This window comes from Triturus cristatus, chromosome 6 (genome assembly GCF_964204655.1).
Source record: "Triturus cristatus chromosome 6, aTriCri1.1, whole genome shotgun sequence".
NCBI lineage: Eukaryota > Metazoa > Chordata > Amphibia > Caudata > Salamandridae > Triturus > Triturus cristatus.
Genome location: NC_140589.1, coordinates 102,984,269 through 103,056,357, shown reverse-complemented (window position 1 = coordinate 103,056,357; position 72,089 = coordinate 102,984,269). Strand labels below are relative to the sequence as shown.

The 72,089-nt window shown below is 47.5% G+C and overlaps 1 protein-coding gene across 1 annotated transcript; it reads right to left on the bottom strand.

The window, feature by feature from the left end:
• Positions 1-16,707: 16,707 nt before the first annotated feature.
• Positions 16,708-70,913, bottom strand: MRPL14 (mitochondrial ribosomal protein L14). The gene is made up of 3 exons (XM_085610289.1): positions 70,778-70,913; positions 21,747-21,825; positions 16,708-17,216 (listed from the first exon to the last, which is right to left on the bottom strand). The coding sequence occupies exons 2-3, from the start codon at positions 21,821-21,823 to the stop codon at positions 16,850-16,852; spliced, it is 444 nt and encodes a 147-aa protein (XP_085466415.1). The 5' UTR covers positions 21,824-21,825; positions 70,778-70,913; the 3' UTR covers positions 16,708-16,849.
• Between the last annotated feature and the right edge of the window lie 1,176 nt (positions 70,914-72,089).

Here is a 72,089-nt window from a genome sequence, read left to right as displayed (position 1 = left end):
GTCTGCGACTTACGGAAGATTGGGAGCTCGATTTCCAGGAGGATTGGGATCTTCGTAGGGAGAGGAAGACGCCGAGAACTATTCAGCGGATTGTGTGGTTGCCTCATACAGGAACTTCAACGTGGGACGCTGACGTATGCGTCGCCACGTTTTTCAGGACCCAAGGATTACCGGGGGGGTGCCGTGAGAGGCCGGAGTGAAGCAGAGGACTTCGTGACTGGTTCCGAGAGAACTCACCAAGGCATCCGATCCGAGGAGAGAGATAGTTCGGCAGGCCGTGAGTAAGAGCGTGCGCTCAAAGGCTTGCAAGACTTTGTTGTGATTTCACGTTAGGGCAGCGCTCAGGAAGAGCGTGGTGCTTCATTTGGATTTAGGAGACATTTGGTTGCCAGCGCTCTCGTCGTACTCAGGGGAAAGAGCGTGGGGCTTCATTTGGAGTTACGAGACATTTGGTTGCCAGCGCTCTCGTTATACTCAGGGGAAAGAGCGTTGTGCTTTGTCTAGATTTACAAGACATTGGGTTACCAGCGCTCGTTGTACTCAGAGGGAGGTGGAGTTCACTTCAACAGCGCTCAGTGATATATTTTGCAAGGAAGGGGCAAGGTGAACCGGGGGAGTGTTAGCTCATGTTGTGCTTAAAGCTGATGGTGCAGCGGTAGGCCTGAATGGACACACGTAGTGAGACCTAAATGAGAGTAGATTGTTTTACTACCTCTTGTCATTCCAGATATACCTGTCCCTGCTTACCCTTCCCTGTCCTTAGTCCCTCGCCTGATTACTCTGGTACTCTGTGTTTCTATACCCAGAGCCGGGGGCATCGGGAGGTGGACCCATTGTGCTTCGCTCAAATCTACAGGAACGACGGCGGACGTGACAGAATTACGCGCCCACTAAATATTCCCTGGGGATTCGAGTGACACACAAAAATGGCCTCATTAGACGAGGTGTTGCGGGCTCTCCTGGTGGTGCAACAGGAATTGGAGGCCTCAAGGGCAGAAACAGCCGCCCTGAAAGATAGGTTTGATCGACAGGGTAGGAATCCGTTTGACGCCACCTTATCTTCGTCACCCATACAGGTGAATGTGTCTCCACCCATTCCCCTGGCTAGCCCGGAGAGATTCTCAGGGGATCCTCTAAAGATTCAAACCTTTTTGACGCAAATTGCCTTGCACTTTTCATGTAAACCCGCTTCCTTTCCGTCCAACCATTCACGAGTGGCTTTTGCAATTTCGTATATGACGGGGGACGCTGCCAATTGGGCGGTGCCCTTGGTCAAATACGACGATCCCCTACTTTCAGATTTGAACGCCTTTCGTACAGAGTTCGAGAGAGTGTTCGATAGAAGGGCTACCACCTTCTCGGCAGATAGAGAATTATTGAAGCTTCGACAGGGGAAGCAGGACCTAGTGACGTATCTGACCCAATTTAATCGGCTCGTTGCGGAAACCGCCTGGCCAGAGGAAAAAAGAATGTCCCTTTATTACCAGGGTTTAAGCGATGACATGAAGGACGTGCTGGCCCAAATTGGCCCACAGCCCACCACCTACACGGATCTAATGAACCTCACATTAAGGCTAGATCATAGATTAGCGGAACGCAAGGGAGAAAGGGTGTATTCTCCTGTCGAGAAAACGGAGAGAGAATCCCGACGGGTCGGGGCCTCTTCGGACGGCCCGGCCGAACCCATGGATGTGGGTGCAATCCTAGCCCCGTTATCTAGGGCCGAAAGGGAAAGCCGTAGGATAGCAGGCTTATGCATGTACTGCGGAAAAAAGGGGCACTACGTTAGGGAGTGTCCCGTAAAGCCAAAAAAGAGTGGGTATGCCGGAATGAAGAAGGTGGCGGTAGCCGCGTTACAGGAGTCTCCCCCAGAGGCTCCGACCAGAGGAGAGGGAAGCCAGAGGCCCGCCGATCATACGTTACAGCTGCCATCTTTGGCGATTATAGATTCAATAGCTTCGGAATCCCACGTTGTGATTAATATGCTCTTAAGGGTGGGTTCCTCGGAACACATGGTCAGAGTGATGATTGATTCCGGAGCCACCGGGAATTTCGTGGATAGTGGGTTAGTGCGGATGCTGGGGTTAAGGCGCTGCCCGAGACAGAGTCCGGAAAAGGTATGGGCAGTAGATGGGAAGCCTCTTAAATCAGGACCCATCACTGAAGTCACGGAATCTTTGACCCTAACGAAAACAGGGTGTCTTTGGGATCATGTGGAGGAAGTTGCATTCAACATCATAGAGGCTCCTCAGTATGAGGTAATACTGGGAATGCCTTGGTTAACCACACATAATCCCACGATAGACTGGAAGAGTAAAACAGTGGAATTCGAAACCACCTTCTGTAAAGAGGAGTGCGCGAATGCTCACCGAGCCCACCTTTTAGCGCTTTCCCAGGGGTATCATGTTCTCACTGCAGCCGAGAAAGAAACGGTCCTCCCAGCAGCGTATGAAGAGTATAGGGACGTGTTTAGCGAGAGCGAGGCGGAAGTCCTACCACCCCATCGCGTGTATGACTGCCAAATAGACTTGATCCCAGGGGCACAGATGCCGGCTTGTCGAGTGTATGCACTCTCGGATCTGGAGACAGAACATCTGCGACACTATTTGGAGCACTATGTGGACATAGGGTTCATCAGGCCTTCTCGTTCTCCTGCCGCTTCGCCCCTGTTCTTTATCAAGAAAGCTAATGGCGATTTGAGGACATGCATCGATTATCGCGTTCTGAATAAAAACACAGTGCGGAACAGGTACCCTCTTCCACTCATCCCGGTCTTGCTGGACCAGGTGAAGGAGGCAGCCATCTACACCAGACTAGATTTGAGGGGGGCCTATCACCTGGTTCGGATAAGAGAGGGAGATGAGTGGAAGACGGCGTTCAAAACGCGATATGGTCTTTTTGAGTATAGGGTAATGCCGTTTGGGCTGTGTAACGCCCCGGCAGCGTTCCAATACTTCCTAGATGACGTGCTCAAGGAGTATATCGATAAAACAGCGGTGGTATACATAGATGATATACTAATTTATTCCACGAACCCTAGCGCACACCACACACATGTGGCACAAATCCTGCAGAAATTGAGAGAGAACAAATTGTTTTGTAAGTTGAGCAAGTGCGAGTTTGATGTAGAGAGGGTGGAATTCCTGGGGGTGGTACTGAGTCCAGCAGGGTTGAGCATGGCGGAGAGGAAAGTGACAGCCGTACAGGAGTGGCCAATCCCAAAGACAGTGAGAGACGTTCAGTGTTTTTTGGGTTTCTCAAATTATTACCGGAGATTCATTTCTCACTTCTCGCAGTTGGTCTCTCCTCTCACTCGGTTGCTGAGAAAAGGACACCCTTTTTCTTGGACTCCAGAAGCGATGCAGGCCTTCAACAAGTTAAAACAGGCGTTCACTACAGCCCCGATCTTGCAACAGCCACGCTCCGAAGCGCCTTTCATAGTGGAAGCCGATGCTTCCGACATAGCAGTAGGGGCGGTACTCTCACAGCGAGAGGCGCACTCAGGACAACTGCATCACATAGCCTTTCTCTCTAGGAAACTAACACCCGCGGAGGCAAACTACACCATCGCGGAGAAAGAGTTGCTCGCCGTCCGAAAGGCATTTCAGGAATGGAGGCATTACCTGTGGGGAGCCAAACATCCGGTAACTGTGTATACGGACCACCGGAATCTGCAATTCCTGAAGACTGCCAGACACCTTACGCAAAGACAGATGCGCTGGATGCTGTTTTTTGCAGGATACGACTTCGTCATTACCTTTCGACCAGGGTCAGAAAACAAGAAAGCTGATTCGCTATCTCGACAAGGCGGAGAACGCCTGTCTCCCAGGGAAGTCCCCGAGGCAATCATATCCCCGGCCAAAGTGATATGTGTTATCAGAACGGATACGTATTTGCAGGCAGTCCGGACACATTACACCATAGAGCAGTGGCTTCAATGGGAAGAACAGGGGGTAGATCGGCGGATTGAGGGAGGTTTGCCGTTTTTCCGCAACCGTTTGTTTGTGCCGTCAGGAGCGCTACAGCGGCAAGCCTTCAGGTGGTGTCATGAGTCTCTGATGGTAGGTCATCCAGGGTGCGCCAAAACTCTTCAGCTTCTGCAACGACACTTCTGGTGGGACCACATGAAGGAGGATGTCAGAAGATGGATACAACAGTGCGACGTGTGCGCCCGTGCCAAGGGAGACCGCTCGAAAACGAAGGGCAAGTTGGTACCGCTACCTACTCCCGCTGGGCCCTGGCAACACATCAGCGTAGACTTCGTGGTGGGTCTGCCGATGGACCAAGGATACAACACGATCATGGTCGTGGTGGACAGTCTCACGAAGATGGGCCATTTTATACCATGCAAGAATCTTCCCTCAGCCAGCCAGACCGCCCAGCTATTGTTATCTCACGTGGTACGACTGCATGGCTTTCCGAGAGTGATCGTGTCGGACAGAGGCCCGCAGTTTATTGCTCGGTTCTGGAAATCCTGGCGTTCGGCTCTGCAAGTGGAGGTCCACCAGTTTCCACCCTCAGACGGATGGGCAGACGGAGCGTCTTAATCAAACACTAAAGACGTATCTACGCTGTTACTCCAAGGAAGCAAGCGCCTCGTGGGTGTCGCTGCTTTCGTTGGCGGAGATCTCCTACAACAATGCGTGGCATTGTTCCATCAAAGAGGCGCCCTTTAGGGCTAACTACGGCTATCATGCCAAGGTTCTTCCATTGTCCTTCTCGGCGGAGGTCCAGAATCAGCCGGCATTGGCAGCCCAGTTGCAGGTACTGGGGAGATTACATAAACGCCTACGGACGAATTTGGAGCATGCAAAAACCGTATACAAATCCTGGGCAGACCGCCACCGGCAGGACGGTCCTTCCTACCAACCGGGCGATCGTGTATGGTTGTCTACGAGGTATCTCCGTTTCAAGTTACGCAGTGTTTTCCATCCTCGATTCATTGGTCCATACCTCGTGGTTCGCCGAGTGGGCGCGGTGGCGTATAGATTGGCGTTACCCGCCTCGTTACGTATCCATCCGGTGTTCCATTGCAGTCTGTTGAAACCGGCAGCCGGGGCTCGGAGGATGGCGGCTCCGCCGATATTCCGCGACAGCCAACTGGAATACGAGGTGGGGAAAGTATTGGATTCCCGGTTTCAGAGGGGGAGACTGTGGTACCTGCTGGCCTGGAAGGGCTATTCGGCCGAGGAGGATTCCTGGGTGCCTGCCTCGGACGTCCACGCACCGGAGGCGGTGCGTTCCTTTCACGTCCGCTTCCCGGCCAAGCCTGGTCCTAGGAGGCGCTCGGACGGGGGGCATACTGTCAGGCGCTGATCAAGAGCGCCTACCGAATGTACAGCCGGTTGAGGACTACGACACCCAGAATCCTCGGCTGTACGGAGGAGGGGCCAAACACCGAGTAAATACGCGGCTCGAGAGCCAATCGAGGCGCGTAATACTGGAGAGTGATTCAAGCTGGTGCCGACGCCCAGCGCAAAGCACGGAAGACGCGTGCACTAGCGTCTGCGACTTACGGAAGATTGGGAGCTCGATTTCCAGGAGGATTGGGATCTTCGTAGGGAGAGGAAGACGCCGAGAACTATTCAGCGGATTGTGTGGTTCCCTCATACAGGAACTTCAACGTGGGACGCTGACGTAAGCGTCGCCACGTTTTTCAGGACCCAAGGATTACCGGGGGGTGCCGTGAGAGGCCGGAGTGAAGCAGAGGACTTCGTGACTGGTTCCGAGAGAACTCACCAAGGCATCCGATCCGAGGAGAGAGATAGTTCGGCAGGCCGTGAGTAAGAGCGTGCGCTCAAAGGCTTGCAAGACTTTGTTGTGATTTCACGTTAGGGCAGCGCTCAGGAAGAGCGTGGTGCTTCATTTGGATTTACGAGACATTTGGTTGCCAGCGCTCTCGTCGTACTCAGGGGAAAGAGCGTGGGGCTTCATTTGGAGTTACGAGACATTTGGTTGCCAGCGCTCTCGTTATACTCAGGGGAAAGAGCGTTGTGCTTTGTCTAGATTTACAAGACATTGGGTTACCAGCGCTCGTTGTACTCAGAGGGAGGTGGAGTTCACTTCAACAGCGCTCAGTGATATAATTTGCAAGGAAGGGGCAAGGTGAACCGGGGGAGTGTTAGCTCATGTTGTGCTTAAAGCTGATGGTGCAGCGGTATGCCTGAATGGACACACGTAGTGAGACCTAAATGAGAGTAGATTGTTTTACTACCTCTTGTCATTCCAGATATACCTGTCCCTGCTTACCCTTCCCTGTCCTTAGTCCCTCGCCTGATTACTCTGGTACTCTGTGTTTCTATAACCAGAGCCGGGGGCATCGGGAGGTGGACCCATTGTGCTTCGCTCGAATCTACAGGAACAACGGCGGACGTGACAAGTACGAGTGTGAGTGTGAGAGGGAAAGCGTGTGTCCTGCAACTGAGATTCATGAGAGGGTCGTGAGTGTTGTGTTCTGGGTTGTCTACTCACTTGCTCCTCTGTGAGTGAGTAGGAGAGCAAGTGAGACACTATAGCTAGTCTGTCCCGGGCTCATGGGTACTCGCGTGGTAGGATGGCTCAGTCCCTGCCTACTAAGGTTCTATGATCCCAAGCATAGTTCTGTGACTCTGCAGAATCCCTGCTACAAAGCCACACCGCTGACTGGTAACAGGCTGGGACACCACTGCAAGGTCACGCAGCTAAAAAGGGCTTTAGGAAGAAGGTCTGTGGAAGGAAGCAGGAGAAGAAAAAAACTTGACGGTCAGGTTATGGTTCTGGAACAACACACAAGCAGCAGGGGCATCCAGCCCACTCTAGCATACTCAGCTGATAGCCATCCTAGGTGCCGGAACATGTTCTGGTATTGCTTCAGGACAAAGAGGCACTACTTCTCACTGGGAGGAGCACGGAAAATAGTATGCAAATTGATGTGCTGTGACTGCCTACATCCTGCATGGTGGTAGCTTGTTATGTGCGTGAGAATGCACTTCAGTGCCCCACATAGGGTTAGTACGAGCAATCCAAAAGAAAAATCCTACAATACAATGTGCCTGGCATACCCGTCCGTGAATAGGCGTACCTTTAGAGAATCAGTTATTCGACACTTCAGAAAATGCAGAACTGTTATAACCTGACCAATGATACCCATCCCACGGCTGAATTCACAGAGAAACAGCAACTCTGGGAAAGTAGATTACTACACCAAGGGGCTACTTCACATTTCAAATAACTCAAACAACATGGTTACTTACCAGCAGGAGTAGTTTTGCAGCCTGAATAGTTTTCTGGATTCACATGCTGAGCATTTATTCCGCCATTGAGTGGTTTGTTTGTCTTTTGGCTCGCTTTCTTTTTTTGTGTGTGTGTGGACGTTGTCGACTACCATTTGGTGGTAAATCTAGCTCTTGTGTGACGTCAGACAGAGCCCCAGAAGTTCCTGTGTGTTGCTGTCATCTTCAGATTCTTTTTTCTCTCTCCTTTTCTCTTTTGTTTTTGCATATGCTGTTCCACAAACTTCCTCTTATCCTGAATTCCTATTCTCCTCGCCCGTTATATTTTCCCCCCACCCCGTTTGCGGGAAGAAGGCAAACCAGAAAATTCTTCAGGCTGCATAACTACACGTAATGGTAAGTAACCATTTTGTTTTGCAGCACAGATCCTTTTCTGGATTCATATGCAGTGCATCTTATTACGTAGCAGTGTTTGATTCTCTGTAAAGGATAGGTTGAAATGTGGGTGAATTGGCAAACGGGTGCCCTAGTATTTTTTGTCCCACCTGTGCTTTGATCTAATGGATGACAACACAGTAATGTTTCGAAAAGGTGTGTGGAGATACAAAGTTATCGGTCAATCAGGATTTATAAAGTGCTGCTAATCACTCAATAGGGTATCCAGGCACTTGCAGGTCCCGGAAGGCTCATTAGAACAGACAGGTTTAGAGGGCCCTCCTGAATTCTGGAAGTGAGATGATGGTCATGCTGCGATGTAGGAGAAGGTGTGTCCTCCACTTCTGCTTTGGTAGATGCAGGGAGTGTGGGTAAAAGACAGGGAGGCGGAATGTAGTCTTCTCAACGGTCCGTGGAAGTTCAGGCAGTGGTTAATGTAGGTGGGTCCTTGGTTATATAGATCCTTCTGTGTGTAGGTAGGCAGCTTGAATTGGCATCTCTTCTGTACGGGGAGCCAATGGAGTTTCCTGCAGTGATGTGGGTTCGTTGGGGAGAAGTAGAGGATGAGTCTGGCTGAGGGGTTCTGTATGGTTTAAAGTCTCTGTAGGAGGCATGCAGCAATTCCTACGTAGAGAGCGTTGCTGTAGTCCAGTCGGCTGTAGAGGAGGGCCTGTGTCATGGTGAATCTTGTGTGCAGGGTTAGCCACTTGAACAGCTTACGTAGCATGCGTAGAGTGCGGAAGCAGGAGGGAAATAGCGTCAATCTGTGATTTCATGGGGAGCTTGTAGTCAATGATGATTCCAAGGTTTATGGCCTGGTCGGCAGGAGGGGACGCGGGTCTTAGATCGGATGGCCACCAGTAGTCGTTCTATGGGTTGCTCATGTTACAGAAGATCAGTACTTCCACTTTGTCTTTGTTCAGCTTCAGGAAGTTCTTCATCCAGTCGGCGATGCTGGTCATGCATCTGTGGATGTTGGTCCTGGTAAGGGTATGGTCATTGGTGAGTGAGAGGATGAGTTGAGCGTCCTCAGTGTAGGATATTATGTCGAGACCGTAAGATCTGAGGATGTTGGGCAGTGGGTCATATATTCATAAAAGAGTGGAGCTGAGGGATGAGCTTTGGGGGACACCGCAGGTGAATATATCAGTCATGCAGATGTTGACAAGTGGTATGTTTGCTAGGAACACTAGGGTCGTGCCCTTTTTCCTTTTCGAGTGTCCCCTGGGGTGTGTGGGTAAGGTCTTCACCGGCTTTGGGTAGCATATTCTGATTTTTCAAGCAATCGTTGCTTTGGTTACCGGTGTACCAATGCCTGCCTGGCAAAGAAGACGAAGAGTTGGTTCCCCTTCCGGATTGCTTTGGTCTCCTGTAGGTAGTACATGAGTGCTCTTCGCATGTCAAAGGTATGAAGTGCCCTCTCTGCTTAAGTCTTAAGGTCCAGAAAGAAGGCCGGTAGTTGGATGCTTTGGTTGACATGGAAAGGCGATACCACCTTTGGTAGAACTGTGGGTTCGTTCTCAGGACAACCTTGTCCTTGTGGATTTGAAGGTATAGTTGTAGGATGTCAGTGCTTGCAGTTTGCTGACCCTGTGGAGTGATGTGATGGCTATTAGGAATGCGGTCTTTAGGATTAAAAACTTCAATTCAGACTTCTGCATTGGTTCAAATGGTTCTGTCATTTGTGTGAGTACTGTATTCAGGTTCCATATTGGCGCTGTTCTTGGTGGGGCCACTCTTTGATCCTTCCAGGAATCTTTTCATTACTGGTAGTGTGAAGAGACTGATCCCAGTTGTTCCTCTGGTAGAAGCGACTATGGTGGCAAAGTGGACCTTTAGTGATGCGCAAGTCAAGCCGCAATCTAGTAGATGGGTAAGATAGGCTAGCCCTGGCCTATCCTCTGTCCTGGTCCCTAGTCATTCTTGGTCTCTACACCAGTGGATGTATCTGGTCCACTTGGCCGTTTACACTTTCTGGTGCTCAGTTTCCTTGCCTCCTTCAGGATTTCCATTGTCCTGGAGGGCAGCTGAAGGTGCTCAAACTCTAGATATTCAGGAGCCACGCTGCTAGGTTGAGTGTGTCTGGCTCTGGGTGGTTAACAGGTCCTGAGTTGCCTTGATTGGTAGGATTTGTCCTTTGGAAATCTCCAGTAGATCCGAATACCATGTCTGTCTAGCCCATTGTGTCCGAATTAGTATGAGTGACGTTCCTGTCTGGCCTCGTCAAGCACTCTTGCGATCAGGGGAATCGATGGAAAGGCACAGGCAAATTTCCTTGACCAGTCTATCGACAGGGCATTCTCCTCGGACTAGCAGTGTCGAAACCTGGATGTGAAGTTTCTCCCCATTTAACGTTTTCTAGGGTTGCGAACATGTCTATCCTTGGTGTTCCAAACTGTTTGAACACTGTCCAGTACTTCCTGCTTGATCTCCCATTCATGGGAGGTTTTCTCTTGCCTGCTCAGTCTATCTGCTTTTGTAGTCTGCTTTCACGGAAGGTGTATTGTTACCAGGGTCATGTTCCGTTGGATTGCCCACTTCCATATATCCTGCTTTAGTTTTGATAGTGGGAATGACTATGTTCCCCCTGCTTATTTAACATAGCTGTTGTGTTGTCGATATGTTTAAGCACTGTCCATCCCTTCAAATGCCCTCTTCTTATCAAGGTAGAACATAACCGCTGTGTTGTCCATCTGTATAAGCATTGTCCGCCCCTTCACATGAGCTTGAAAGGCTTTCAGTGCTAGAAAGACTGTCTTTAGTACCAGATAGTTTATGTATTTCATGGCTTCCATAGCGCTCCAAAGATATCGGATCTTCAGATTCCCCATGTGTGCTTCCGAGGCCTTGTGGGATACATTTGTTATGGTCACCGAGGGAGGTGGTAGCTTTAAAGGTGGCCCTACACTCACGTTCGCCAGGTTCCACCACTCTATCTTCTTCTGAATCCTTGCTGTGACAACCACTAGATTCGCCCAGCTCCCCATGGTTTGGGACCATCCATTGCAGATCCATTACGGTATAGGTCGCATATGAAGCCTTGTGTGTGGTATGAGGGGAATGCATGAAGCCATCATGCCCATTAGCTTCCGAACAGTCCTCACTGTCACAGACTGTCCCTTCTGGTAGAGGAGAGTTTGCTTCACTATTGCCGACGCTCTCTTGGGGACTTGGTGTGCTTGCGCTGTCCTTGAGTCCAATGTTGCCCCGAGGGCCCTTCACCAGGAATGATGATGACTTTTTGTGGTTTATGGTAAAAACCGAGATTTTGAAGCATGCGGAGGACTGTATGTCCCTGTGGCATTTTTGTTTCAAGTTTGCCTTTACCAAATGGTCATCCAGGTATGGGTAGACGTGTATACAGTCTTCTCAGGTGTGCTGCTAGGCATTTTGTGAACACTCTTGGTGTGTATTTGTATCCTGAAGGGTAGCACTCTGAACTGGTAGTGTACGCCTTCACGAGGAGTCAGATGTATTTCTTGTGCCTCTGGTTCATTGGTATGTGAAAATAGGCATTTCTTAGGTCTAGCGTGGCCATATAGTCTCGCTTTCCTAGGATCACCTCTTGTATCGTCATCTTGAAACATTTCATTCGTATGAACTAGTTTAGGTCCAGAGGTCTAGGACTGGTCTCAGTGTTAAGTATTGTTTTGGTACTAAGAAGTATATGGAGCAAATTCCACCATCCGATTCCCACTGAGGGACTTTCTCTATGGACCACTTTGGATGAGTTCTTTGACCTCTTCTCGCAACTGTGTGAGTTCTTGTCTTTTGGGGAGACATGAGGCCGTGGTTTGATAAGTTCTATGCAGTAGCTGCGTCTTATAATATTTAAGATCCATTCATCTGAGGTGATGATCTCTATTCTTGGAGGAATCCTCTGCTTTTTCCCCCAATGGTGTTATGTTGCAGGGTTGTTGGTTGAGTCACTTGTTTGTTCCTCCCCTCGCAGGTTGCCCTCTGCCTCTGGGCATTTCATGAAAGGGCTGCCTCGCTGGGTGTTGCCACTGCTGCTGAGCAGGTTGTTGTGTGACCTGTTGGTTAAAGCCCCGCTGCTGGTGTTGTTGCTGGGTTGGGAAGAAACCCGCTCTTTCTGCAGATCTTCTGCTGGAGACACCTCTACTCCAGAAGGACCCTATGAATTGTAAGGCCACCATAGCCTAAGCGGTTTTGTTGTCCTTCTTGATTTGTTGGAGTGCTTTGTCAACGGCAGTTCCGACAAGAGCATCCCTTGTAAACGGCATGTTTATGACAGAAGCCTGTACCTCGGATTTGAAACCAGAGATCCAGAGCCATGAATGCCTCCTCAGTGTTGTGCCCGTGCACATCTGTCTGCTGGTGGAGTCCACCGTGTCCAGCGCAGATTTGAGTCAGGGATGTTTTTGACCTTCTTGATGACTGCTTTTGCTCTCTTTTGGAACTCCTTTGGGAGGTGTTGGTTGCATCGGTTCTTCCATTTCCTCCCATTGCTGGTGGCCATATCTGTTGAGGAGAGTGTTGGTTTCCATTGCATTGCCACCTCCCTTTCCAGCTTCTTACCTACCGGGTCCATCCTCTCGTTTCCCTTCTCGGGAGGTGGTCTAGTGGATGTGCGGGTGATGTTCCTTTTTCTGGCTGCGGCCACTATGGTAAAGTCTGCTGGTATGTTCCCCCAGAAGTATTGGGGGTCTTCAAGGAACGTTAATATTGTTTACCCTGCTCAAGGAGTAATCGTCCCAGCTGTGGCAAGTTCCTAGAAGATTTCCTTACCCTGGTCTATAATTCTGGGGAGCATAGGTATAGGTTCGCCTTCTGAAATGCAATCAGGGTTTCGAGGAGGAAGCATGATTCCGCCCTCTCTTCCTCTAGCTGGACCCCATATGCCTGCCACCCCTTTGTTTAGTCCATTATACATGGACAGGTTATTTGGGGGTGCACGCTTCGAGGGGTAGCTGTTGACTCCTTCCTCTGGGTATTTGGCCTCAAGATCCTGCCACTCTTCGTCAAACCGGCCTCGTTTCTCGATAGTGCTCGACTCTTTCCTCATAATAGAAGAGGTACAGCTCTTCCTCGTGTGGTTCCGGTATCTCGATGTCCAGCAAGTCTTCTCCCAGGTCCCTCAGCACGGATACGAAAGGCCTTGACGGAGTCATCAAATCCTTCTTCTGCTACAGGAGTGCTGCAATTTCAGGATCGAGTCAGCATGTTTTCTTTTCGACCTAGAGCGAGCGTTTGCCATCCGTTTTCGCGGAGGGCTTCCCCTTCGAGACGCTTTGCCTCCTTGGCCTTTTCCTTCTTCACCTCCTTTGCACCAGCCAACGTTGAGGTCTGTCCTGAAGGCCTGCCCCATCGTTGTCCTTTGGTCAGGATCTGTAGTTTGCGACGACCCTTAGTCATCAAATGTTTCTATGTCGATGCCGAGGTGGCCTTTGCGGTGTACTTTACCTTCCTCTTTTCGGTTTCCCTCGCCGCTTTCCTTATGGCTTATGCTCTTTCGAGGTTGACAACGCTCCCTTCAGCGTCCAGCTCTCCTCCCTGTGCCGGCTCGGCTTCTTCATTTTCTTCACCATCACTGGAGAGAGTCGGGTCCTTTAGGGATTCTTGTGGTTTCTGGGTGACAGCCATGGTGTGATATGAGAGTTGCTGCTTCAGTCTGGCCGAGAGAATTTTTGGTAGGAATCCAGAGCAGGCCTCATAGTCTTCGGTGCTGTGATCCGTTGGGAGGTACAGGTTACAGACCTCCTGTGGATCCCTCTGCTCAAACTTGTGGTGGCAGTATGGGGAGAATTTAAAGGGGGTGTTCTCCGGATTCCTTATCTGTCCCTCTCATCTGCATTCTCCAGTCATGTGTCCTCCAGCAATGGGGTTCTTCTCACCTCACCGAGGGGAGCTCTTGTTGCGTGCTTCAATGTTCCTCATGGCCTTCGGTTATTTTATGTGCATTTCGGTGACAAAACACGATTTCAGACAAACCACTAGATGGTTGAACAGATGTGCATCATGTGAATCTAGTAAAGGATTCATGCAGCAAAAACATAATTTGAACACTAGTACACAACTTCTCGCAATACAACTTTACATTGCAGGAAATCAGCTTAATACCTTCGCTAGCTGTCGAGAACAAATCAATATTCTTCAAGCAACAAATCAGAATAGTTTATTGGCAAAGGTTTTTAGGACAGCATTTGCTTGCCTTGTTCTAAGTATATTTCTTCTCAACTGCATCTTATTCTCCATTGGTTCATAAAAGGTAGAGTGGCTTCAAAGTTACCAACTAACCAGTAACCATTGCAGTGAATAGCAGGGCTCTCTCTTATGGATCACTTCCACCTAATGGGACCAAAACAGCAGCCTTAGATTCCAAAACTCTTGTAGCGTGCAACACTCAAAGAACACACATATGGTTCTCCTTATGCTTCTAGTTAATGACATCGCAGAGCACACTAATGACATCGCAGAGCACACATCTGAAAACTCCACCAAGATGATTTCACAAGATCTTCGCCACTTGTCTTTTGGAGCTAGAAACTCACAGAGCTGGAGTATTCTTAATAACACCAAAGATTGGAAGTAGAAAGCTCTCTGACAGGAGATATAGGTTAATGACTATTGCAGCTAGAGGCAATTAATTTCAAGGCAATGAATTATTGCCATTTCTAATGCAATGTGCAAGTCTGGATACAAACATACTGAACGCTTTCACTCATTTAACCCACTTTAGGGTTTACCAGCACCTGTCCATATCAATGCAAAGCAAATTTACTCTTGAAAAAGCGAGATAAACATACAGTTTGATTCAAAATGTTGGACTTGTTAAAGCCCGGGCTAAAAGAGCTCTTCTCTGTTCCACCAGAGACACACGTTGCTGCAGAAAGGAAATTCCAGTTCTTGTGGTTCTGCCTTATGAAAGGAGATAGGGCAAAGGATTTGTTAAAACATCACCACAAGACCTGAGCCAGATGTGAAATCTGCAAATACCCATTACAATGAATTTCTTTACAGAGAAACTACTACTAAAAAATATCAATGTATGTTTAACATTAGAACAATTTGACTTGATTTGAGTGGATTTGAATTTTGTAAAGAGCGAACAAATACCCAGAGGTGTCTCTGCACTAAGAAATAGGGAAACATGAAGAACACAGTTAAGACGTAGTGAAGAGCCAAGTTTTTAAAAGCTTGCGTAAACTCCAGAGAGAGGGGGCAGATTTTATTTCCAAAGGCAGCCGATTCCAGTTTTAAGTCGTACAAACCAAAAAGCTCTTACCTCCCCATGAAGAGAGCTTGTAGGGTGGCACCACCAGATTCTTGACCTAAGTGTCCTGTTAAGAATGTACCTTCTAAGCTTTTCTCTTAAGCAGGCTGGACCTTGTCCCAGAAGCACTTTATAGGTAATGCAAAGCGCTTTAAAGAGAATCCTTCCAGGCACAGGGAACCAGTGAAGCCTCACCACGGCCTGTGAGGCCCACTGGAACCTCAGTATTTTAATCAGCAATCTTGTTGTTCTCAAAAGGAAACTGATATAATTAATTTCCTTGCACCCAAAATGTATTTTCTCTCTGTCCTAAAATTATCCTAATTCTACCCATAACCTAACTTCAAGCTGAACCCTAATACAGTTATCCTTACCCAACCAAAGCTAGACCCCAGACCTAACCCTAAACTGAACTTGGTACTGTTATCATTAAACTTCACTCTAACCACAAACCGAACCATCATTCTAACCCGATCCAACCCTAAACTGAACCCCTAAAACGTATTTCCAATGATAACCGTTACCCTGTCCCTTTATAGCATCTCTAACCTCATTATGTAAATTTTTTTTTTGAAGTAAATATTTTTATGGGTTTTAAGTTTTTACAAAGCAACCTACAATTATTTTTGTTTGCAGACACTGTACTTTGCATCGGTTTCTGCCAATGTACTTTTATGTAACTTCTTTTCACTGCAGTTGTGGAACATGATTGATTTATTAAAGTATTTCTCCATTGAGGATCCCTTGCAATAGCATAGTCCAGTCTTGTAGCAAAGGGAGACCGCAGTTCTTGCACAGGACACATTGGGCTGAAGACAGCCTACTATAATGGCTGCTCCTCCTCCTCCTCTTGAATATTACCAATTATCTCAAGGTGGCCTAAACTGGGCTGCTATACTACTCCTTGGGGCAGGTCTGAGAGAACAGGACGAATGGCGCGGTCAGTAGAGCACCTCTTGGAACAAACATGGGCGCCGGCTACACCCAAGGACCTCGCTCAATGTATGACCAGCAAGAACTCTGTTGTAGCTTAAACGCTCGGCTCACAGCTTGGGAGACGAACACTGTTTTCAGGAGAAAACAAGTTACTCTTCAACTTTCCTTTGAACTCATGCCACCGCTCATTCAACGCTGGGCTAAGGAACTGGATTCAGATGCTAATTACTAGCTTTTTTCACTGTTCCCTCAATAAGATACACTTATTTTTACAGTTTACAGTTTTTGTATTAATTTATTTAGTTTGCTAACACAAATATCTTGTTGAAATCTCTGCATTTTCGAATAGTCCTCTGAAGCTGCCACTGATAGAAAGCACACAGCACTCTGGACGCCCCCTCCACACCCTCCCAAAAAAGGACCAGGCTCAGATAGCACTAGGGTCCAGCCCGTCAAGCCTCTAAATGGTAACATCGAACCAGGTTTTCAGTAGCTCCACAACCAATATTTAGGAGGTAAATGGGCATAACCAATTACAGTGGAGACCATTTGCATGTCTGCTTGCCTGAATGGGTGTTATCATATGGAGGTCCAATAGGCCCAGCCCTAGATACCAGTAATATAACAGGCATAGTACAGGAGACCACCCCTAGAGGATTAAAACTTCAAGCTGTAACACTATTTGTTGGGGCACTTTAATCCAGCTCAGCTGAGAGAAACCAAGGATTATGCACTCTTATCACAAGGTACATGTTGAATGGAAAGACCCCCCTTTTTTTTTTTAAACAAATGCACTGATTGCTGCAATGTTTACACAACACACCAGGGTGACCTCTCAAGCAGCACGAGTAAACCTGGCTCTTTTATTTATTTTGTTTATAAAAAAATAAAATAAGGAAGGAGTTCCAATCTGGATCTTAGCTCAACCTATGTCGCCTTGGCAGGATGCCTCTGCTTTTAATGTGAAGCGGACAATGCTACACGCACATTGTTTTTGTGTTCCACCCAATTTGCCCCGTCTTCTGTTTAATCTTTAAACGAAGGTCTGAGCAATGGCCAGTATCTTGGAGAACTCCCCTTCCCTCTTGCGCAGAATATTGGGAATTGGTGTCTTGATGCGGGTGCCCACAGGGTTCCCATTGTCTTCGATGAGGACGACGTTGTTGGAATCAAACCTTGGTGTCATTCTGGGGCCTGGCATCTTATGGCCCACAATGAGCGCTTTTTTCTTCTGCCCCTTTATGGCTAGCAAGATCATGTCTCCTACTTTTCCGATTCCATTCTTGTTGTACACATGGATGCACTTTGGTGGTCGGTGGTAGGGGGTGTTGCCAAGGGAGCTATTGTCAACCACGCGAACACGGGTCATCTTCTGAATGGCACTGCAGGATGCGGTGATGCTGAAAGAATGAAAAGAGGTAAGGAACAAATTAAAGCCTTTTCACTTGGATGGATTCAACAAAAAGCGATCCAACAAAAAGCAATACAACTGAAGGGTTCCAGTGCTCAAGAGATACACATCCTGAGCTCTGGAGTCACAGGTTCATTATTAATGTAGAAGAAGGACTGTGGAGCTTGGATTAATCTGCTGCAATGGAGAAACTTTTACTGGCTATTCAAGTTTTTCCGGGTTTTTTTTGTTTTTTGGGGTGGGATAAGTAATTCGGTTTGTATCACAATAGAGGGAAACAAACGTCTAGCAGAAATACATCATCAAAAAAATGTTACAGAAAGAAATCCAATAAAGATGTAGAAACAGAAAACATATCAATCTGGTTAATAGGAAAAAAGAATACAAATAAAACAAACATATACGAAAATAGACTACAAACTTAGTCACAATAACCTAGCGTATAATTCAATGGCATTACACTAAGTTGCAAAACTAGGTGCGAACAACCTGCAACAGCCACCTGGAAGTAGACTTCCAGAGGAGATACTGCTCAGCAAGCAGAAGAAACAGTGAAAATTGTGGTTGACCAGCCTATCTAAATGGGTAATTACATAGCGAAAACAATGCGTAGAGTATTCGGGCAAAAGACAAGTGCATGAGAAAGTAGATAATATACCGGACGAAAGTGTGGTGTTAATTTATAGTGCAATCCAGTAAAACTGATATGGGTTCTTGCTACCTGGTACTAGTGGGTTCAATTTAAGTGTCCCTAGAATTTAGTTTAGAAATGGGATCTGCTATTGCCAAACATCCTTATAGCTACTGACAAATTCGAACCTGAGCTCCACTTTCCACGTGCCCATCAGTGTATGGCTCATTTGTACTCAGATTGGGTCACACTGCCAATTGCATTCTCAAAGTGTTGCAATGCTGCGTCTCGTGTTTGAGAATTCTTGCTAATGCTTGGCAGGTGAAGTGCATCTTTGTCACTATTTTAATTACAGTGAACGTCACTGAATTAAGAGGTCTTGTAGCCATTTTGTTTTCACTCAGACAGACCGAAGTCATGATGATTGTGTGAATTACTTGGGGAGTTTATAATTTAGGACCAATCCAATAAATCATTTTTAATTCAAGGAAATGTATATATTGTGGCAGAAATGCAGAGCATATAGGTGTCAAACCTCCACTCTGGGAGGTGGTAATTATCTAAATAAATGGCCCACCATGAGACAGAATAGAAATCAAGAAGGTCAAAAAGGAAAGACATAATATATTACTCAAGAACCAATAAATCAATGTCTGTGTGTTGGACAAGAAGGAACTGAGTAGAGTTCACCCCTAATTTATGCGAATCAGATAAACAGGCCAACGCTACACATGCCATCGACACCCCCAGTTATCAAGCTCCTCAATTTGGAAATCCAAAAAGCATGCGTGTGCTTAGCCCTGCCAAAGGCAGGTTGGTTAATTGAAAAGCCAGATCACCATCTTCTTAAGAAATTCAAGAAGAGAGAATTAGGTTCGGATGTGGAGTTGGAGGTATTTCCACGCGTTAGGAGTGATGTAAGAGAGCACCGGCCCACCTGATCTGATTCTGTGTATGCGTGGGATGTGTGCGAGTCCTGCAGAGCGAAGGTGTCTAGATGCTTGGTGGAAGGAGATGCGACTCTTTAGGCTAGTGGGGCCCCAGCTGTGTAGTGTTTTTAATGTGTAAGAATGGAGTTTGAATTGAGTGCGTTTGTGTATCTGGAGCCAGTGTAGATCCTTGAGTTGTGGTGTGATGTGAGTTCTGTGTGGGAGATGGAGGATGTCTGGCTGTTGAGTTGTGGACGGCTTGTGGTTGTCTAGTGAGTTGCTTGGTAATCCCTGCGTGTTCCCATAGTAAACTTTGCTGGTGACTAGGGCGTGAGTGAAAGTTTTTCTAGTGTTGCTTGGGAGCTATTTGAAGATCTTCCTCAGCATCTTCAGGCTGTGGAAGCAGGATGCAGTCACAGTGTTAACCAGTGCGGCCATGTCCAGTTTGCTGTTAATGATTATTCCGAGGTTCCTGGTGTGGGTTCTGGGTGTGGGTCTGAGTTTGGCCAGCCAACAGTTGGAATCCCATAGTGAGGTGTTTTTGCCGAAGATCACTATTTCTCTCTTGTCAGTGTTGAGCTTGAGACGGCTAGCTTTCATCCAGTTAACGATTTCGGACATGCAGGCTTTGAACTGGTTTCCTGTGTTGGGAGGGTCTTGTCCCATGGGGAGAGTATGAGTTGCAGGTCATCTGCATAGGAGAGGATTTTTATGTTGGGTGAGCAGATGACGCTAGCCAGAGGTATCATATGCGCTGTAGAGAGTGGGGCTGAGGGATGAATCTTGAGGGATGGGCAGATGAGTTTGCAGACGTCCGAGAATTAATGTGCCAGGCTGACCGCTTGTGTTCTATCCAATATGATGGAGATCCAGCGGAGACTGCACCACTGGGTGCCAATATTGTGCAGTTGCCTGATGCCGATGGGGTGTGAGACGGTGTCAAATGCTGCAGAGTGTTCCAGGAGAATGAGGGCTTCAGTGTCTCCTCTGTCAAGTATTATGCAGATGTTGTCACAGGCAGGGAGGAGTTCTGTTTTCGTATTGGAGATGGGCCTGAATCTGGACTGCAGGGTGTCAAGGAGCTGGTGGTTGCTGAGGTGGCTGGTGAGGCATAGGTTGAATGGTTTCTCGAAGTCCTATGCAGGTTATGGTAAGCGGGAGATGGATCTGTAGTTGGAAATCTTGGCTGGATCAGCGGGAGACATCCTTTACTACGCAACCTTTACAAGGCGATACTTTTACATCACAGTTTTCACAACGCAAGTCGTTACAACGACTTGCGCTGTACACAAAGGAATAGTATAATATACTATTCTAACACCTTCCATACTGTCCGCACAGACTGGAGTTGGAATAGTAAAGCATACTATTCCAGAGTCCAGCGCCCCAGGCACAAGTCGTTGTAAGGACTTGCATTGTAAAAACCGCAATGTAACATACCGCATTGTAATGGAACGCGTTGTATCGTCATATATTCGGATCAGCTTGTGGTTTCATGAGCAGAGGCATAATGGTGGCATGTTTCCAAGTGTCCGGGAATGTGGCCGAGTTGATGGAGGCATTGAGAAGGAGTACTAGTGCTTCACTGATCTGTAGGAATCCTTTGGTGAAGGCGTGGTGGGACAATGGTCAGATGGAGCGCCCGAGTGGATGGCCTTCATGGTAGCAGCGATTTTGACAGTGGTGAAGACAGGCCACGAGGTCAGGGCTAATTTATCAGTCGTGAGTTGTGAAGGTGACTGGGTATGGTTGAAGGTCAAAGTTGCTATAGATGGAGGGGATTCTGTTACAGAAGAATTCCAAGAGCTTGTTGAAAAGGTCTTGTGAGTGGTTGATGTTGCTGGAGGCGCAATTAAATCTTTGATAATGGCGAAGATTTCCTTGCTGCCCTTAGTGCTGATGTTGATGCAATCTGCAAGAGCTAAACGCTAGGTGTTCCCTATCTGCTGGTGGTGGCATCTTAGGTCTGATTTGAAGATTCCTTTATCTGCAGTCTAATTTTTTTCCATTTTCACCCCAGTTGCTTGCAGTGGCATTTCATCAGCCCAAACTGCTCTGTGTACCAGGTGGCGTATCGTCTGGATCTTGCCGTTGGGTTGTGCTTGAGGGGAGCCAGGGTGTCTGCACATGCAGTGATCCAGCTGTTGAGGTTTTCAGCAAGTAGACGGTGTGTTCAGGCCGGTGCTCGTAGAGGGCAGAGGTCCATTCCTTTTCTGAGATGCTTTTCCAGCTGCTAAAGCGGTTTTGGTAGTGGTAGGTTTGTGATGGTGTCAATTGGCTATTCAAAACTGACAAGGGCATGGTCTGTCCAGCTCATTGTTGCTGGCTTGTCGACTGTGATGTTGCAGATTGAGAAGGAAATTGGGTCCAATAGTAGTCTGGTTGTGTGGGGGAGTTCGGTAACGTGCTGGGTAAGAAGAAGATTTCCAAGGTTTTCTAGAAGGGCCATAGAGTTTGGGTCAATGCGGTCTTGTAGGTGAAAGTTAAGTTCTCAGATGAGGATGGAGATGCTGGCATTGATAGTTGATTACAATATTATGCTGCCAATCTTGCTTGTTTATTATGTATTGTCTTTAAGAAAATCTGGACTTTCCTTTACTAACAGCTAGGAAAATTCACACTCTTCGAGTACCTTCAATCCACAGCGTGTCAAACACAGTCTCTTATCCGATGACTTCACAGCTTGATCCATATAGAGTGTAGTCAACATAAGCTGTGATTTCCTTCACACTACACTGTTTTCCAAATCTACAAACTCTTGGGATGTTTGAAAAGGACATACTCAGAGTACATACCAGCATATGCTGTTAGCTGCTCCATCCTTCTTTGTAATGGTGGATGTCTACTGTTGAAGCATCTGTGATGTTATACATGGAAAAGAGATTGCAATAACAAAGACCTTCCCACAACCCCAATGATGCCACGTTCAACACTTTCCGCACAGCAATTGGAATATTACCTGAATGTGCGCTGGCAGAGGGCGCTGCTTACTGGGTAACTCAAGAGCGCACTCGCACTTCTCTGGAGTAGAGCCATGGCTGTGTGAGAAAGAATACAACATTGGCTGAAAACCAAGACGTGGATAACACAAAGCTTACCACATCATGCAAGTCTTGACACACACTGAAAATTAGGTAGCATCACTCAACATACACAAAAGAAAAGAGGTAACCTCATCAGGAGCTAGCCAGTAGTAAACGTCTTGAAATCACAGCTCAGTTGTGATTGGGAGGCAATATGATTTAATTGCAGACAGAGACAAAGGTTCTAATCTCAGTTTCGGCAACTGAACCAAAGGCATTGTGTTATTATGGGCAAATCAATTCATTTTACTTTACTTAAAATTGAAAATATGTCCTATGTAATAATAGTATGTGTTTGCCTATATCAAAAGAATCAACTTTGGTCCAAAACCTTGTGATGTGCACATAGGTTTTGAATATTGGGGCGATTTAGGGAATACTTGTGATTGTGATAAATACTCTACATTTACAGGTATAAGACATATGTACACGAAATATCCTGTACATTAAAACACACTAGGCTAATGCTCAAAGAAGAACACTAAATCTCACCATTACACTAATGACGCAAAACCAGATTATGTTTCCCGACACCAGACAGTCAACGCCTCAAACACTGATTACACCTCATCCATTCCTGGAGGTCTAGAACCTACCTGAAGCTTAAACATATCAAAACAGAAATCCAGTTATTTCTCTTTCAAGTTAAATACTTTATAGACCTCTGTCTCTAAATCTCTGTTCACCATTGTTGGCAATCCTTAATATGCAATAAAACAACAAAAAAGTACCCTAAATATTTTGTAGGAGGCAGTCGTCCACCTCCAACACTGGTACAAGCAGCTGTGCTAGACAGTTACTGTCACACAATTAAAATGAATTATGGCACAAGTGAACAAGTTACTTACCTTCTGTAATGCCTTTTCTGGTAGAGACTCAATCTAACCGCAGATTCCTCACATTATGATTTTCCCCAGGTGCCAGACTAGATCAGAAGGATTTTGACAGCAATTCCCTCACGTCTCGGTAGGTTAAGTCGTGCAGCTCTGCATCTGGTCTGTCCCACCCCAAATGTGGCATCAGGGCCCCTGTATCTGAGCCACCTCTGTGCGTCGACGTCTGTTTCTTTCAGATATCCGTCAAACAGATGTGGACCCCATAAAAAACAGAATATGCCGTGTGAAGAAGTCTAAATAGGGATCTTATTCATGGACTTTATGAGTTCATTCCACAGAACGGGGAGGAGGTAGGATCAGGTGTCAGGTGAATCAGTGTCTCTACCAGAAAAGGCATTACCAAGGACATCAACATTTTCTTCAGATAGAGACTAATCGCAGATTTCTCAACTTCTGAATAGATACCAAAGCAGTACCTGACCAGGTGGTGGATCTGTGGGATGGCTCAGACCAGAAAATCCTGCCCGTCCTGCCAGACCTGGCTGTCCAGGCAACAGAGCTTTATGAACGTGTGTAGGGACGTCCACGTGGCAGCCCAACAGATGTCCAGGAATGGCACACCATGCACCAGTTATCAGCCTTTGCTCTGTTGGAATGAGCATGCAAGCCTTCTGGGGGTTGCGTTTTGGCTAACCCATTGCAGATCTTAATGCGTAAAATTATGCATCAAGAGATTGGCCCATTCTGCATCACTTTTCCCTTTTTTGCTCCACAGAGTTCAGTGTCTAATCATTGGTCTCTGGTCCAATCGATTTAAAAGCTGAGGGCCATCTTAGGGTCATGACGTGGAGCTGTTCCTCCTGTTTACAGGGATGAGGTGGACCATAAAAAGACTATGTTGAAGGGTGTGATTACCTTTGAACGAAAGCAGCATTCCTGCCGGAGGACCAGCTTTTCCGGAAAAAAGGATGTATAGGATTGTTGTATGGGCAAGAGGTGGCTCACTCAAAGGGCAGATGCTGTGGCAATGAGAAACACTGTCTTTATAGAGAGCAGACAGAAAGCAGCTGTGCATCGGTTCAAAGGGGGTGCATATCAGGCAGGTAAGAACCTTGCATTCAAGGGTTGAACATTCTAGGAGGAACAAAAGAAAACAAACTTCTCCCAGCGTTCTGCATGGACAGTTTTGGTAGATGGACGCCTGGCTACCAAGATGGCACCAACTACTTGGGTGGAGAGATCAAAAGTCATCAACCATCGCAGTTCAACTTCCATGCATGGAGGTTCAGACTGTGCAGCCTCGGGTGCAAGACTCAGCCCTGCTGTTGCTATAGAAAGACCTCAAAGCAGGAGCAGCCAGATTTGAGGACAAATGCTCATGGCCGAAATTTCCGGATATTCCACTCTCCTTCCCTAGTCTCAAGCCATCAGGATGTCTGGGTCCCACCATTCTTGACCTTTTTTTTTTTTAGCACTCAGGGAAACAGAGGTAGGGGTGGAAAAGTGTACAGGAGTCCCGAGTCCCAGTCCTGGTGAAAGGTGTCTCTGAGGGAGACCCAACTTGGGAACACCAACATACAAAATTTTGGACAATGCACGTTCTCCTTGGTGCCGAATAGATCATGCCAGGGTTCTCCCAATATTTGAAAGATGCCCTGAACCTCCTCCAAGTAGAACTGGCATTCGTAATCTGTTAGGTACCGTCAGCTGAGTTCATCCGCCCTGCTGTTTAAAGATTCTCTCAGGTGTTGGGCAATCAGGGAGATGATTTGAGTGTTCGGCCACTTCCAGAGTCATAGGGACTCCTGGCACAGGACCTTCAGCCCCAACCTGCCGGTTTGTTGCAGTTGTGTTGTCTTTAAGCACCGGTACCCATTCTCCCTTGATGGTCGCGACGAATGCCTTAAATGCCAAGCAAATTGCTCGCAACTCTAGAAAGTTGATGTAGAGATGAGCCTTCGCCAGAGATCAGTCCTCTAATCGCCTTCTCTCCCAGATGACCTCCCCAACCCAGCAATAATGTATCTACCATGATCATTAACTCTGGGAGAAGTAGGAAGAGGCATCTGGCACAGGTCCAACTGTGGGTGAGCAGCCACTACTACAGATCGTTCGCAGTCTTCTCTGACACCTGGATGGAATCAGACTGGTTCCCTTGCTGCTGAGCACACAGATTTTCAGATTCTACTGCACAACTGGCATATGCCACCTGGCATGGTTCACATGCAGGATGTAGGAGGCCAAGAGCCCCAGAAGCCTCAGAGCTGCTCTCACTGAGACCAAGGCCAAAGGTTGAAACATTAGGATCATACCTGAATATCCTGGACTCATTGAAGTTGAGGTAAGGCTCTTAAGCGTATCGTAATCAAGATGGCACAAATCAAGGGGAGTTGCTGTGAAGGAGTTAGGTGTTACTTCGGCACGTTGATGGGAAAGCCCAATGTTGTCAACAGGTTGTCCGTCGTCTGGAGGTGGAGGACCATTGTTTGAGGTAAGCTTGCCTTCAGCAGCCAGTCTTTGATGTATGGGAACACTAATAGTCCCAACCATCGAATATAGGCTGTGACCACCACCGTTACCTTAATGAACACCTGAGGGCCACTGGTAAGGCCAAAGGGGAGGCCAGAGAACTGAAAGTGGTCTTGGCCTACCTGAAACCACAAGCAACATCTGTGGGATTGCTGGACATGGATGTGAGAATAAGTGTCCTGCTAATGCAATGCCACCATCCAGTCTTCTGGATCCAGAGCAGGCAAAATTAGGAACAGGGTGACCATTTTGAACTTTTTCTTCTGTATGGTATGAAGGCCTCTGTTCTTCTGAACCAGGAAATAATGGAATAGCAGCCAGTCACAATCTCGAATATCAACACCCTATTGTTCTCTTGGCTTAGAGAGCCTGAACTTCTCCACAGAGTATAGACATGTGGTACTCTGGGAGGTGTTGTGGTGTGGCAGGAAAATCCGGGGGTACATTACTGGGTAGGGAATAAACGTGTTTCACAATTCATAGCAGATACGTCCTCCCACCAGGTGCTCATGAGCCACAGGGGGTTTATTAAAGCAGTTTTGTGGCAGCTGCACGAGGGGAAGGGGGCTGGGGTTTGGGTAATGTGTCACCCCTGGGAACCTTGATGCTGTTGGCCTGTTCTTCTGTCTCTACCTCGAAAGAAGTGAGAGTCATGCTATTGTCAAGGCACACTCTGGCATCTCTGCTGGTATCCCCTGCTAAAGCCTTGAAATTGGCTGAACTGCTGGAGGAAGTGGTGAGCAGGCAGAGCTAGGCCTAGATAGTGTGCAGTGGCTTTGCTCTCTATATATATTTCCAAGACAGGGTCTGCTTTTGCTCCACAGAGTCTAGATACATCAAAGGGCATGTTCATTAAGGATTGCTGAACATCATTCGAAATGCCAATGGAGAGAATCAAGACATGGCGTGTAAGCACTACGCTGGTCCCAACCGCCCTACCTAGACAGTTGGTTGTTTCCAGAGCTGAATATATGGAGTACCACATGCTTCCTGGTGGTCCGTAATGGGGCATTGCAGGGTTGCCCCGATGTAATCAGGGACAGCTAGCAAGATGTCCTCCACTCTGCCCCACAACACACGCTAGAGGCTCCCCATCCAGCAGCTGGTACTTACTGATCAGAGGGCAAGGCTGATGGATAACAACATGTGGTAGGCAAAGGTTTCCATTTAATTTGACTCCCTGTCTGATGGGGTAGTTGGAAACGTGCTGGAATTGAGTCTACTTGTAGATGCCTGCACCACCAGACTTTCCAGGGTGGGGTGTTGGATGAGGAATTCCTGATCTTCGGGGGAATGTCTATGTCACCTTGCAATTTGTCTGTTAACTGGGGGGCTAGATCCTGGCTTTGTCCAGCAGTATGTCCGATAGGGTGTCATTAAAAGGGAGGAGAGATTCCTGGTTAGTTTGGCCTGAGGACCTCAGTGAGGACTAATGTTGACTTTGTGGTTGGTAGGGTGAGGTCAAGACTTCTGCTGTCCACCAAATTACTGTAGCAAAGGAAGCAGATTCTTCTGTGGCAGCATTAGGGGTAGATAGGTCTGGTAAGGTGTCCAGGCCACTGGCATCCTGCAAATCCATAAACATGTTTTCATGTAAGGGCTCTCATCTTCAACATTATCATCATCATCATAATGAAGTTCAGGATCTGAGTGGGAGTAAAAGTAGGTTGCCTGTGATCTCAGCAGCCAGGAGGGTTGTGGTAGAGCTCCCTGGTCTGATACGAATATTGGCTCCCCAACCGGTGTTAATGTTGGCTAGGCTTTCCTGTTTTCAGTTTCTATTTTTGGTAAATTCTGGTGGGGTTTTTTCAATACCTTAAAAAACACAGTGGTTATTAGTGGTTACACATTTTCGCACCGTTAAAAATAACAAAAACTGTTTTTCCGGTGTTTATGGAATTTGAATTTAATTTGAATTATTGCCTGTCTTCTGCACTGGTAGAGCATGTGTATAGATAGCGAATGCACAAGGTATACGAGGTCCAAATACATTTTTACTGCATCAAAATGGCCTACAAAGTCAATAGCATTCTTCATTATCTCTGAAGATTGTAAAGATACTTTCAGCATACCATCTAGCAAGTGCTTGGTAACAACATTATTTTCACATATACCTGTCACTACATCTTGCATTGAATGTTTAAAGCCTGGGGTGCTTGGCAATTCACTTACAATCAATACTGACTCACTAGAAAAGGGGGCTGATGTATTAAAGGATTTCACCTCTCTCTGTCTGTGAGTAAATGTGATGATACATGTTAGGTTAAATGGCTGGTTTCATAAGAATTTGTCCTATCAGTGAAATCAAATGTAGCCAAAATATCAAATACAATTTTGATTTTTCATGATTCTCTACAGTTTATTGGCCCAGTCTTTCTTGATGCTACCTTGTATAACAAAGTTACATTGTATTGGCCCCTTCAGGAAGGAATGACAAGCATTTGCAATGCAATAGCTCTCGCATTCGCAAACGTTTGAGCTATTGGCATTGTAAATGACAAACCTTTTATCTATGTGTAGGTTTTGAAACTTTATGCTACTTTGAGCATTGACATTGTTTTTTGCAATGCCTTTTATTTTTATTTTCGTTTTTAAAACATAAATAAAAGGCTTTGTCATTTACAATGGTAATAGCTTAAACTCGCGTAAATGCGAGACCTATTGCATTGCAAATGCTTTTTTTTTGTTTTGTTTTTTTGAAACCGTTTATTACAAATCTCAATAAGATACAATTATGGGCCCACAACCTTCCGGCCGGCCGCTAGGAATGGCAGAAACATATGGCATACGTTCATAGAACCCTTGGCATTACAAAGGAGCATAAGCAGGAGTCATCAACATCATGGGCCACAGCCATAATACGTCACAGTGCGGTTTCATTTTATACAAACAACAAAAAAACAACACCCACAAGGCTACCCTACAGTCGAAAGTAACAGCACGTGCTCCCAAAAGGGGGAACCCCAACTATTAGAGGAGTCCAAAGAGGGGAAGGGAAACAGAGCGAGGACTGGGGGAACCTGTACCCGGGGCTAGGGGAAGGGGTCAGCTAAGGGGACGGGGCTGGTGAGGCAGCAGGCAGCAATGGTGGCGCGCAAATACTCCCACGGTAGGCGTTCCAGGGGCCCCACACTTTCACCCATGTCGCAGGCTTACCCCTCGCCACATACACCACCTTTTCTCGAAACATGCACCAGTCCATGTGCTCTTTCCAGGCCGACACCGTCGGGGGTTTCTGGGATCCCCACAGTTGCGCAATGTCACGCTTAGCAATCATATATCCCAGAGTCACCCACCACGTTTGCGGAGCCGAGTAGTCAGTTGGTTCCCACACATTCAGCAGGCATCTCCTCGCTTCCAGCAGCAGCGCAACACGCGTAACCACTCGCAGGACCTCGTGCACACCGCGCCAGAGTCGCTCCACCTTCGGGCATTCCCATAAAATGTGCAGGAAGGTCGCCACGGCACCACAACCATGCTTACACAAACCATCCACAGTGTAGCCCATGCGCAGAAGCCTTGGCCCCGTCATGTAGACCCGGTGGAGTATTTTGAGCTGGACGAAGCGAAGGCGAGCCGGTATAGCCACCTCCTTCGGAGAGGCCACCGCGGAGATCCAGTCCTCATCGTCCAATTCCAGACCGTCAGCAACACAAGCCTCGCGAAGGCCAATCAGCAAGCCCGATCGATCATTAATCAATTTTTTATAAATAAGGGAGATCGTACTATCTGGGACGTGGCCATCTAGCACTCTATCCTCCAGGGGGGAAGACTCCGGGATGGAGGCGACGTCTGGGAAGACGGAGCCCAGTGCATGACGGATCTGCAGGTATCGAAAGTATTCACTAGCCTGCAACTGAAACTCCGTCTGCAGCATCTCGAATGTTTTAAATCCTCCCCTCGACCAGAGATCCCCCACTGTACTGATGCCTATCATGTCCCATTTCGCGAAGCCCTTCGAGGTCCAGAGAGAGCCCAGCTTCTCAGACGCATACAGCGGTGACGCCCGGGTCAAACGGTCCTTCCACCCCATAGCTGCATTAGCCGCATGCCATACTCTGATCATGACACGCGTAGGTCCCGTCAAGCGAGCATCGGGCGCGCCAGAGTAGAGCGCTCGATTGTAGTCGCCACCGGGCAGTAGCATCTTGTCCATCTCAAACGCCGGGTTCAAGGCGGGCCCATAGAGGCCATGGTTAATTGCAGCTAGCTGGGAGGCCCAGTAATACCGTTTAATGTCCGGGAGGGCTATCCCCCCGTCATACCATGGGAGCGTCAACTTCGCCAGAGCAATCCGCGGCCTCCCGTCCCAGAACAGGCGGCGCTGTAAACTCTCCACCTCACGGAAGTAGCGCGCCGGGACTGGATCCATAGTGTTCTGGAGAGTGTATAAGAAACGTGGCAACGACATCATCTTAAACACCGCCGCCCGGCCGAGCGGCGAAAGCGGCAGGCGCCGCCAACGCACGACGTCCTCCTTCAAGCGCTGGAGAGGGGGAAGCAAGTTCCGCTCGTAGCGAGCCTCTGGGTCCAGAGTAATGTAGACACCCAGGTATCGAAACCCTTGAGAGGCAATCTGAATCGGACAACCCGGCGGAAGGACCGGAGCCTCCCCAGTGAGCACATACACGCATGATTTAGCCCAGTTGATGACAAGGCCTGAGTTCCGGCCGAATGAACGTAAAACATCGACCAGGACTATGAGTGACTTACGTGGGGAGGCTAGATACAAAAGGATGTCGTCAGCGTATAGGGACACACAGTCCTCATACTCGGGGGTCCAACGGAGACCACGGATGGAGGGGTGCCACCGCAGCCACTCCGCCAGGGGCTCCAAGGCCAGCGCAAACAGGAGCGGCGACAAGGGGCAGCCCTGTCGCGTGCCCCGACCCAGCTCGAATGGGGCCGAAACTCTTCCATTCACCACCACCTGCGCCAATGGGCCCGAATACAACAGTTTGACCCAACTGATGAAGCCCGGGCCGAATCCAAACCTCGCCAGCATCGCCCAAATGTATGGCCACTCCAGCGTGTCAAACGCCATAGTGGCGTCTAAGGACGCTGTTAGAAATGGGATTTCTGGTTGGCTGAGGCTTGCGCCAAAGCCAGGCAGAAACCACCACTCTAGTCAGGGCTGGGGAGTTACACGCCAAAGATAACCCCTGCTCACCCCCTTGGTAGCTTGGCACGAGCAGACAGCCTTATCCCTGAGGCGATGTGTAAAGCGTTTGCGCGCGCACCCAGCAACAACACCCAAGGCCCACCACAAAGGAAACTCCCCACAAGGTATTCTATAAAAATAGCCTTTGTATTATACACAACACATTAGATAAAAACACACACTCTACAATGTGCCAACAGGCACGGGCAGAATTTACAAGGGATCATATATACAGGGGACAGGGCCACATGGACCACTGTCAGGAATTAGCACTTAGAACATAGCACAATCACCAATAGTAAACGTAGAACATAACACAAAGTAACTGTAGAGCACAACCAGCCTCTACTGGCGCAATAATGACCTCAGCGTCATCACACTAGCATCAGGTATAAAACCTATCCTGCATCTATCACAGGGGCATAAATCACATTATGCAATTCTCGCAAGTCTAACGCCTTAGACCTAGCCACCTAAGTATACCTACACTAGGGGCGTACATAACACAGGGAAGTACATTCTCCCTACCATCAACCTAAACAAGGTAAAACAACCTTCTAGGCAGAAATAACCACATTTAGAGGTATAAGACACAGGGTGCGCCAAACATACTATACACAGTACATTTCCTAGCACCCAAAAGCATATTAGAGTCCAGGACGCACCAGAACCTAAACGTAGCAGCTGCCCACTACTTGCTGGGCAGCTGGGGACAAGCACAGGGCCTAAACGCTGCAGCTGGCACTAAGTGCTGCGCAGCTGGGGAAGGCAAATAAGGCATGGGCTCTCAATGGCCCTTCAAATGATGTCACAGACGTTGGAGCCACCTAGGCTCTAGAACGACATGTCCCCCTAGCGTTGGAGCCACAGAGGCTCTAAAGAAACAACCATGTCCCCCTAGCGTGGGAGCCTCTCTGGGCTCGAGAAACAATTAATTTGCCTCAGAACGTTGGAGCCACGCAGGCTCGGAAACCAACTGTGCCCTGCATTGGAGCACCCTGGCGCTTTAAATAAACATGCCCCCGAGGTGTGGCAGCATGGGCACCACTGGCCGGGGGGGGGACCCCCACTGGGGCCCTTACCCAAAGTATAACCCCCGTTGGAGCGCCCTGGCGCTCAAAACCAACATACATGGGCCCTTCGTTGGAGCCTTCTTGGCTCTGTAATAAAGAATACTCTGCACGTAGCAGAGGGGGGGGGACGCCCGCACTCACCGTTTGCCTGGGAGGCTGCGTCTCCCCCCTGCGGCGTCTTCTACTTTACCCGGGCCCCCTCCTGGGACCCGGGACTCTGCAGGGGCACTCGGGGAGGCGGGGTAGGCTCCCGTCCTCTCCGTCTTCTTACTGAATGCCGGCGCGGACTCTCCTCTCGTGGGGCTTCCCTCGACCCGGAAGCCCCGCCCACGGAGTCCCTGCCTTCCGGGTCGCGCTGGGTAGCGGCCCGGAGGGAATCCAATGCGCGGCTCGGGCCGCGGCGGTGACTCCATCACGGCTCAGATGCGGGGTGGGCAACCGCGAAGGCACAAGACAACAGGCGGCCATGCGGGGTGGGCACCCGCGAGATCAGGAAATCGATTAAAGAGGCTAAAGCGCGGGGTGGGCACCCGCATTAATTAGGCAATAAAAAATGAAGACGCAGGGTGGGCACCTGTGCACCCTAAGCAATCAAATTCGCGGGGTGGGCACCCGCAAGGCACATACCATGGGGGAATCCCTGGGCTGGGGATTCCCTCCTCGCTCGTCGTGCAGCGCCGTTCTGCGAGGCCCACGCGCTCCCAGGGCGCTTGGCAGGCTAACAAGCCTTAGTAAAGCAAAAGGACCAGCAAAAAGGTCCCCAAGGTCCTGAGGGCATCCAGGGGGCAAGGTAGGGCCCAGGGGCCAGCACACAGGGCCCTCCAGCAGGGAGGTAGCCCCCATGGCGGTCCCTCCTGGGCCCCTCCAGCAGCAAGCCCCCCCCTGTCAGGATCCAAAAAGAGAACCAGCAATAAAGCGCTCACCAGGCGCTAGAAGTACAGTCCTCCAATATCCAGGACATCCAGGGGCTGGGCAGGGCCCAGGGAGGCAAGCCTTCCCCTGGGCCCCAGCAGCAGCACGCCCCTGGTAGATTCAAGACAGAACAAGAACATTTTGTAAGGGGACACAGCCCCTTTTTATACACCAAATCCCTTTGTCTGGGTTCAGGGTGAGGGGGAAAACCAGTCGCAGCTGGTTGGGGAGCACCCTTGATGTGCTCAGCCCCTCACTCTATTCACTGGCAGGGCTAGGGTCGTCAGTCGCACCACAGGGGGCGGAGCTAGCAGTGTGTGGGGAAAACCCTGCCCTATTCAGGTCCAAGGTGCACTCCTCCCCAGCCATCAGCATGCTAATCTCACACTCACCACTGGGGCAGACCCAACCAGACTCCTGGAGCCAGGCTCACCAGCCAGCTCCAGCACGAATGGGACACGTGCGAGCACCCCGTGCAAGCGCCGCAGATTAAGGGCTGTGTTGCGATGGGGGATAAAGCCGGACTGGTCTTGGTGGACCAGGTCGCCCACCACGCCGACCAGCCGATTGGCCAGCACTTTGGCGAGAATTTTGGGCTCCGCATTCAAAAGCGAGATAGGCCGATAGGATGTGACCCGGTCCCGAGGCCTCCCCTCCTTGTGGATCACCACAATAGTAGCCAGACGCTGGTCCGGCGGGAGGGAGCCCAGCGAGTGGGCCGCCAGGAACATCGCGCGGAGGTGGGGCGCCAGCACATCTGGTCGCAACTCATATAACTCGATAGGGATGCCATTTGGGCCCATGGCCTTGCCAGAGGCAACCGAACGTATGGCGAGGGCAATTTCGTCGGATGTAGGAGCGGCATCCATCGACACCCTGTCCTCCTCCGAGAGGGAAGGCAGCGCGATATCCCTAAGCAGGGAATGGGAGTCCTCCTCCGAGCAAGGAGAGACCGGAGAATACACCTCGCGGAAATAATCCGCGAAACAGGAGACAATTTCTTGCAAATGCTTTTTGACATCCCATCAGTACCAACTCTGCTGCAGTTATAAAAAAAAAAAAAAAAAGCTGAAGACACACATCTTCAAAGAGCACCTCTGCTGACCTGACAGGGCACACATTGGACCTTCTCCCAATTTTTGCATACCCAGGGGGGCACACCCTCGTTCACTGTTCTGTTGCTCTTGAGCTTAGTTTGCGCTATACAACTACCATCACATAAACACATACATCCAAGGAAGCGAAAAGAACAGTTCTATTTGTCCCGTTTTGCATCACAAGCAATCAGTAGCAAAAAGCATTGTAAAATGTTCCTTTGTTTGATGATGTCTGCTTGGATTTTTAGCCCCATTATGAGATCATTGAACGGATGGCCATTGTAAAATGGAATCGTGCCCCTTAGTTGTGACACTGTATTATTTATTTGCCAGTATACTCATATAGCAACATTATTTTTGGGCCTTCGCCGCCTCTTCAGGAAACCCAATCTGGTGTATGATGGCTTACGGATAGTTTGTGGGGCGGGTGGGAAAGTCTGCGTGAAGGTTATGGATAATACAATTTGAACAGCATGGCAACTATCAACATATGGAGCAGCGTGCTACCCTTTCTATGAAAGCGTCCCAACATTGAGTCAGCGGTAAAAAGCGCTACATAAATGCATTTTCAATGCAATACCATTTCGCCTATTATCGCATCCCTTCCGTTTTACATTTGAGAAAACAAGGCTTGTGATTAAAATGACCACATTTACCACAGAATGCTTTTCATTGCCTAGTCTGGAGACGCGGAAAGGAATTATCCAGACCACGGCTGAAAAGTAATTGCACTGAGGTGGGGGGCGGCTTGCTGATAAGTACAGTCACACCTACTGGCAATGGTAACATGCCGTTTACAGTGGTGGGAAGCCGCAAGTCCAGGGCAGCAGGCGCTATGTAATGAACACTGCTCACATTAACAACATAGCTGCCAAAGAGCCATACTTCCTGCACAAGCCGCATGCACGCACATCAAACTTTTGGCGAATGCATATACCTACTGGCAATGGAAACATGCCATTTACAGTGGTGGGAAGCCGCATGTCCAGGGCGGCAGGCGCTATGTAATGAACACTGCTCACATTAACAACGGAGCCGCCAAAGAGCCATACTTCCTGCACAAGCCGCGGGCACACACGTCAAACTTTTGGCGCATCCCTATAATCATTATGTAAGCCCGCGCATGTTAATGCGCACTATTTTAAATACGCTGTGTAAGCGTAAGGAGACTGTAGTTAGGTGGTGCTGCTTCCGGAATCACCGGAAGTTACCTATCGGCTGAAGGGCCAATAACAAGCCCGCTAACAAAAAAACAAAAAAAGTTAACTAATGGCAAGCGGCGACAAATTACCAAGTTTTATGTTGAGTTTCCCCTAGCATGTAGATTACTAGATGTCTCGGAGAGACAGCACATGCGCGCTGCCTGGGCGAGACCTAAAAATGACTCTTTCACTCGTATTTTCCTTTCTTTGACTGGCACTTAGTTTGTGGTTGCAAATGTGTTTTTTCAGTGTTTATATGTTTACACCGGTGATTGGTATTTTTCTTTTGGTGGGGTTTTATCAGTTATTATAGGTTTAAACCTAAAACCAGACAGCCTAATGTCAGGGCTGTCGGGGTCGGTCGCAGTGCAGAAGGAGGCAAACATTGCACTGGGGCTTTGCACAGCTCGAAGATGGGGCCAGTCTTGGATAACAGTTGAGCTGCAAAGTCAGTGTCAGGGATGAAAACTCCAGTTGTAGCCTGACTGCAGCCCACCTACGATCCTTAGGGCCAAAGGTGCACCAGAGGGATCCAAAGATTTTATTAAGGGCAGATTACAGCTCATGAAGCGGCACTAGTGTCGCGGATGGCCCAGACAAATCGGGTGCAACAGAAGCAGGATCAGAACTGGTTCCTAAAAGGGTGAGCGAATCGTTGACCTAGAGGTACTCCGTGCATTAGGCGACTTTGTATGGTGGGCATGGCGGGATGAAGGAGAGCGGTGTTTGGACATGTTATGTTTTTTGGACTTCTTTGACTTACCAGAGTTTAATTACTTTGACGAGGTCGGTCGTGAGATTGGCCTTGGGAGCAGGAGCGTGTCTCTACCATCAACTTTGAACTGGACTGGGTATTTTCAACTTCCTTCGGAGTTCTGCGATGGCAAGTTTGGCTTTGCGATTGCAGATGGCCTTAAATGTTCAACCTCACACAGAAGTCCCATGATGCTGAGACACCAGAGACAGCCTTCATGGGTGTCGGTCACCATAATTTGGCGTTAACAGTCCCTGCAGGGTTTGAACCCTGCTGGGACATGTCCCTAGCACACTGGCAGATATTTGAGAGCACAGGCAGGACGGCAGGTTGACCAGAATCGATGGAGCTCTGAATCAACATCCGAAGGTGCAGAAAGAAAGGAACCGACATCAGATCACAGAGGTGGTGTATATATACTGTCCCCAACATCCCATCAGGTCACGTCAGGGAAAGGAAGGGGCCCGCCCTATTCAGAGCTGCTTTGCCCAGTTTGGGGTGCTCCCTACTTGGACCTCTCCCCTTCGTTCTGGCTGTGGTGCAAGGGCTCAGCTGGACTGATACGTACTAGAGAAATCCGCAGATACCTTCAACCAACCAGGTCAGCACGAATGCAGTGCTGGACTTAGCTGCAGACCATTGCATTGCTAATAAAAGTCAGCTCATCAACAGCATTCACAAAGGCTTTATTCCATGCAATAATATTCCTGAAGACCTTCATACTGGGTATATTAGAGCACCTAGTTATCTTAAACATCACTCTTTACCTGTTCCTCTCCACCACAACACAGTAAATATAGTTTCCTCGATTACCACCAGCTGCTAGGACACCGTGAACAGCCAAAAAGGAGCACTGAAAAAAAAAAATCCCTGAAAAAGATGCATCCCCTTTCTCGGGTGCATCCTGGCCAGTCAGTCCATCTGCAACGGCGGAGATCATGGGTGGCAGACCTTGCAGTACTAGGGCTGCGGCACGGCAGAGAAGAAGTCCTGGCCAAGTCTGTGCTTTTATGTCTGGGAAGGTGTACTCTAACTAGATCCATTTAAGTTGTCTATTTGCATACTTCCAATCCTTGCGCCTCATGTTTTTCTCTCCTAGCTGGGTTGCCGGACTGCTTTTCCTAGTTTGTGATGTTAATTGTTCTGCTCTTTCTGTATTCTATCACGTTTTCCCTATTCACTATTTGTTAGAAGCTAGTCCTAATTAGCTTAGCCAAGGTCCTGAAGTCTGATCCTCTTGCTCCCTTCAGCATGGCCTCTTGTGTTTGTGTTCTAATTCTAGTACAACCAGAAGGAGCCAGTAGGGCCTGAGACTTAATGCCTCATCTACAGAGAATCACTTGATGCTCTTCTACTATAAGTGCTGCTGGGTGTTTCTCAAGACACTGTGAGAATAACTGTTCCTTGCTTTATTGTGATCTCTTCTCAGTCACAGACAAATCGTACTTCAAGGAGCATAAAAACTGTCATTTTATTATAGTTTGCCTATTATTCTTCTGTTCTATACTTCCTATTACCTTCCTATTGTTTATTGCATTACATACGAATTGTCTTCACAGGCTTTACCCAGTTTCTGGCCGCTATTCACACCAGCTGGCTCCAACTTGGCCCAGTCCTCATCTTCTGTCCTGCTCCTTCCAGATAATCCCTTGTATATGCTCAACCCCTCCTCCCGAATTCCCTGCCCTCACAAGAGAGTATGTTTTCTCACTTAGTTATTCCAGACACATCTCTTTGTGGAACGGAAGGGACAGGCGAGGCCATAAACAGTGGTTTATTTAATACCCGAGATGGCTACCTGCAGGAGGAGAGAAGATCTTTTGTGGCAAATAAAAAGCCAAAGGCAGCCACCCGCACCAAATGAAACAAGCTAAGTATTGCACATACAACAGATGATTCACCTAAGGGACACTGCCTGGATGCAGTGAGGCAGCAAGGTGCTTTGGATGCTCTTAACAGCAATCACACTCTGACCCACTCCGTTAAATCATTAGGAATTACCCTAGACTCAAAACTCGACATGGCCAATCACATCAAGAACTCTGCAAAGAGTGCCTTCGTCAACCTGAAGTGACTTAACAAAATAAAACCATTCATCCCAACCAACGACCTCAAACAAGCCACCCAATCACTGGGCTATCCAGACTCGACTATGGGAATGCCACCCTCACTGGTACAACAAAATCGCACCTAGCTCCCCTCAAAACTACTCTCAATGCAGCAGCTAGCATGGTCACTGGAATCAGGAAATACAATCACATCTCACCAGCACTCAGAGAACTAAAATGGCTCCCAATCGAACTGCGTACCAGATACAGAACTGCCTGCCTCACACACAAAGCCCTGCACACAGGAAAACCTGAGTATTTGGCTGCCAAACTCAAGAGGGCCAGTCAGACAAGGAACCTCAGGAGCTCCAGTACCCTACTACTCATCCCTATGAAAACACGCAAACAAAAAACTGCTGCACGGTCCTTCGCCGAAAATGCACCGAAAATCTGGAACGCCATCCCAGTCGGTATCAGGACTATCCCGTCCTTCACAAAATTAAAAAAACAACTTAAAGTCCCGAATGGATAGCCGCCATCAATATGCTATTCCCTGCTCGTCGTCTCTTCCTGATATTGTAGCTCTAAGACTTTCCTCCTCCCTGCTATTCGACCCCCAACTGCTCCCCCCTTAATTGTTCAACCCCAAGACAACGTGCACTCTATGAGGTTATCTCAGAACTCACAGACAACCTCAAAGCTGCTCAGCACACTTGGATTTCTGAACCCATTATGTAGAATCCTGCTTTATTGTATCAACCCCAAGACAACAGGCACTCTATGAGGTTATCTCAGGACTCACGTACTACCTCAATGCCATCCAGCACACTTGAACTGCCGAACTTATATGTAGAATACTGCTTATTGTATGGATCTTGCTCAAAAACGGTTGTGAAGCGCTCCAATACCCTCGGGTCAGGCTAGCGCTATATAAAACTCCTTAATAAATAAATAGGGTGCCCTTCAACCCTAGGTCTTGCTAAGTGTGCCATGTGATCAGACCTGCAGATACAGGTGCCCGCCCCAGGGTCTTGGATCTCCACAGCATTAGGTGTCAACGGAGCAACTCTCCGGCACCCACAGATCTTTGAGCGCTCATCCCTTTTTATGTCTTTCCGGTGTGGGGTCCTCAATGCGAGTAAGGAAAGTTGCTGTTCCTGTTGAGAAGTTTAGAGCACAGTGTTACCTAGTTGTCTACCTGTCAGGTGCCTTTTCTGGAATGCTCGGTTTCTACAATGTTACAAGGAATGTGTTTCTGCAGTGTCATGCTCTTCAATACGCCGATGCGCCTGCGAACAATATTTCATCACCACAAATCACACTTATGGACAGAAAGAAATCTGCAAATTTAACCCAAACATTTAGGTGTTTGTTTGAACGTGAGCTTTTATGACGTTTTACTGCCAAGTGGTCCACTTTTGCCCATATTTTTATAACAGAGAACCCAAAACCTCCCCAAACTCACCTTCAAGGTTTACCTCTATAGTAACTAGAAGGGTTAGCGAGGCCAAATTCACCTAACAGCAATTTAATCTTTGTCTTTTTCATTCTGATTTTACTAGTCTTTGTATCAGCCCAGATAAACGTGTTGATTAGTACATACATTTCCTAATCATACTATCAGTTTGCAATGGAAGACGCGAGCAATACCCTGTGCAATGATACAATATTTTTAGTATTTACCTGCCCACAATTGGTTAACTTCAATGAAAACCAACTCTCCAGTTTTAGTTCTACAGTCTCCAAAAACCAAAAACGAAGTTTATCTCTTCTATAAGATTTAAGACATCCACATTGCTTTTATTCCAAGCCTTGTATAGCCACAGCTAGAGAAAGCACCACAACGGAAAAACTTACATAAATACATAAACTAAGACCTCCACACAATTGGCCATGCTGTGTAATACACTTAATGAGTTCGGAATTCAGGTTCAGATATGTATTAAATAGACAGTTTTAAGGATAAAATATGCATTATCTTACAGTAACCTGAGACGCTGTAGTTGTGACTGTTGTGAGGCGGGGAAGGTAGAGAAAACTGGGGAATGGAGGCTCCAAATCCATTATTATTCAATCATGAACCACACTTGTATGTCAATCGGTTGGAGGTGAGTTAGAAAAGTTCAGTTTTATGGCTTTTTATGAAATGCCTGGTTCTTCTAAAGTGCTTGTGTTGGCTACTGTGCTTAGGATATAGCAAAGGACTTTCCACAGCCTGGGCCTTGGAAACACCCTAGGTCCCATCTCCATACTTAAGTCGGCTGATGGCGTGCTGGGAGCCCAAGCTCCCGTCTGTGCTAGTTTCTGCAGTTGTGCAGACCCTTAGACCCCAGTTGGCCATGGGTACTGCAGGGAGTTCTTTAAAGCAAACTCCTGGAGCCAGTTTTATATTGTCACATTTAATGCAAGTTTAGCACACAGGCACATTGTGGCGGCCTGAATTTGAAGCCTTTGTGGTCAATCAAATACACCACACAAACACTACAATGTCATCCTGTATTCTGAATGAATATGCTTAGTTCCCTTATATTTAAAAGCCTTCTTATGGCAGTGGCATACGTTTCATAAAGTAGCTATCAAACAGTAATGCATTTTTTTTATGAGAAACCAAATTGCTATTCAGAATTCCACAAAGGAACTCTCGTTCAAAGGCCTTCTGAGCATCTAGGAAGAATGATGCACATTTACTGATATTTTTAGACCAATGCATTTTGCCTGATTATCAAACTAATCCCTAGATTCTAACATAGATTAAAGAAAATATCCTAACATCTACACTGAAATCAGGAGATAATATTCACAACAATATAGATCTTTGCCAATCTTGAGATTTACAGTATCGCACACTGAGATGGAACCGCAGATCTAGGAGACTTGCAAACATTCTTTATGGACGGAACAATCTTAGAAGCCAAATTAAAACTAGACGCTGTTGAATATAATTCAGCAAATTGTTGTACATTTAATTTACTTGTCTCTTACATCAGTTATCTCATATTTTGTATTTGTCTGCCGTTAATATCATTCCAGGAGGAGATTTCTACATTATCCCAATGCTAAGTTAGAGAAATTAATTACTTTTCTGAATGACAACAGAAAAGTAAGGAAAGCTGTAGCAAATATGAAAAAGTGTTTAGAGCAGAGAGGACGTTTACCATTTATATGAAATTGCAAACAGGGATTAATCCTTTTTACACAAATGCATAAGGTTTTTTTGCATTACCAGATCATGCTCCAGTGTTTCTCACAATAAAATAAAGAATGAAGCAAAAAAAACAGAAAAGAAAAGAAGCAGCCGATCTAGTAGGTAGACATTTTGATCATCTATTGTGAAAAAGGAAAAACTTTAAGGTTTTTAAAGAAAGGGTGTAAAAATCTGAAAATATTTTTAGCTGCAAATAAAAGGTAATATAGAAAGTTTATGAAGTTGACGAAGCTCCTAAGACATACACCAGAGGATGGATGACTAGTCTGTGCTCTATCAAGGAAAGAGATAAGTTATCTAAACCTGAGAATATCGCGATTGATATCTTCGGTCAGGCATATTTCCATTTTGTTCAGAATCTTAACTTTGAAATTGATACAGTTGATAAAATAAGCACTATTCTGCCTGATTTATGCAAGGTTATCTATTTGGGGGTTCATGGCAGATGGCTTTTAAAGCCTCGGAACCTGTGGCTTGCAGTATACATACACCTTATTGCAGCAGGCACTTTAATCCACCAGACTGGACTTTCATGCCCTAGATTACTCCGCTTACATGCACATCCCTGTTTCTTTTGTTGTAAAAATAATCTTTCTTTTCAGGTCGAACCTAGGCAGCACTGGCGCTGTCACTTCGAGACATGTTGTATAGACACAGCTCCTAATCTGCTGTCTGCTATTGCATTTCTTATCTGGGACGGATGCTGCTGCTTATGTAATCTTGAAGCACTGTAGAATTTAACAAATTACCCTTGTATGTTACCCCTAAGAATTGGCGTTGCAGTAACTCAAAAAGTGCAAAACAACTAGCAAAGTTGTATTCAGGTGGTTCCATATGGTCCCCCTTGCATAGAAGCATCATTGATTGGCTGATAGACATAGGTGTGAATGGACACTGGGCACTGACAGTAAAGTGCTACTACTCCAGTGGCATAACCAAACGTTAGCCCCCCTCCCTGCACGTTGAACGGAAGGACCCCTTGAAAACCATGCCATCCTCTTTCCTGCCTTCACAATGAGTCAGACACTCACAGCGTGGATTCACACAACTGATCTATCACTGTGCAACATGCACGTGTCTCCTCTCACTAAACCCTCTCGGTTGCAGCCCTTTCTCTGTTCTTACCCATCTCTCACAACTGCCATCATCAAAATATGCCTCTCTTTTGCACTCAACTGCATTTTCTCAACTTTCTTATACCTGTTGCCACCTCCTGAGATTTTTTGGGGGGGGGGTGGTGTGTCTGTCTGTCTGTCTCAGTTGTTCCTGATTTCACTCCCATGCCTTTGAGAAACGTATAGGTGCTTTTATTTGCCAGGAGCACTTAATCTATTCTCCAGAATTTGTAGAGCGCATGGCTACCCAAAACCGAGCTTTCTAGCGCTCTCGGACGGAGTGGAGTAAGTTAAAATAAAAAATAAAAAGACAAAAAAGAATTAGGGAAAAATACAATTCTTACGTTTTTTCTGAAACTCATAAAATTGACCTCAATTTTGAGTCTGGTAGGCAGAGATCCAAAGCCTGGGTGCGAGGTAAGCAAAAGACCTACCCCCACTTCTAGCTCTCTTGATTCTGGGGAGAAGAAGGAGTTCACGTTGTTTGATCGCAGGTCCCTGTTGGCATTATGGGGGAAGGGATGGTCAGTTTCTGCAGGACAAATTGGTCTGCGTTATGCTTAGCCCGATATAAGATGCATAGTGTCTTAAATTGTACTCTGCAGCTTATGGGCAGCTAGTGAAGCGTTTTCAGCACAGTGCTAGCTGATATCCGGGCAGCGGCATTTTGAATAATCAGGAGTCTAATGATTTTGCCATAATCAAGGTGGGACAGGATAAGATCTTGAATCACGATTCTGCGTGATTCTACTGGGAGCCATTTCAAGACCTTTCTCAAGGCTCTCAAAAGGCCGAAACAGCTGCCAGTCACCTTTTTTTACTTGGGAGGCCATGGTTAGCAGGTTGTCCAAGGTCATCCCAAGTCTCTTTAATTCTGACTTAGTGGATGGGCACTCTCCCGAGGGAGATGGCCACATGAACTGATCCCAGAGCGTTGGTGTGTTTCCCAAGACAAAACCTCAGTTTTTCTACCAATATAATTTTAAACAGCTGGCTGCCATCCACTCAGACACCTTTGCTAAGCAGCTGTTGAGTCTCATGGAAACAGAGTCCATATCTGGTGACACCGTAACAATCAGCTGGGTATCGTTTACCCAAGATACCATCTTGAAACTGAAGAAAAATATGATATCGGATAGGGGCAGACATAAATGTTAAAAAGCATTGGGCTCAAGGACGAGCCCTGCGGGACACCACAGTGCTGCTGATTGCTAGATGAGAGGAACAGCCCCCCAGTGATCTGGAGGCTGTATTTATCCAAAAATTAAGCCAGCCACTTCAGGGCCGTCCCTGGAATACCAACTTCTTCCAATCTGCGACGTTGGGTAGGGTAGGAGAACGTATTGAAAGTGGCACTCGGGTCAAGGAGGATCAGTGCCACTGATCAAAGACCATTTTCAGATCCTCTGTGGCCCCCGAGAAGAGTGGTTTCTGTTCAACAGCCCGCGCTGAAACCAGTCAGGGGAGGGTGAAGAATGTTGTTGGTTTCCAGAAGATCAGTAATGTACCAGTTGATCATTTTCTGTAGAATGTTGCTAACACCAGGTTTAGATGTTCTTTCTTTGCCACAAGCACTTTGATACTTTTCAACTTTTGTCCTTGCGCTTCTCGAAAAAGACATTGGCTGCCTGGATGCAGCAAGTTGTAGCCAGCCAGCGGCCGCTCTTCATGACTTTGCCCACAGGCTGCAAAAATGGGTGAGCCCCCCATGATAAGCGCACCTGAGGGGGGGGGGGGGTAGCGCCGCAGCCGCTGTGGAGCCTTGTGTACGCCCCTGTACTGCTTCTCTCTTTTCACTGGCACAGCAGCAGCAGGATAAATAGCACGGTGAACGTCGAGCAGGCGTCCTGCATTCAGCTGTCTCTGCATTCTGATAACACTTCCTAAGATTGGAGGTGGTGCCAATTATCAGACTAGAAAGGTCTTTGTAATTAATAGACCACCCAATCAATTGGAGACAACGGATATATCTGACTAATTAGGGAACCTGCGGTGATTTATCCATAATGGGTTAGTTCAACCCGTGATGCGTGGTACTTATCAGGGTTGAATAAAAACATCCTTCTGAACTGAGTGGCCACTAGTCCAAATTCTGGTAGTCTCACTATCCTCTCTTAATTCAACGAAAAGAGTAACCTTGAGCTGGGTGATAGCACTGTAAATGGCAGACATTCTATTTATAGAAAAGGCAAAACTGTGATAAGAATTGCGCCATTTAAAACTTTGAGATAGGAACCATTATTTCACCGATAATCTTCAGTCCCTCCCCACTTCTTTCTGTTTCGAACCCTCAAATGTTACTCTTCTAAGAGGGTGTGAAGGGGTTTAGGGCAATGGTTTTCTAGCCCAGTGGGCGTGGTGCACTTCATAAGAGGTTACTGGTGTTGTCTAGCTCCGTTAGAATAGTTACCTCCTTCCTGTGGACTGAATAGGAATGCTATTCCAATTTATATCCCATAGGTCACATCAATCTCCCTTTCTTTAAAGGGACCTTACTCATCACTTCTTATAAGAAATCTCATAATCTCTACCCGCCTGTTTTATCTGGGCTCCCCAAACCTGCACTACAAGGACACCAGTATCTTTCTGAAAACTCCACTTCTTATGTCATCTTTTTTGTTTACTGCTATTTCTGTGCTATGCTGTGTAAACCACCCTGCCACCCCATGCTCTGGATAAATCAATACCCTAAATAAATAAGCAACAGTATTCTAATCAAAACTGCTCCAACATTACTCCAATAAGCAGAAACCGAATGATCAGACCGTGGAGCCCAACAAGGAGATTGTCTGCAGAGGTACAACTACAGTTTCTCCCACACACAACAATTCTGAAAGAGATCACACTGTACACAGAGTCTCCAAACCAAATATAGCAATCTGGGTAGCCTCTCGCTCAATCGTCCAGGACTGTGTTTGGGGACGCATTTCTACATCACAAATGTATTACTTACACTATCACAAAGCCTGATCGAACACAAAGAAGTCTTCCATAAAGTTATGCTAACTCAAAAAACATCTCCAACCTCTTAAGTGTTTAAATTAGAACAAATGCAAAGATAGTCCTCTTTGATTGGAACTGCTAGACAATGGTGGCATCAATAATCATGGACCGCGTCTCGTCACAAGGGGATCTGCTGAATACACTGAAATCACATTCGAGTAACAAATGAATCACACAAATCCTTTGGCTAGTTTATGGAATTCCTAGCTGCCAGCTCATGTCATTCTACTTATAAACATCATTTTTCCAAATACCCCTTCTTTTTTAAGTTTATATTCAATTTATAAAACATAGAAGGAAATACAGTGATCTATCTACTCAGAGAGAAAATCACAGCATGTCTAAGAAATGGCAAAGACAGAACAGGACCTCGCAATTCAAGTAATCAGTGCATTTATGGAATAGACCCCAGGCACAGTGCGACGAAGGTGCAAGAATTAGGATGCGAACAGTTAACAGGAACAGCAAGTGGAACTATCGGGGAGGACTGTCAAGGTAACTCAGATGGAATGTCACCAGAGGGAGCAGGGGCAGTCGAGCAAGGAGGGGAAGGAAGTAAAGGATACGCTAAAGTAGGACTAGGTGAAGAGCGGAAGTGTTCATTCAGTAAAGTAAAACCAGAGCCCATGCACACATACACTAGCTTGAACAGGGGCCAGAGGATATCCCAGACATGCTTTATGCTTCACAGCCGACACTCACTAGCCATGGCCTGCATGTTAATCTCTAAAGTAGGTGTCTCCAACCAGTTGATCGTGAGCTACCAGTAGCTCCCAGACACCTTCAGAGTATCTCACATACTTGGGTTTATTAATAAGCACAAGGTCATATTTTCCTTTCAAAGTTAATGGAATGCTGTTATCATCAGGCTGCAGATAGAAGGGCCTGATAAGGAGCAGTGCTCAGTCAGATTTATGACCCAGGCTGGGACATAAAGTTGAACAACTGAAGCACCGGGGTATTTAACTCTTAAATAAAAGTCCTTGTCAACTCAGAATTAGAGTTGGGAACAAAATAAAATTCCTGTATGCTTTTAAATGTGAGAAAAGTAAAATACCTTAATGAGTGACTAACTCTTCATTTTCATTTTCTCCCATTTCGAAGTGTTATATTTACAAACAACAGGTCTCTTCCTCTCAGTGGCCAGTAGATATTGTGCCATAGGTATAACCGAAAAATTGAAGAAAAAAAACGTAAATAAGAGAAATTTAAAGTGTAGAAAAATGGTTCCATATTTTGAACATTTTTGCCGAACATGTTTCTGCACTTTAAATTTCTCCCATTAAAAAAAAATAATATATTGTATGTTTGCGTTCTACATGCAACGGTGCCACATATGGCGAAAGGTATGTCCTGTGCTGCAAGTTCATACGACTTAGGCTCTCACTCACTCATACAAATATATCCCATTCATATGCACACATGTTCATACATCCCCAAAGACCACACACTCACTAACAAACATGTCAGCCCAGTCATAGCGCCCACCCAGTCAAAGTATTTTGTTCAAACCACAGTATCTAGCTGTATGGTGAATAGACATTAGGCTTAAAGTCAATGAAGTGGGCCATGGGGGTGTCTGATAACAATATGCTAGTTGTTTAGCCTTCAGTAGCTCACAGTGATTTTTACTGATCAGAAGTCACTCTCACTACAGAAAAGGTTGCAGAGCCCGAGAAAGTTAATTAAACCCAAATCCGAACCCTACCGCTCTGAACTACATCACACAGGACTCTATGGTCAACCTCCTCTAGCAGCCGCAAAAACAGAAAAATCAGAGTGCAACAGACGGAGTCTTTCCCCTTGAGCAAAGAAGGCAGGTTGTGCATACAGAACGCACATGTAGAAGACGCTGCTGCAAATTATCCATGGCTCTTGAAGCCTTTAGTTCAATATATAATCCACTGTTTTGACTATTTTCATAGCACTAAGTATTGCCATACAGACCAGGCCTTGTTTCACAGAAAGCAACTTAATTCACTGCACACAACTTAAAAAAAGCAAATAAGCATTGACAAAGCCAATAGTTCTGGTTAGTTTGAAAGTAAAAGGGTTTCCTCACTGATTGGCAAGCTTGTGTGCATGGGTGTGTGGACTGGCAAGTGAGTGGGTGAAATGGAGAATGTGTCAACATTTGGATAGATGAATGAGTGCATGGATAATTAATGAGCGAGTACATGGATGTGCGAGTACACTAGTGGATGGCTGAATAAATGGGTGAGTGCACGAATAAAAGGGATGACGTATTGTATTATAGCATTCATCAAGCATTTAATATTCCGGTTGTGAGACACTGCAGTGTTGTTTCGGATGGGGGCTGAGGGAGAAGTACGCCACACCATGGGTGAGTGTGAGGCTGGCAGTCTTTTATATGTTGGAGGCCTGTGTGGGAACAACTTTGGTGTTATGAGTGATTAGTGAGGTGCTCTTGTCTTGTCTGCTCTGGTCATGCAGTACCTATCTGTGATGTAACAGAGGAGATGTGAGAGACAGACCTGCTGCTTACAACTGGAATTAGCACGCAGTTATAATTCCATTTGCAAATCCAGTCTACACTAAATAAAAAAAGACAATTACCAGTACCATACCAATGAAAGAATCACACCAAGGCAGGTGTAATCTTTTGTACTCAATGACATTTATTTATTTGCGGGTTTATATAGCGCTAGAATCGACTCCAATGGAGTATCTCTGCGCTTTGGGTCGGGTTTTCAGCTGATCAGTAGCAAACAGGGAGGGCTGGCCTAAATGTCATTTTTAAACAGCAAAGTTTTAAGTTGTTTCCTGAATTTCAAATGTTCGGGACATAGTCTTAAAGTTAGCGGGAGACTGTTCCACAATGTAGGTCCCACCACTGATAATGCTTTGCCACCATGTCTAGCCTTCTTGGCACGAGGCACTACCAACAAATGACCATTGCTGGATCTAAGGGTCCTGGTAGGAGTATAAGGAATAAATTTATTTTCCAGGTATAGGGGACCTTGCCCATTTATGCTTTTGTGAATCAGGCAGCATATTTTAAACTTAGTCCGTTGACGGATTGACAGCCAATGCAACTTTTCTAAAAGAGGTTTTGAAGCTGTTCTTGGAGGGGCATTAAGGACCAGTAGAGCTGCTGTATTTTGGATAACCTGTAGTTTGGCCAACACTCCCTCATTTGCTGAGAGGAGCAGGCCATTACAATAATCCAGCCGACTTAAGACAAGAGCCTGCACCAAGGTCCTTCTGGAGGAATCCGGCAACAAAGGGAAAACCTTGCGCAGCAGGCCAATAGTGTAGAAACAAACACCTGTGATGTAGTGGGTATGCTGCTTTAACACTAAATCCTGATCAAGACGTATCCCAAGATTTTTAACGACCTGCTTAGGTTCAGGAACCATACCCAGATCAGAGGGCCACCAATCGGGGGACCACAGTACCTTGGCTTCTCCAAACAACATAATCTCTGTTTTGCTGACATTGCATTGTAGGTAGTTGGAGGACATCCATTGTCCCACAGCCTTCATGCCTGCCGAAAAAGAGTTCTTAGTTTCCGTCGTGAGGGTTTTGAAGGGGAAGAGGAGCTGCGTGTCATCAGCATAGGACACGGGAATAAAACCAAATTTGCGCATCACTCTTGCCAGGGGTGCCACAAAGATGTTAAAAAGTGTAGGGCTCAGACAAGAGCCCTGTGGCACCCCTATCGTAATTTCTACTTCCCTGGAGCGGTAAGTACCCATGGTGACAGTCTGGGTACAGCCAGTAAGAAAACTCCTCAGCCAGGCAAGGGCTTTGTTCTTAACTCCTATGTTCGACAACCGGTCAACAAGAATGTTATGTGACACGGTGTCGAACGCTGCTGACAAGTCAAGCAAAACTAAGATTACCGAGTAACCTTTATCTTGAAGCATATGTAGATCGTCTACCACAGACAAGAGAGTAGACTCCGTGCTGTGTTTTGGCCTGTATTGCGCTGTACTGCTTTGCATAGTTTTTAACAGGATATTATTGTTGCACTCTACGGCATTTTATTGTGTAGAATAATATTTCTAGATTCTAGTACTAAGTACTGCACCGTATCACTGCTACACAGCAATGTATAGTATTTTTCATTAATCTAAACAATTACATTGTATAGTATATTTGCACTGAACAGTATTAGTATTGTATCACTGTACTGCGCCACTCAGTTGCGTATTACTGTACTGTAAGCAATTGTTGCACTGCACAGTATTGCACTGTATATAACTGGTGAAATGTTTATTACAGATGCAGTAGACAACACTTCACAGTATTCGTATTGCATCACTGTACTAAGCCGCTCAGTTGCATAGTACTGCACTGTAAGCAACTGTTGCGTTGCACAGTATAGCCCTGCACTGTATTGGTAAAGAGCGGCTCTACCTCAAGGGGGCAGCAAGGAACCAGGAGGCTGCGAGGAGCAGCATCCTAGGCAGGTGTCTGGGGTGTGACTTCGGAGCTCAGACAGAGCAGGTGCCGGGGCAGGAAAGCGCCGGAAGTCGGCCGCAAGAAAGCGCCGGAAGGCGGCCGCTGACGACACCACGGATGGAGACCGAGCCAGCCTCAGTGGCTGCTTCGAGACGTTCTACCTGCATGTGAATCACACCTAAGTGTTAAATAGAAGAAGTGTAGGACTAATTCCAAGCAATACAACATCACTTCAAAACAGTTACTTCACAAAAGCAAACAAAATGCCTCGTTCTAAAAAGGAAAATAATTTCTTGCAAACCAGATCGTACTTCTAAGAGGAAATACTTTCTTTTCATGCAGAATGTAGGGTGCATGTATTCTTGTGTTGAGGAGTGTAGGTATGCATATAATGTGTAAAGAACTGTGGAACTGCAGCCACTGTACAAAGGATTGTGGGTAGGAGAATGAGCAGGTTCTGCATTTCTAGTGTAGATAGACATACAAGAACAAGTGTTTGGTGAACTCTTCTTTTTCACCCTCTACTCTGAGGAAATACATGGCATAGGTGCATATACCAGTGCTTCCCAAACTTTTTAGAACCACGACCCACTTTGCAGGCTTTAAGGGTTTCAGTCTGTGATGAGCCATGTACGAGTAGAAGAAACCACATCATCGGCATGCTACAGTAAGGCTGGAGCTCACATATAATTGAAGCTATTTGGAAAAATGAGGGCGACCGACCTGATGGGTCTTGCTGTTCATCGTATTCTAGGACTTAATGAAAAGACCAACACAAAGTATGTGGAGGGGATGGGATGTGAGAGGACTCTTCTCTTGTAATACGGACGGTCTCTCTATGGAGAAAACCAATCCAATGACTGCTGAAGCAATGTGTGAAGACGCCTAACTTCTAATACTGACTGCAGGTATGCTGACGGTCTGCAGAAGCACAGTGTGATGACACATTTGTTGCAATACTGACTGAAGTTAAACTCATGGTGTCACTACAGAGAAAATCAATCCAATGTCTGTAGACTCAACGTGTGGAGACATTCCTTGTAATAAGGACTGCAGTTAAGCGGATGGTCTCTGAAGTGAGTGCACCCCTCACTGCTGTCGCTTATTTTGAGCGCAGAGATGGGACCCAGAAAGTCAGCTTCAAGAATGAAAACCAGGATAGCGAAGCAAGAGTGCTGCAAACATCTACGGTGGATGTTAAATGGTGGTGAAGGAGACTAACGGGATTAGTTCTAGGAGGAGATCTAGTCTAGTGGGTATGATGCAGACAGTGGAACAAGAGATCTGGCTTTAAATTCCAACATTTCAAGAAACTGATAGCACTGAAAGCGTACTTCATTCAATTATGTAGATTCAGTATAGATCTACAGTGTAGATTCCAATGTCCGGATGCAGCAGCTCAGGTAACGCTCTATTGCCAGCAGCGCTAACAACTTTCAGAAGCCAACAGCAGAGGTTGCTCTCATGCAAACAATTCAATAGTGGCAGGTGCCAGCAGCTCAAATGATAGAAACATCTCACCAATACCTGGTTGTAGCTGCTCAAATAATACAACAGTTCCAGCAGTTCAACCAGGAATAGTTACTCAAATAATACCCAGGTGCAGACAGGTCAAATAACATCCCAGTTTAGAGAGAGCCTGAATAATGTCCCAGTGGCAAAAGCTAAAATAACGCCCTTGTGCAATTCAAAGACTGCAAAATACCACCTCAGTGTCAGCAGTTCAAAAAAACCTTCCTAGTATTTGCGTCTTGGCAAAGACCCTTGGGTCAATCATGTATCAGTGGACTATGAGGACCAAAAATGATCTAAGGAGCCACAAGCAGAAATGCACGGGAGAGCTTCACCTCAAGAAAGCCAACAACTCCACAACACTGATCGCCAACCTCAGACTCAAACAACTCGTCACAACACCCACCCACTCTGCCGGACACACGCTCGACCCCACCTTCTCCGCCAGTGACCACGTCACATTCAGCCACACCACCAAACTCAACTGGACCGACCACCACTGCATCCACTTCTCCTTCAAGAAACACACCGCGCACAACCAACTGCAACAGACCCCATACCGCAACTGGAAAAAAGTAACCAAAGACCAACTCATCACCACACTCGCTCGAGACCCTCCACCCGAGCCCACCCAGACCGACGCAGCAGCTCACAACCTCAGACAATGGATCGACGACTGCGCCAACACCCTCGCCCCGATCAGGAAACCCTCCAACAGGCACACTGACAAGAGCCATCTGGGTCAACGCCGACCTTCAGAACTCCAAGCGCACCTGCAGAAGATTCGAGAGGCAATGGCGCAATGAACAGACACCAGACAACCACGCAGCTCTCAAACACCCGACGCAAACACCACCAACTCATCCGATCCACCAAAAGATCCTCCTTCAAGGAACGCATCGACAACAACGCACACAACAGCAAAGAGCTCTTCAACATCATGAAAGAACTCGCCACCCCCAGCTCCAATGACTTACCGCTCTCACTTACAGAGTAACAATGAGTTACTCTGCGACTCCCTTGCTACCTTCTTCCACCGCAAGATCGCAGACATCCACAACAGCTTCGACACCCAGACGCAGACGATAGACGCCGACCCCCCTGACCCAACACCCACCAAACACACCGACTTTCTGCTCTCCTGGAACAACATCACCGATGAAGACACCATCAAAATCATGAACACCATCCACTCCGGCACACCATCCAACCCCTGCCCTCACCACATATTCAACAAGACAAGCTCCATCATCGCACCCCAAGTCCAAAAGATAATCATCAGCTCCTTCGACACCGCCACCTTCCCTGAGATCTGGAAACACGCCGAGATCAATGCCCTCCTAAAGAAGCTCAAGGCGGACCCAAAGGACCTCAAGAACTTACAACCCTTCTCCCTACTCCCGTTCCCGGCGAAAGTAATTGAGAAGACCACAAACAGACAACTGACCCACTTCCTGCAGGAGAACAATGTCCTGGACTCCTCCCAATCCGGCTTCCGCAGCAACCACAGCACCACAACCGCCCTCATCGCCGCCACGGACGACATCAGGTCCCTATTGGACAAGGAGGAAACCGCGGCTCTCATCCTCCTGGACCTCTCGGCCACCTTCGACACAGTCTGCCACCACACCCTGCGCACACGCCTCCACGACGCAGGGATCCGAGGCAAAACCCTGGATTGGAGCACCTCCTTCCTCACCGGCAGAACACAGAGTCCGCCTCCCCATACCGATCCAAAGCCACCACGATCACCTGCAGCGTACCCCAAGGATCATCCCTCAACCCGACACTCTTCAACATCTACATGACACCGCTCCCAACATCGTCAGAGCACACCACCTCAACATCGTCTCGTACGCCAACTACACCCAGCTGATCCTCTCCCTCACCAAGGACCCGAACACCGCCAAGTCCAACCTCCACGAGGGAATGAAGGCTGTCGCAAATTGGATGAAGACCAGCCGCCTTCAACTGAACTCTGACAAGACGGAGGTCCTCATCCTCGGCTCCACCCCCTCTGTATGGGACCACTCCTGGTGGCAGACCACGCTGGGAGCTGCCCCGGCACCCACTAACCATGCACGCAATCTGGGGTTCATCCTTGACTCAACGCTCTCTATGACCCAGCAAGTCAACGCTGTCTCCTCCTGCTTCAACACCCTCCGCATGCTCCGCAAGATCTACAGATGGATCCCCACCGAAACAAGGAGAACGGTCACCCAAGCACTCGTCAGCAGCAGGCTGGACTACGGCAACGCACTCTACGCAGGAACCACGGCTACACTCCAGAAGAGACTCCAACGCATACAAAATGCCTCCGCACGCCTCATCCTCTGACTCCCTCGCCACAGCCACATCACCGCCCACCTTAGAGATCTGCACTGGTTCCTGGTCAACAAGAGGATCACCTTCAAACTCCTCACCCATGCTCACAAGGCACTCCACAATGTCGGACCAGCATACCTCAACGAACGACTGTCCTTCTACACCCCGAACCGCCGACCTCGCACTCGCCACCGTCCCACGCACCCGCCGAACGACTGCAGGCAGAAGATCCTTCACCGAACCTCGCTGCAAAGACCTGGAACACCCTTCCCGCCCACCTGCAGCAGACCCAGGACCTGCTGACCTTCAGGAGACTCCTCAAGACCTGGCTGTTCGACCAGTAGCTGCCTCCCCTCAGCGCCTTGAGACCCTCACGGGTGAGTAGCGCGCTCTACAAATGCTTGATTGATTGATTGAGCAGTCCACATGTCTCTCTGGATGCATATTGCTTCTGCCATTACATAGTACATATATGACATGTTGCCATCTAGGTGGTTTTGGTTGCATATATAAAAGAGAGAGGGAGAGGGAGAGAGAGGGAGAGGGAGAGAGAGGGAGAGAGAGAGAGAGAGAGGGAGAGAGAGAGAGAGAGAGAAAGCGAGAGAGAGAGAAAGCGAGAGAGAGAGAAAGCGAGAGAGAGAGAAAGCGAGAGAGAGAGAAAGCGAGAGAGAGAGAAAGCGAGAGAGAGAGAGAGAGAGAGAGAGAGAGAGAGAGAGAGAGAGAGAGAGAGAGAGAGAGAGAGAGAGAGAGAGAGAGAGAGAGAGAGAGAGAGAGAGAGAGAGAGAGAGAGAGAGAGGAGAGAGAGAGAGAGAGAGAGAGAGAGAGAGAGAGAGAGAGAGAGAGAGAGAAAAACGAGAGAGAAGAGAGAGAGAGAAAGCGAGAGAGAGAGAAAGCGAGAGAGAAAAGATTGTGGCATGTGAGGAGCTCAGTTACTATGACACTCAAGCTGTGCTTTGCACTAACTGGAGAGGTGCCGTGTGAGTGGCCCTTGGTGCTGGCTGCACAAGAGTCGCATCTAGCTATTCTTCTGCATTGAATGAGGTCAGGTGTAAACAAGGGCATGGATTAGGCAGCTGCCATGTCACAGTCAGAGAACATAGAATCACACTCAAGAGGCAGCAGATGCTAGACTATCTAGGATAATCTGTTGTGTGTCAGGATTTTCACAAAAAAGAAGTGTAGCTATACAGCTCTTGAAAAAAGAGAGAATTCCCTTGATTCTACAATTTGTAGAGCATAAAGTACTATGTCAGAAAAGTCTATATAAGAATTATTTTATTTATTTAATGGGTAGAGTATTCCACCTTATCACAATCTTTAAAAGAGGATTTTGCTCTGATCCGAACACCCACACGACAGAGGACAGACAGTGAAACAAAGACCCGCTGTACAAAGAAGAGGCACTTAAGCCTCATGGTGCGGGAACTTCTTATCAAATCCAAGGAAGAATGATAAATAGAGAGAATAAGTCTCCTAATACGATCAAAAGATTGTGATAAGGTGGAATACTCTACCCATTAAATAATGAAGGTAGAAGGACGTGAGGTTGCCATAACCTGCCGTCCTTTAAGCGAATAAGAGAGCCAGGAGTATGCATAAACTTCACCCCATCCAAAGGAATAATACTAATTATGGTGGGAGACAGAATTATGTTGTCTTGATAAAGATGGCATTATCAGTTTAAAGCCATCGAAACGCGTCGACGCTGTGGATAAGCACAATCAAAGGACCAATACAGACAAACCAAATACTGATTTATCAATGTATAAGAAGCTGGGATTCTGAGTCTAATGTGATGTGCATTTGTAAAGAAGAGTAATTGGATCTTACATTTTTGTCTGTTTCCATATTATGCTGGTCACAATTGTGTTATGTTGTTCAATGAAAATTAGATTGGATTGATATGTACTGTAGGATGTTTTTTAATAATTTTACTTGAAGTATTATGAAATGTTTTGTGATTTTATTTGTTTTAAACAGTGAGAAAAATATTTTCCTAAATAAAATAATTCTTATATAGACTTTTCTGACATAGTACTTTATGCTCTACAAATTGTAGAATCAAGGGAATTCTCTCTTTTTTCTGGTTAAAAGTACCTTATTTCCCTTGAGTTTTAAGGGGTCCTTCTCCCAAATTGTTTTACTTGCTATACAGCTCTGGACGTAGTATTAGTTACATAGGCTATCCTGGTGGCCTCCTCTTGGTGAAATTTGAAGTTGAGGAGTGGGACTGGTGTTGTTTAGTGTAAAGAGCAGGACTGGAGTTTTGTTGGTGGTAAATAGTCGGATTGGTGCTTTTTGGTGGTAAGGATTGGGGTTAGTGGTGTTTAGTATTAAGATGCTGGTTGGTGAAGTTTAGGGTTAAGGAGCAAGGTTAGTGAGGTTTATTGTTGAGGAGGGGTTTGGGGCAGCAGGATTTGTGTTTAGTGTTGAGGAGCGCGGTTGGTCATTTTTGGTGTTCAGTTAAAGAGCAGGGCCGTTAAAAATTTGGCACTAAGTAGAAGGATTGGTGTTTGATGTGGAGCTGGCTTATTGTCGATTTGCATTATTCTGGTTGACTTACCACATGTGTTGTGCCCCCTCATCATCTACTGGAGCAGAGATATTTCAGTGCCAGGTTTGAAACAAACACACTAGATGGCGGGACGCGGACTGAGTGCCACGATACGAATATGTTTTGTTTGGGGAATACCAGTGCCCCCTTCTTTTTATTTTTTTTTATCTGTGGAGCCTGCACGACTTGGCAAATAACTCAAAGATGGAAAGAAACATATGGTTTAATATACATTACTAACACCAACTTAAGGAGTAACAATTATTACAGAACAAGATCAATAAAGCCCTGATGAAGTTCAATGTATACTGAATGAAACGCTTTGGCTGTATGTCTTTGGTTGCTGGTCCATATATATTTTGAAAGTGGAATTAAATAAAGAGGAAAAAATAATTTTCTAACAACATATTTGAAGATTCGCGGACTTTTTTTTGTGGGTGCACCACTTCACCTTTATTTGAAAGAAACACACAGCAGCATTACACAGTAGTCATATAATGTATCGGATCTCGTAACCTGGAGTAATACTTCACCTAGAACTGCCAGATTGCTCCATATTAGCAGGATAGACGGCATTGTGACTAAATGAGGACACTGACTGAAAAGAGCAACTTCAACAAGTCATCTACAGCGCCAAGAGGTCGATTAATTGGCGAACAATGCGCTACACAAAAACTGTGCAAGATAACTCCGAGTTTGCAGTCCAGGATTCCCAACAGGATCTAATGATACGAGCCAAAAGCACAGCGCCCAGAATGCAGAAGATCGTTGAACCAGGCATGAACCGGAAACAGTGTCCTGTCCGTGTGAGTGAATTTAGCGCCACATGCTCTGAGGCCGGGGATTCTGCAAACATACAAGAACTGCTTCCGAGTGAACCAGAGCTCTGCAAAATCTGACCCACGACAGCCTTACACATATGTATTAAACTGCATATTGAGCTTACTGTCAATTTACAAGCGGGTTCAGTTTATAGCCCTAAATTTGACTGCAACAAGTGTCACTGACACTTTTATCGAGCGCACATGACAAAGTATATTTTTACAGCTCTTGCTCTTTGCCACACAGGAGGAGGGGCGGCTTCGCTGATAACCTGAGATGCTCTACACAAGACTTGTGTCGAAAAAATACTCCTCAAACAAGAGCTCGTAAATTGCTGGCTACAGAGCCCACTGGACTGTGAACTATCCGCAGAAAACAGAGTAATGACACAGCAGGGAAAAAAACATTATTGATGGAAAATAACAGAGAAGCGGCCTTTGCCTTGATCCACCTTTCAGACTGTTAAAGTGACTTGGCAAACGCACGAGCTAGAGATGAGACAGGGACCCACTGAGCAATGAACCGAGAGAGGCAACCCACTCTGACACCACAAGGCCAGAGGTAGCAGAGGATGGAGGCAACCATCTCTGACAACACAAGACCAGAGGCGGCGGATGGAGGCAACCAACTTTGACCCCGCTCGCAGGCAGGTTGCTCTCCACACCGCTGTACAGCCTCGGTGTACTGGTGTTTATTTTGCTGTTCATCTTGCTGCACTGCCTGTTTACCTGCTTCTTATTTTGCTGACTGCTTGACTGTATTTTCCTGCTGTCACCTGCCTAATTTCCTTTTCCTCTCCTGCTAGTCTTTGTGCCCCACTTGCCTTCTGTTCCCCCACGCCATCTGTCACCCATTCTTTTCCCGCTACGTCCCTGCCCTGTTCTCCCATTCGCCACCCCGCTCCCGCCTCCCAGCTGCTCCTCTCTCCCAACTCCCCTTATATGGAGTGGGCGCGCCTAAGGCAAGCCCATCTGCGACAGCGCCAGAACCCCTGGCCCCCGCTACCGCCACGATGCAGGTCAACGCTACGATCCCAGCACCCTCCACGCACTCAACACCGGACGACTACACACCTGCTTCCTGGCCGCACCGAAACGCACCCACGGACCTTTCACCTGCCGGAACTGCAGCTTCTTCGGCATCCGCCCTGCCAAACCGCCAACCTGGAAAGAACCCAACTACCTCAGATGCATCCTCCTCAACACCCGCTCCGCCCGCAAACACGCTGTTGAACCCTGGGACCTACTCGACTCAACCTCCCCAGACGTCGCCTTCCTGACGGAGACCTGGCTGAACCCCGCCTCGACACCCGACATCGTCATAGCCGTCCCAGAAGGCTACAAGATCACCCGCAGGGACCGCACCAACGGAGTAGGAGGAGGAATCGCCATTGTCCACAGGAACACTGTCAGAGTCTCGATCAACACCGACGACACCCTCAGCACCGCCGAACACCTGCACTTCCTGATCCACACCGACCACAACACCACACTCAGAGGAACCCTTGTCTACAGACCCCCGGACCTAGACCACAGTTCAGCGACTCCATCGTAAGCACACACGCCCTCACCTCCACGGACTACATCCTCTTTGGTGACCTGAACTTCCACCTCGAGAACAACGACGACACCAACTCCACCACCCTGATCGACAACCTAGCCAACCTCGGACTCAGACAACTTGTCACAACACCCACCCACTCCGCCATCTTCTCCGCAAACCCCCACGTCTCCTTCAACTACACCACCGACCTCCACTGGACCGACCACCGCTGCATCCACTTCACGTTCAAGAAGCCCACCACGCACCACCGCACCCAACAGATGCCTCGCCGCTGCTGGAGCAAATTCACCGAAGACCAGCTAAACACCTCGCTCGCCCAGAGCCCACCCACTAACCCCACCGACCCAGACACCGCCGCCGGCAACCTCAGACAGTGGATCGACAACTGCGCCAACACCATCGCCCCATTCAAGAGACCCTCCAACATTCACACCAGTAAGAAAGCCAGACCTCCAAGTGAACCTGCCGAAAACTGGAGAAGAACTGGCTCCGTGAACAAACATCGGACAGCTACGCAGCCCACAAGAGCACCACCCTCAGACACCATCACCTCATCAGATCTGCCAAAAGGGCCTCCTCCAAAGACCGCCTAGACAATAACGCACACAACAGCAAAGAGCTCTTCAACATCGTGAAGGAACTCTCCAACCCCAGCTCCAACACCAACGACGACCCACCTTCGCAAAACCTGTGCGACTCGCTGGCCACCTTCTTCCACCGCAAGATCGCAGACATCCACGACAGCTTCAACGCCAAGCCTGCCCTGACAACCACCGAGACCTCCGCCCCCACGACCACCATCCGCACCAACCGCCTGGACCAACATGTCCGACGACGACACCATCAAGACAATGAACACCATCCACTCCGGATCTCCGTTAGACCCATGAATGAATGAATATACATTTTATAGTGCGTGAACTTAGCCCAGGGGCATCAAGGCGCTGCGGAAAGAGATCAAGGTAAGAGATGTCCGGGGATTTCAGGGCTTAGATGTTAGGACAAGTAAAAAGCCAGTTCTTCAAGGCTTTGTGGAATATGGAGTGAGTTTCCAGAGTGGCAATTGGGGAGCAAAGTGAATTCCATAAATTGGCCCCTATCAGCGAGAAAGCCCTGCCCCCCCACCTAGCTTTCCTGACCCTGGGAACAGTTACCAGGTTCTTGCTTGCAGATCTCAAGCCCTTGCCGGGAAAGTATCTTTGAAACATTTTGTTAATGCCTTCTGACCCCCTATTGTGGACAGCCTTGTGGACCAGGCATAAGGCTTTGCCCACACCACATCTTCAACAAAGCCAGCACAACCATCGCACCCCATCTCCAGAAAGACATCAACATCTCCTTCGAGACAGCAACCTTCCTGAAGAGCTGGAAGCACGCCGAGATAGACGCCTTACTCAAGAAACCCAAGGCGGACCCGAAGGACCTCAAGAATTTCCGGCCCATCTCCCTGCTCCCGTTCCCGGCGAAGGTCATCAAGAAGACCGTCAAACAAACGACCCACTACCTCGAGGAGAACAGCATCCTGGACCCTTCCCAATCCGGGTTCCGCAGCAACCACAGCACCGAAACTGCCCTCATCGCCGCCACCGATGACATCAGGACCCTGCTAGACAACGGAAAAACAGCGGCCCTCATCCTTCTGGGCCTGTCAGCCGCCTTCAACACGGTCTGCCACCGCACACTACGAACACGCCTCCACAACGCCGGGATCCAAGAGAAGGCCTTGGACTGGACCACCTCCTTCCTCGCCGGCAAAACACAGAGTCCCCCTTCCCCCCCCTTCCGCTCCGAAGCCACCGAGATCATCTGCGGCGTACCCAAAGGCTCATCCCTCAGCCCAACGCTGTTCAACATCTACATGGCACCACTCGTCCAGAACCAACCTTCACGAAGGAACAAAGGCTGTCGCCGAATGGATGAGGAACAGCCAACTGAAGCTGAACTCGGACAAGACGGAGGTCCTCATCCTCGGATCCACCCCCTCGGCCTGGGATGACTTCTGGTGGCCAACCGCACTGGGAACAGCCCCAACACCCACCGACCACGCACGCAACCTAGGGGTCATCCTCGACTCCATCCTCTCCATGACTAAGCAGGTCAACGCCGTCTCTTCCTCATGCTTCAACACCCTCCGCATGCTTCGCAGAATCTACAAGTGGATCCCCACCGAAACGAGAAGAACGGTCACCCAGGCCCTCGTCAGCAGTAGACTGGATTACGGAAACGCCCTCTATGCAGGAGCCTCGGCCAAACTCCTGAGATGGCTGCAACGCATCCAGAACGCCTCTGCACGCCTGATCCTCGCCGCAGCAACATCACACCCCACCTGAGAGACCTGCACTGGCTCCCCATCAACAAGAGGATAACGTTCAAGCTCCTCACCCACGCACACAAGGCACTCCACAACACTGGACCAGCTTACCTCAACAGACGATTCAAGCTTCTACACCCCCACTCGCCAGCTCCGCTCCCCCGACCTAGCCCTTGCCACGGTCCCCCGCATCCGAAGAGCGACCTCCGGCGGCAGATCGTTTATCCACCTCGCCACCAAGTACTGGAACACCCTTCCCACCCACCTACGGCAGACCCAAGACCTGCTGACCTTCAAAAGACTCCTCAAGATCTGGCTTTTCGAGCAGTAGCAGCATCCCTCACCCCCCAGCGCCCTGAGACCCTCACGGGTAAGTAGTGCGCTTTACAAATGTTATGATTGATTGATTGACAACACAAGCCCAGAGGCAGCAGAGGATGGAGGGAACCATCTCTGACAACACAAGCCCAGAGGCGGCTGAAGATAGAGGCAACCATCTCCGACAACACAAGGGTAGTGGCTTAGCTATAATTTTTAGGAGCTCTTATAGCTGCATCCCCTTATCACTACCAGGTTTAGATGGCGCGTAGAGTTGGGATTCCTTTTGAATTTCTCGGCTCATCAGACGATTGCCGGGGCTCTGATTTATCGGCCTCCCGGCCCGGCCGGAAAGTTTCTCGAGTCTATAGGTCAGGCATCTGCGTTTATTGCTGCCAATCATAGATAGGGTTTTCTTCTGGGCGATTTCAATATCCATATGGATAACGCACAGGATCCAGACACTATAAAATTGTATGATTCCCTTGATATATTTTAACTTTATTTCGTACCTTAAAACAACCTACAAATGAAAAAGGGCACACTTTAGATCAAGTTTTTGTGCCTTAACGTGGTCGGACCACTTCTTAATAAATTTTAGCATCAGAAAGGATCCTGAATAATCGGATCCCATGGGCAAATCTCTTCTCCGCAGTAGTTTTAGACCTTTTCATTTGATTTTACCAGAGGCAATACAGAGTGCCCTGTGCCAATGCCCTCTCCTTCTTAGTGGTCAGCCTGAAGAGGATGTGCTTTCCCTGGAGAATTGGCTAAATCAGCAGGCGCAGAATTTGGCCCCCTCTACAATGAAGGCAGCAAAACTCACTAGAGTTTCAGCCCCCTGGTTTACAACCGCTTTAAAAACCAGTAAAAGTGCTTGTAAACATTTGGAACGGATATGGCGAAGACATTACAGTCCTGTGGATAAAGCCACTTATAGCCAAGCTTTAAAAGAACATTATAATAAAGTTCGAGAGGAGAAAAAAAAAATGTTTCTACGACTAAAATTGAACAGGCGGCTAACAGGAGTCTGGAACTTTTCGCTATTGTGAAGGGTTTTTCTTCCCCTTCTTCTGTTAGTCGCCCGTTCACTCCCACTAGTGACTAGACTAAGCAGGTGGCTAGTTTTTTCCACGACAAAATCTTGGGTATCCAGAATTCTTTTAAGGCTAAACCCTGTGAGGGGGTGGTAGTTGACCACAGCCGAGATGCAGGTCTCCTGCAAATCCCTAACATTAGTCTCAGTCATTCTCTCTCTCTCTCATGAAAAATCTCAAGTCTGGCTCACCCTCAGATCCTTGTCCGGCAAAAGTTCTGTCGTCTATAGCAGAAGTGATTAATCCTAGTGTAAACTCTATTTTAAATTCTCTTCTGCGGGAGGGCCTTATGCCTCAAGTTTGGAAAAGCGCTAAAATCCTACCTCTTTTTTAAAAAAACACGGCTGACCCAGATGATGTAAGTAATTATAGGCCGATCTCCCGTCTGCCCTTTTTTTCCAAAGTTTTGGAGAAATTTGTGAATGAAGTTATCACAAATTTTGTTGAGGCCAATAACCTTCTTCACCCCAGTCAGTCAGGTTTCAGAACCAACTTCAGCACTGAAACGGCCCTGCTGGAGGTGGCCGAGACAGTTAAAACCACATTGGATAGGGGTGGTAGCGCAGTTCTGGTGCTTCTTGATCTCTCCGCGGCCTTCGATACCATCCCTCACAAGCGTCTATTACAAAGACTGGAGGAGGGCGGGCTTGGAGGCTCGGTACTGAAATGGATGAGATCTTTTCTTAGCAACCGTTCTCAAACAGTCTGGACACCCCCTTTTTCAGCTGAAATCCCCTCCTTGAATGTGGGGTCCCACAAGGATCTATTCTTAGACCCACGCTGCTTAATCTGTACATAGCCCCTCTTGCCCTTCTCGATGAGAAGTATGGCGCTAAAATAGTGTCATACGCGGACGACACTCAATTGTTGTTCACGTGCGAGAAGGGCATGGAGTTTGATGGGGACTGCTTAAAAAAACTGCCTCATGGAGATGTTTCAATTGCTGGAAGTCAAACTGTAAAGCTTACAAAACAATAAAGATTTATTTTGTTAAAGTTATATTCTTGTTTAATAGTGACAGCTGGCTTTCGATGATGGTGTGTTACTGAAAATGTAGAGGTGTGACATGAGCGCCTCTACATTTGTCAGTACTGCGACAGCAGTTCACGGTGCAGGTCAGAATGGAGGTACACTGAGTAATGCATGCCCAGGGTGAGGGATGCCAGTCCCGAGTTTCCTAGATAGCTTTATAAAGGTAGCTCACAGGCCTTTACCTCACCTTCGGTATTTCACGATGCTTCTGAATATTTCTCTTATCATTTTTCTTACTTACACTGTAACTTTCTCTATCGCTCACACAGGCATAAACATGCCAAGGAAGACTGTGTTACTTATCCTGCCTATCAATAATTCCAAAGTTGAATGATAATTTTTTTAATCTTGCTCTGCTATAAATAAAACGGATCTCAACAATTTAGGCAATATAAACTTTTGATTATGCCTGTGAGGCAAACATTGTGCAGGACTGCAGACATAAACGCCCTGGTGATTTCAATATAAAACATTGGTCTGTAGTTGTTAAAAAAAAAAAAAAGGAAAATAAAAGTTTGAGGACATTTATATACTGCCAGACATTGTATTGATTCTTAAATTTTCCATTTATTGAAATGTGCCACCATGTTAGTGACATACTTTACAGCACGGTATCTTTAGGCACTGTCCATCACTGCTGGATGATGGACTGTTTCTCCACCACCGGGTTCCGCCAGTGCAGTTTGTTAATCCCTCCCTATGTAACCATGCCCCAAAGTGCTCCTAGACTACTGCACGACGGTCAGTACAGCGTTACAAAAACAATAAATATAAGAAAAGCATACACAAAATGGTAAATGCCAATCTACTTGGTTCCAGCCCCCTTTAGCATAATTCTCTGAATAGAACACCAGATGGGCTAAGAATTTTTTTTTTTTTTATTGATTTGAGTTTTATATAGCGCTGGCTAGACCCGGAGGTATCAGAGCGCTTTACATAAGGTTCCACAAAATTACATAAGTTACAAGTTACATCAGTTATTAGCAAAACATTTAAGGCGCGTAGAAGACAAGATAAATGGAGCTTAGAAGGGTAAGGGGGTGGTGTAAAAGGGTAAGGGGGTGGTGTAAAGGGGTAGGAGGGAGATAGGATGGAGTGGGTTGGCTCCTGAGGCGAAAAGCCGGGAGTAGACGCTGTTGCTGCTATAATTAGACCTGCTCACCTTTTAAAACTGTTTTTTAACTTTGTACAGCACTCTGGCACTTTAGGATATCACGGAGCTGATCTAGCGCTCACGTGACCCCTTACACCGGCCTCCTTCGCCGCTGGCCACGCCCACCGCTAGGCCACGCCCCCTTCCCGCCCTTAAGACCTCCTATATTAAATGTGCAACTACAGAACGCGCAGCGGACGTGCGCAGCGGGCGCGCCGTTTGCGCGCCGAAGGCGCGCCTAAGGCAAGCCCGTCTGCGCCCGTCCGCGGCCGGACGGGGCTAGGGGCACGACTCCATGCCAAATTCATCTCTTACTCCTCTGAGGAGCTTACCACCCTCCAAGGCCATTGGCCACTCTCGGATTGTGTCTGTAGGCACATTACCTCATTAGGTCTTGTACCTTCTTCCACTCCTACTCCACCGTTTTCTTTGCCCGCCTCTTCCCCACAATGCCCTCGCCCACCCGACCCTCTCCCTCCCACTCCGTCACTATCCATTCTTTTACTTAACACCAGGTCAGCGGTCAAGCACCATCATGAGCTCTTTGTCTTGCTCGACTCTGAGAAGCCTGACTTATTGCTCTTGACCGAAACCTGGTTTTGCGACTCCTCCCTCCCCGTTCTCTTGGCTACCCTCCCCCCCTCCTATGTGGCCTTACGGGCTGACCATTCGGCAGGCAGGGCTGGTGGTGGAGTGGCGATAATCGCTCGATCGGAACTAAAGTTTCAAACCATTCCCTCGACCCCCATTCCTTCCACTGAATTTCTTACAGCTCGCTCCCTCGCCTTTTCCCCCCCCATCACCTGTCTCCTAATGTACCGTCCTCCCAAGCCTTCGCCCCTATTTTTGCCGGCTTTTCAAGACCTACTAGCCAACATGGTGGTCAACTATGCATCGGTCTTGGTATTAGGGGATTTCAATTACTGGCCCTCGGACCCTTCTGAGTGCACAGCCTCGAAAGAATTTACTGAGTCCCTCACATCTCTAAATTTTATGTCGCACGTCTCTGTCTCCACTCACTCTCACGGTCACATACTTGACCAGGTCTGGTCCCTTAACCTTCCAGTCTCCCCGGTGACGGTTTCCCCCTGTCCTTGGTCCGATCATGCCCTTATCTCCTTCTCTATCTCTCCCAACTCGGTGCCCAAAGTTCCCCACGCCAAAAATACCTGGGCGCGAAATTGGAACAGAGTTGACTTTCCTACCTTGACGTCCCACCTTCGGAATACTATCCCATCCCTCTCTGGTCTTCCGTCCGACTCTCAAGCCAACATCATCAACACCTGGATGACTATGGGTTGTGACTCAGTGGCTCCCCTGCGTCGCATCTCCGCCCGGCGACCCAAGGAGTCTAACAGGTGGTTCAATGACCACCTATAAGAATTAAAACTGTCCGCTCGTCAGGCAGAAAGGCACTGGAGGAAAAATTACTGTCCCTCACTTAAAACCCTTTATCTGACATCACTCGCCCACTACAAGACTGCAATCCTTGCTGCCAAAACTTCTTATTTTTCTACAAGAATTTTGTCTGCTGAAAATAAATCTAGGGAGATCTTCAGCATAGTGCAGGACCTAGCCTACTCCGACAGGGCCTCACCTCAAATCCCCCCATCCCAGCCTCTATGTAACCAACTAAACACCTACTTTCTTGATAAGATTGTTACCATTAAGGCCAACATCCCCCCTCCCTCCCCTGCTTTTGTTGACCCTTCTCCTCCCACTATTCAAAACTGTCTTACTTCCATCCCTCCCCTCACTGAAGAGGTATTCCTGGAGATACTTCCCAAAGTAAAATCAGGCTCTCCGGCTGACATCTGTCCGGCGCGAGTCCTCCAACAAATCTATTCCTCTTGTCCTGAACCTCCCATCACCTTCCTTAACAGCTCTTTAGCGCAGGGAGTAGTGACCCCTACGCTCAAATCAGCCACCATAGTGCCCATTCTAAAGAAGCCTGGCGCTGACCCATCCATCTCAGCAAATTACCGCCCCATTTCCCTGCTGCCCTATCTGGGCAAGGTGCTGGAGCGCTATGTCACCGCGGTATTCAGCACCCACGTAGAGGCCAATGGGGGACTGGCTTCCCGCCAGGCTGGCTTTCGACCTAGGCACTCGACTGAATCAGTCGTGGTATCAGTCCTAGACAACCTCAGGAAGGGTATGGATAACAACAAACACCAGGTGCTGGTACTCCTCGATCTCTCCGCCGCATTTGACACGGTAGACCATACCATCTTATTGTCCCGTGTCAAGGCGGCTGGAATTGAGGGATCAGCCCTGGTGGGGCTTTCCTCCTTCCTGAGGGACCGCACCCAGGCGGTCCGACTAGGAGACTTCACAACCACCCCACTCCCCGTCACGTGTGGTGTCCCCCAGGGTTCTTCTCTGTCTCCCCTACCATTTAATCTTTACATCTTCCCCCTCATCTTTGCTCTTCAGCAGCTGGAGGTCACCGTGTATAATTACGCGGATGACCTCCAGCTCATCTTTGACCTATCCTCTTCTCCCCTCTCTGTCTCCAGATTCCAGCACACTATGTCATTTATCAGGGACTGGATGAACCACAACCATCTCAAATTGAACCCGGATAAAACCGAGTTGGTTCTTACCGGAGGCTCTTCCAGTCCCTGGAACTCTCTCTTCTGGCCCTCAACCCTTGGTCCCGCCCCCACCCCTTCTACCACGGTCAAAACACTAGGGGTCAAAATGAATAATCAGCTCACCCTTCACTCTCAAATTAGTTCTGTAGTTTCTTCCTGCTTCCTCACCCTCCGTACTATTCGCACTGTCGCCCGTTTCTTTTCCCCTCAGGCACTCAAAATGATCATGGCCGCTTTAGTGATATCACGGCTGGATTATGCCAACGCTCTTTACAACGGCATACAATCTTAGGAGGCTACAGTTGGTTCAAAACCAAGCTGCCCGGCTGGTCTTTGGTCTCCCTCGCTATCATCACTCCACACCCCTCCTCAGGGAGCTCCACTGGCTCCCTGTTAAGGAACGTTCTCTGTTTAAAACCGCCTGCATGGTATTCCAAGCCCGTCAAGGCACCGCCCCCGCCTTCATTTCCTCATTATTAAAAGAATATGTACCCCCCAGAGAACTTCGTTCCTCCACCAAGTCCCTCCTTCAAATCCCACGCTTCAGATGCAAAAAGTGGGGTGGGTCCAACTTCTCCACCCTGGCCCCCACTCTTTGGAACTCCCTCCCAGACCACCTCCGTGCGGCTACCCATTATGTATCCTTCCGTAAGGATCTAAAAACGTTTCTTTTTAAACAGGCTTTCCATGCGTAATCTTCCCTTCCCGGGTCTACCATCGGTTCACGCTTTGTCTCTGTAGCCATTACCCTTTATCAGCGCCAAGAAACCGTTCGGTGCACGCTGCGCTCTATAAATGTTTTAAATTAGAAATTAGAAATTAGGATGGAGAGACGAAGGAGGGTTTGCCCAAACCCCTGCTGGGTAGGTGACGGCCGAGGGGGGAAGTCCACAGCCCATCTTCTCTAAAGCCATCAGGTAGCTCCACCGGGCATCAGCCAAATAGCTAGGTCTCAACGGGAAAACATTTAAAGAGCATAGAGGACAGGATAAATGAAGCGTAGAGGTGAAAGGGGGTGGGGTAGGAGGGAGAATACAACAGAGAGACGAAGTAAGGTCTGCCCAAAGTCTGGCTGGGTTGGTGACGGCCGAGGGGGTAGACCACAGCCCATCTCCTCTATAGCTATCAGGTAGCTCCACCGGAGATCGGCCAAAAAGCTTTGGTTCCACGGTCAGAGGTAAGTTCATAGATTAAGTATTCTGATGGGTGGGCCGGTTGGGGGATGGGTTCGAGGTCTGGTTGATGTCCGGTTATTTCTCAGAGTAGTAGCACGATGCAATAGGGTTCACTGTGGCATCCATCTTGGGGCCAGGCAAGGGATTTTAACCTTAAAGTTAAATTAAGCTGGTCCCCATTTGTGTCTTTCCCTCAAAAGGGGGAGGGGAGGTGTTTGTTGTGCAATGGAGCAACTTGAGGCCAGAGCCAGTGTTTGCTTGCCTCCCAAGTAGGAGAGTATTTCAGCATTATAGCTGTCAGGGGGAGAGGCGGCCGCCATAGTAGGATCAGGCGGGGGGGCTCCAGTATCCCTCTCGGTTGCTTATGACGCTAATCGAGGTCTTCCCTTGACTCCTGAGCTGTTGTTTCAATCAACTGTGCAGCCTCTACGCTGTAGATGCTAATTGCTTTGAACCCCCAGCGACGATCTTCAGCAGGCGCCATGTTGGGGTCAGGCGCTTTTCAAAACAAGCATTTGCAATGCAATAGGTCTCGCATTTATAAGAGTTTGAGCTATTGGCATTGTAAGTCTGCTGCTTTCAAGTCCAATGCCAGATGCCAGCTTCGCGCTTGAATGCCTCAGATGCACTGGCCATAAACCGCATTCCTAAGGTCTTGTGCCCCTTACTAAATCTCTCTGAATGCGTGAGGCGGTGCAGGAAGTAGCTGATGGCAAATGGAATGCGTGTGGTTGTGCGCGTAACCGCCACCCGATCCGCCTGGGAAGCCTTTGGGAGCATTTTCGGAAGCCCCTACATAAGTCTCGCTGAGCAATCGCTTACGCGATAGCCAGGCGAGACCTAATGAGCGATCGCTTACGCGATAGCCAGGCGAGACCTAAAAGGGCTCTTGGATAGTATTGATTTAAATGCCATAATAGTCTAAGGAGGACAGTGTCGGGAGTCCACAGCCTCACCATTGGGACTCCGGTGATGTTAATGCCCCCGCACACCGTGTTTCGTCTCGCGGTGAGTGTCAGCAATGGCGAGCGGGATCCTCCCGGGATCGTTGTTGTCTCCTCCCAGCATTGGGCGCACCCCCTCCGTACCGGTGGGCTTCACACTGCACCTCAGCCGTGTCACTCTTGAAGGATCACTGCCCTCATGGTGAGAGAAGGTGCTGTTCTTCAACTACTCCGCTTTCTTGGGACAGACGAGCCCGGTGGTGCCGATTTTGCGGTATGCACGGATATCTCCGCAAAGCTCAATCGGATACGGGTCAAATTTATTTCCAGGAATCTGCTTGTAATCGGGTGGCGGGATCGTTGCTTTAGGAAGGGAAACAATGCCTCGGAGCGCTGTTCAGGGGGTTGGAGAGAAAGTTCAGAATGTAAGAATGTATATTGAACTTAGTTGCGATGTCCTAGAGAGAGGGATGAAAAGAAAGGTTCTATATTCACATCTTAAGATTTATCCATATTAGATTTAGTTCTAACAAAAAGGACTCTGGGGAGGAGGAGGATACCGAGCGGTCATAAGGGCGAGATGGACAGGGGTATGGAGCGACTTGGGAGTTCCGTCACAATCTAATGATATTCTAGAGGGCATTCTAGGAACCCTAACTTATGCTCTGAATTGGCTAAGAATCAGAGAGTAAAGATTAGTCTGGCTGTGAAACAAAACAATCCTATGCTCTCACCCAGTGTAGAGAAACACTTCCCTGACTGCCTTATGCCGACAGGGAGTTAAAAACACCAGACACAAGTTAGCCGTTTGAAGGGACCATGAAACCTGAGGTAGCCAGAAAAGAACGACATGGTTTTGTTGCTGAGCAGTCTACAGATCTTCACAGCAGTGGTATACTGATGGTAGATATGTAAAAAAGAATCCACCAGATATGGAGCCTGCACCATAACGCTTTACAAGAAGAATATTGTTTAAATCTCTTCCAGGTGTAATCAGCGGGTAGAAATCCCGCCAACACTATTAATGTTGCTTGAAGACAAAGAGACATAAGGTCTGGAAAATCCCCACTGCGAGGAGCTGGCCAAGCCGAATTCGCCATATGATTTCGGTCGCTGGAAAATGGGCAGCTTGAAATCTAGTTGTGCTTTCGTTGATGCTGCTACTCTTCCCTGGACAATTGTGATACAAAACAGTAGGAAGATTGCCAGTGCAACACGAACTATTTTTGGTTCATTAAATCACATCGGATTTCCAGTGTACCATCACAACACAAGTGCTAACAGTCTGAACCAACTACCTGCAGTTTAGTATTATTGTTTTCAATTGTGAAGTGTTTACATTGTAGTTTACATTTGTGTAGACATTGTTAATTTCTAGCATTATATTTTCTGTAGGCATTGGAGCTCTGGTAGTTCACTTCCAACATGTAGCCCCATACACATGCTAGGGCAGATTCACCCCAACAGTACAACAGACACCCCACATAAACCAAAAGATTGTGAGAATTAACCCCCAAACCGCCGCACCCTTAGGCGCTCAAGACTGCACCTAAGCCATATACCAAACAGTGCGTATCAAATGGTACAAGTCACTCCCCACATAGCCATTCGGCAAAGAGAAAGCTAGCAAGTTGGTCAGATGACCATATGACCTTCTACCATAACGTAATGCGACCAGACAGGCAATGGACAACAATTCACCCACGTGGCGTGAGACAGTTCAAAGTAGTCCATCCACCCAGAGACACGTAAACACAAAGATCCCACAGAAAAGCAGATACTATAGGGTGTGTAACTGTCCTCTATGGTAAATAAAAGCTAGGAATGCTGCTTGACGTTCGACCGGTTGACAGTTATGTCGTTCAGATGTAAAAATGTGGAACGGCTACAACTTTGCAAGAACACGCAATTAGCAACAAATAGCGCTCACACATCTCACAGTGGAAAGAGGAAGACTACTGAACTTGGAGCAAAAGGGACATGTGCCGCCTTCAGGGAAAGTTCTTGAGCAGAAACTTTTATTTTTAAATAAAAAAATCTTTTGTAAAGAAACCAAGAGAATGCAGGAACAACGTACACTTTCACAACTAGACCACATGAGATCCTGTCGTGTAGGCGCAGTTTTCGGCGCCAGTGCTTACCGATAAGGTAGTACCGAGGTTATCTGTGCTGTACGGACCGGTCACCCTGACATGCCGTCCAATTTCCGGAGAACAAATGGTCCCTTCCGCCCTGGCCAGGCACCCAATAGCAGAACAGGATTCGGGGGCTTGCAGCAGTCATAGCGTCGGTAGGAATGACGTGTAAGAAAGAGCTCTCTCCGGGTCAGAAGAGGCAGGGGCAGCACAGGTAAAACCCACGGGTAACTAAGAAACCTCGAGTAGTATTAACACGGACACGATTCTTCTAAATGTCCTGTATTTGTATTCACGTCTTGGCAACATGGCAATATTACAACGTTTCTTTCTGACAAGAAAATCCCGGCAAAGTCAGACTGTAATTAATAAGCACAATCAGATGAAAACAAACAAAAAGATCGTTTGTACGATGTACATAAAAGCCCGGAACAATCTTATTTTCAATTATACTCCAAAATCATCCATACGTGTCAAATGCATGGTATGATAGTTTTGGTTTTTTTTAGACAAAAGCATACGTGCCAATATACAAGTCCCCTTTGGTGGGAGATCTGGAGGAAACAATTGGAGTATTTTATTTTTCAGATGAACTTAATTGGGGTAGAGGGAGTTTAAGGCGAGAGAATGCTAAAATAGCATAATTTGTATCTAAATAGCATAATTTGTATCTTTAAATAATTGAGCCTCGAGTCTAAATCGGGGATAGTGTTGTGTTATAAGTTATTGGTTAACTTTAGTTGTTGCGCATGGAATTTCACTAATTCCATGCTTTTTTAAAATGTATGTATTTAATGCATTTTTATATAGCGCGGACTTTACCCAAAGGTGTCAGAGTTCTCTACAATAGAACCAAGTACATCACATAAGGAGTTTTACATACTTACAATCGGGATAGTTAAAAAAGTAAAATAAAATAAGAGGTGGCAAACAGACAAAAAAAAACGAACACAGAAAACCCCCAAAACATTAGGTTACTATATGTATAGAATACATATTTACAACGTTGGGCTCAGGTGAATGCCAAGCGGCCTTGAGGGACATGAAAAGGGATGTATTAATTCTGGAAGTGTCTTTGGAAGAGAAGTGATTTGAGGTCTGTTTTGAAAGTCCAGGTAGAGGTGGTGGTTCGGAGTAATGGAGGAAGCGCGTTCCAGATTCTAACCGCATTGCCTGAGAAGGATTGAGCCATAGATCTTTCCCTTTTGAGAGTAGGGGGCTCGAGCAGTATGTTTTCAGCATTGCGTGAAGGTCTAGAGCCACCTGAGATTTTAAGTTTATTCGCCAGGTATCGAGGGGAGGAAGTTTGTGGGTGATA

Excerpts from the sequence above, each read along its gene's own strand:
- MRPL14 (XM_085610289.1), bottom strand. The coding sequence starts at position 21,823 with ATGGCTCTACTCCAGAGAAGTGCGAGTGCGCTCTTGAGTTACCCAGTA. Across the intron at positions 17,217-21,746 it reads CTCTGCCAGCGCACATTCAG|CATCACCGCATCCTGCAGTG; the intron begins GTAATATTCCAA and ends TCATTCTTTCAG.